Here is a 72,089-nt window from a genome sequence, read left to right on the forward strand (position 1 = left end):
GACCCCCACTTTCATTTGGTTTCTTTGTGAAGCAGTATATACAGTGGTCCCAACACTGCTGAAAGATCTGGCAAAAACTTCCCGTAAAAGTTAACCAAACCCAAAAATGACCTCAGCTCGGCCACATTCTTGGGGTCTGGAGCTTTTTTCCTCCACAAGTGATGAACGCTGCACTATGATTTTGTGAACTAGATATTCCACAATTTGGCTATTACTGGCTCCAGGAAGACCAGATTCGATAGAGTTCTCCTTCAGACAATTTACTCATTTTCTGTGGCCAGGTTTACTGCTGGTTTCCCTGGAAGGGGAGCATGCCATGTCCACCGGCATGAGCGAGAAATTCCTTACCTGGAGGGCATTTGCAAGGTCTGGGATAGAGATTGAATCTCTTTACAGAGATTGTGTTTTGACGTTTCAATTTTCCCCTGGTAGTCTGCCTACTTGATGCCGTATCCCAAGATGCAAAAGAAGTACAAGGAAGGACACCCAGAAACCTCACAGAAATAATAGAAACCCGACAGTGCAGAAAGAGGCCATTCGGCCCATCGAGTTTGCACTGACAACAATCGCATGTTGGACTTATCCCCACAACCCCACGCAGTTACCCCATTAATCACTCTAACTAACACATCCCGCCACACTAAGGGACAATCGTGCATGAATAATCAACCTAAGCCGCACATCTTTGGACTGTGGGAGGAAACCGGAGCAGCCTGAGGAAACCCACAATGATACGGGGAGAATGTGCAAACTCCAGACAGACAGTGACCAAGCCGGGAATCGAAGGCAGGTCCTTGGAGATGTGAGACAGTAGTGCTAACCACTCTGCCACTATATCTCCCAATGCTAAACCAGTTTGTTCAGATCCATAGCTCTAAATGAGTATCTCAATTAAAGAAAGGGTTCCACAGGCTGGAAGATGTTTGGGATGAGTATTCCAGAGCGTAGTCTCTTGGCAGCTGAAGGCGAGGGGCCCATGTGTCGAAGAATCCACATAAGGGCTGGTCAAACTTTCGGGAGCGTGGAAATATTGCCAACATCTAAGGCTGGACTATAATATCTGGCTGGGACGTGTGAGTCAGTGGATATATTTGAAAAGCTCGATTGAGGTTCCAGATGGTGTACACGGATCTAGGGTTAATGAGACATGGTGCAAGTTAGGATACAAGAAGCAAGTTTCAGGGCAGTTCGTAAGATCATCTTGCATGTGTAACACTTTTTTATTTGCTGACTAGCAATATATTTATGAGAAACGGATAGCCCACCCAGTGGGACTCCAGAGAATGGGATTGGGAAGATAAACCAATGCCAGTGATATGTGCTCTGCAATTTACTGGATAAACAAAAAGACGGATAATTTCCACCCAGCTGGAAGGCAGTGAAGAGCTGATCATGTGATCAACTGTGCCAAAGGCTTCAGAGACGTAGAGTCGGCTGAAGATACTTCACTGACCATTTTATTTCTGCTAGAATGTAATGTTTGACTTTGATAAGAGCTGTTTCAGTATTGTGGCATAGGTGGATACCTAGTTAGATGTATTCAAACAAGCTCCAAGAAAGTTGTGTCTACATTTATCAGGTAAAGTTATCGTCATGTGTTTTGGAGAAAAAGGAGGCTGGACATGGGCCAGGGATTTTCAAGGGCAAATGAGATCAAGATGATTTTTTGAAGAGGCAGGACCAAGGTTGTGGGGTCACCGTCAGATCTACCATATCTACATGGTGTTTGTGAGATTGTAAATACTAAAAGATTGTCCCCATATAAAATTTGGAAATCACATTGCTGCTTAAAGATACAAACAAGGCATTTTCACTTCACAGTTTCCATTTAACCCTGCTCTGGATTTGTCTATTTCAGAGCACCAGAATCGAAAACACCTGTCACAAAAATGGCTGAAGGTTTCAACAGCGGAGCATATCCAATATCTTCAAAAAGATTGACTTTGGACAATGGTAGTTTCAGAAAATACTCACAAGTTTTCACCATCCTGTTAATGAATCCAGACCTCATTCATGAACCTGCAGTTCACACAAGGAACAGAGAAGATCATAGCGGCAGCAAATTATAAACCAGTAAAACTGATATAATGAAGTTGTGCTGAAAGCAATGTCTAGTGCATGTCGATAGGCATTGTTTACATGGACATCCAGAAGGAATTTGGACAGAGTTTCTTTAAATGTCTGTCATGCAATTGAAGGCAAATTTGTGACCTCATTGTGAAATTGGTGGAAAAGCAAGGGATAGAGATGAGGTAAACGGTGATTTAGGCTGACTGTCAGGATGCAACTTGCTGTGTTCCAGAAGCATCTGTGTTAGACTCACAATTACTAACCAAATTTATTGACAGCCTAGATGTTGGAATAAAAAAATGGATATATAAAACTGATTATGACACAAAGTTATTGAAACATTGTCGTCAATATGGCTGGCAATATAAGAACATAAGAAATAGGAGCAGGAGTAGGCCATCTGGCCCTTCGAGCCTGCCCCGCCATTCAACAAGATCATGGCTGATCTGAAGCGAATCAGTTCCACTTACCCGCCTGCTCCCCATATCCCCTAATTCCCTTATCGATCAGAAAACTATCTACCCGTGATTTAAACATATTCAACGAGGAAGCCTCCACCACTTCAATGGGCAGAGAATTCCAGAGATTCACTACCCTCTGAGAGAAGAAGTTCCCCCTCAACTCTGTTCTGAACCGGCCCCCCCTTATTTTGAGGCTGTGCCCTCTAGTTCTGGTTTCCCTTCTAAGTGGAAAGAATCTCTCCACCTCTACCCTATCCAGCCCCTTCATTGTCTTATACGTCTCTATAAGATCACCCCTTATCCTTCTAAACTCCAACGAGTACAGACCCAATCTGTTTAATCTCTCCTCATAAGCTACACCCCTCATCTCCGGTATCAACCTGGTGAACCTTCTCTGCACTCCCTCCAAGGCCAATATATCCTTTCGCAAATAAGGGGACCAAAACTGCACACAGTACTCCAGTTGCGGCCTCACCAGTGCCTTGTACAGTTGCAGCAAGACCTCCCTGCTTTTATACTCCATCCCTCTCGCGATAAAGGCCAACATTCCATTCGCCTTCTTGATCACCTGCTGCACCTGCAGACTGAGTTTTTGCGATTCATGCACAAGGACCCCCAGGTCCCTCTGCACAGTCGCACGATGTAATTTTTCTCCATTTAGATAATATTCCAATTGACTATTATTTCTTCCAAAGTGGATAACCTCACATTTGCTAACATTATATTCCATTTGCCAGATCCTCGCCCACTCGCTCAGCCTATCCAAGTCTCTCTGCAGACTTTCCGCGTCCTCCACGCAATTTGCTTTCCCACTCACCTTCGTGTCATCAGCAAACTTGAATACCCTAGATTCAGTCCCCTCCTCCACATCATCTATGTAAATGGTAAACAATTGAGGCCCCAGCACCGATCCCTGTGGCACGCCACTGGTCACCAACTGCCAACCAGAAAAGCACCCATTTATCCCAACTCTCTGCTTCCTGTTAGATAGCCAATCACCAATCCACGCCAACACCTTACCCCTAACTCCGTGTACCCCAATCTTCTGCAGCAACCTTTTGTGAGGCACCTTATCGAACGCCTTCTGGAAATCTAAAAACACCACATCCACCGGTTCCCCTCTGTCAACCGCACTAGTGACATCTTCATAAAAGTCCAGTAGATTCGTCAAACACGACTTTCCCTTCATGAATCCATGCTGCCTCTGCTTGATCGAACCATTCTTATTCAGGTGCTCTGTTATTTCCTCTTTAATAATGGACTCGAGCATCTTCCCAACTACGGACGTTAAGCTAACCGACCTGTAGTTACCCGCCTTATGCAATGAAATATCAGTAAATTAAGTGAATTGGCACGTTTGTGGCAAATAGATTAAAATGCAGGCAAATATCAGGTCCTTCACTTTCAATAAGGGATAGAACAGGGCCCTTTCCAAATGTGGAAAACCTAGAAACTTGGAAGCTCTACAAAACCTTGGGAATTCCTGAATATAGATTGTTAAAATATCGTGAAAAGGGAGCATAAAGTAAAACAAACAATTTAATGTTGGATTTTATGTCCAGAGGACAAGAGCATGTAGGGATAGAAGTTATGTTACAAGCGAGACAAGCTCCTGAATAGACCAATCCCGGCTGTGGCGATTGCAGTTAAAATAAAGGCAAAACCTTTCAGGAATGAAATTGAAAAATGCTTCGAAACGCAAAAACATTTCCTGCAAAAAAGGTAATTGATATTGGAAAGTTGATGTGAATTGCTTCTTACTAACCAGGGGTATGAAGTGATTTGGAGGTCAGCTGGATACATGGGTTTTATTCACAAATGAGATAAATATCATGAATGTTTTCTGAAAGATAGTTGATAACATGGCTCACATGACATTTAAGTGGGTTGTTTTAAGTTAACGGGAAATTAAAACAGTCCAGATAGGAACTCATTGTGTTTCATTTTTTTCCAATTTCTGTTCACAGATCCAAACTCTAAAATGACTGAGTTCTTGACAAACTGTGAAGATGACCAACTGTTGCTGTTGACCAAATTCTACCGGGACAGACTAGAACAGGCGATTGAAGGAGTGGCGAGACTCTGTCTGATGTTTGCAGCATGCGATCATATTGGTGTGAAACAAAGTCATGTAAGTCCAGGATATAGTGGGTTTAGTGATTTTGCCCATTTTCACTTCGCAGACCTGATTAAATTAGAGGAAGAATAATTTGCTGAACAATAAGAAGCTATGGTCTCTCTTGCTGCTCTCCTAAAAAGACAACTGTTCCAGTACAGCTACAATGCTGGCATCTACCCAACAACGTGTAAAAAATGTCTATCCCATTTGCCCAAAACAGGACAAATCCATATGGAAAATTTGCACCCCACAAGCCTCCTCCCACTAAGTGGCAGAGATAAAATGAGTCATTGCCAGTGACTTAAAGTTGTAGATACTTTGCAGTTTGGGACGGCAAAGTGGCACAGTGGTTAGCATTACTGCCTCATCGCGCTGGGAACCCGGGTTCGATTCCTGGTTTGAGTCATTTTCTACGTGGTGTCTGCATGTTCTGCACGTTTTAAAGTTTATTCATTATTGTGAAAAGTAGGCTTGCATTAACATTGCAAAGATGTGACTGTGAATATCCCCTAGTTGCCATACTCCAGCGCCTTTTCGGGAACACTGAGGGTGAATTTAGCATGGCCAATGCACCTAACCAGAGCACCCGGAAGAAACCCACGCAGACACGGGGAGACTGTGCAGATTCCACACAGTGACCCAAGTCGGGAATTGAACCCAGGTCCCTGGCGCTATGAGGCAGCACTGCTAACTACTTTGGAACCGTGCTGCCGAGTTTTTGTGTGCATTTCCGTCGGGTGTTCGGCTTTCCTCCCACAGTCTGAAACACGTGATGGTTAGGTGCATTGACCATGTGAAATTCTCCCTCAATGTACCTGAACAGGCGCTGGAGCGTGACAACGACGGGATTTCCTCGGTCACTACATTGCTTTCTTAATGCAAGCCTCTTTGTAACATGAATAAATACACTTTAAGCATTTAATAACATGATAATTGAAGTTCCTTTTAGGTACTGCCAGTATCACTTGCCTCCTGATCTCATTAAACCCTTGGTCCATTCATGGACCAACACGAGTGTCTGCCTCTGACATCACAACATTATTTGATTGAACTCTGTCATGAAATGCTCAGGCGATAGAAATGAATGGGAACTGCGCTAAATCTCTGCAATGGCTGCAGTCATACCTAGCACAATGATAGTTGCGATTGTTCGAGGTCAATCCTAGCAGACCCATGGCCCTCATACTTGAGTTCCTCAACGTCCTGTGTTCTCTGAAAATATATCCAGCTGTTTCATGACTTATCTGCTATCAATTGGTCAGAAGTGGAGGTGTTTTAGTGTTGATGTTAAAATGTACAACTTAATCTGTAACTCCTCAGATATCAGGAACTGAACAATATCCAGTCTAGTAAATGGTCAGTGATATTCCTGCCACACAACTCCATCCCTGTTTGACACTAAGTCACATTACCATTGCGGAAACCCACTTCAACAACCATGAGGGTTACAATTGAACACAACCTTAACTAGAAGAGTCAGAGGCTGGGAATTTGCTGCAAGGCTCACTTCCTGAATTCCCAAAGTCTGCGAATAATCCACAAGACAAAAATGGGCAACGTGACGGAATACACTCCACAATCATGGATTATTGTGTCCAACATTATCTAAGCAGCTCGACACCATCGAGAATAAAGCTGCCCACTTGATTTGCATGGAATTTGTTCTTAAAAATATTTCCTCCCACGTCACAATGTCAGCATGTGCACCTGGTAAAAGATGCACTGCAGCAAATCACTAACACTCCCTTAACAGAACTAATACTGTGGGCACATGCTTTCAAATCACCAGTATGGAAGATTTTGGAAATGAAAATCAACTAATACATCTTGAATTGAAATCTCGTTTCGGTAATGCTGACCATGAAAACATTATCCATTGATGTAAAAACCCATCCCAATCAATAATGTCGTTTGTAGACTGAGATCTGCTGTCCTTGTTTGGACTACGTGTGACCCCAGCTCTAAAACAGTGTGATTTCGTCTTGAAGAGTCTAACAGGCAACTCAGTTTTATTAAATGGCTGCAAAGTCTAAAAGTATTGAAACCAAATGATTCACCCGGAAATTACAATTACATTCCCAACCCTGTCGACCCTACAAATTTCATCATGTGGGGCCAGTGCTAAGATTGGGAAAGCTATCCCACTGACTAGTCAACCAGTTCCCTGAAACAATGAACCTCTTAACATCATACTTGCAGACAATGTCCCAAATACAACCATCATCATTGTTGGGTATGACCTGTCCCGCTGACAGGAAAGACCCACAAGACATCCAGTGGGGAGCGGATTGCCCTGGATTTCCTCAACATTGAGTCTGAACTCCCTGAAGTCTCATAATCCGGTTGGAAGCGTGGCAATGAAATTGCCTGCTGGTTTCAGCCTACAATGCCCACTATCTGATGAACAAGTGCTCCTCCATGTGACACAGTGTTTGGAGGAAGCACTGAGGATGGCAAGGGCAGGAAATATACTCTGGGTGTGGACTGAAATATCCATCAACAAGTCATGCTCAGTAGCGCCACCATTGAACGAGCGAGCAACGTCCTAAAGGGCATAGCTGCTGCACTGGGTCTGCGGCAGGCGGTGAGTGAATCAACAAAAGGTTTAACTTATTTGACCTCCTCCTGATCAGGCTGTCTGTTCCAGATGCACATGGTCAAAGTTGTCGGAGTGACCAACAAACTTTCCATTAGGAGGCAAAGTCCTGACTTACCTTCAGGTGTTGTGTGGATTTACCAACGAGTTAAATGTGATAGGTTTTGTACAGGTCAGTTGAGTCAAAACTGCGCAGCCATTAGACAGTGTGATCAATCAGTAGGAGCAGCAGAATTGTATTCGACCTTCACGGCCCAGCATATCATCTGCTCTGCTATTGCCAGTGTATCAGTCCGAGTGAATGAACGGTGCAGGAGGGGATGCCATTGATAGCGCCCGGGGGTACCTCAACAACAGGTGTCAAACTGGTGAAGGTTCAAGGCGGGAATGCTTTTATAGCAAACAGCAGAACAAGCATGAGGGAAGTGACCCGAAATCTAATGAATCGGATCCAAAGCTCTGCATCCCTGCCGGATTCGTCCATGGCTGGTGTGAATTATTAACTAACCATCTGGAGTATTAGGCGCCCCAAATATCCACGTCCTAAATTAAATATGTTTCAGTATGTCTGAACATTCCAGTACAAAAGATAAAGCTGAAACATTGGCAAATATTATTAGCCAGAAGAACGCCGGAGGTGAAAGAAAGAATTAAAGCAAAATAGTGCGGATGCTGCAATGTGAAACAAAAAGAGAAAACCCCGGAAAATCTCAGCAGGTCTGACAGCACCTGTGAGGAGAGAATAGAGCCAACGTTTCGAGTCTGGATGACCCTTCATCAGAGCTCTGACGAAGGATTATCTGGGCACGAAACTTTGGCTCTATTCTCTCCCCACAGATGCTGTCGGACCTGCTGAGATTTTCGAGCCTTTTCTGTTTTAGGAGCCAGTAGATGATCTATTTTGACTGTCTATTGAGGTCCCTGTCATCACAGATGTCAGTCCTTAGCTAATTCAGTTCACTCCAAATGATATCATGAAATAACCAAAGTAAATGTAAACTGTAAACATGGCAATATTCTGGCAAGAGAAAGACGTATCAGTGATCGTACTTATAACTTAATCTCAGATGTGGGGTGTTTGCTGACGATTACACTGTTTTCAGCACAATTTGCAACTCCACAGATGCTGAAGCAATTAGACCACATATGCAAGAAAACCTGGACACCAGTCAGGCCTGGGCTGCGATATGCCAAGTAACGTTTGCGCTACAAAAATGCCAGGCAATTACAAATGCCATCAAAAGAGATTCCACCCCTCCCTCCTTGGCGATTGAATTTCATTACAATCATTGAATCCCCCACTATCACGATGCTGGGGGGGTGCAGCTGACCTGAAACTGAATTGTACCAGGCACAAAATACTGGTGACGAGAGCAGGTCAGATTCTGTGGAGCGTGACTCACTTCCTCACTCCCCAAGACCTCTTCATCGTCTAAAAGGCACAGTCAGAGTGTGATGGAATCGTCTCCAGTTGCCTGGATGTGCGCAGTTCCAACAACTTTCAAGACGCTCGACAGCATCCTGGACAAAACAGCCACCTGATTGACACCCCATCTCACCAACATCAGCATTCACACCCTCCACTATCGACACACATGGCAGCGGTGTTTACCATTTACATGATACACTGCCACAACATCATAAAAAAGTGGATCCTATAGTCTAACAGTAATCTGATGTCATGTTGGGCACGGAAGTTCAGATGAAATTAATCCCATTGAAATTATTGCTGGTTCTCTGGGATTTCTCACTCTCTTTGAAAATTATTTTAAATTAAAAATTTGGTTTATTCATATGTCGTTTAAATTAAAGACCGAATCAAAATGTGATCTTTATTCAGTGTTGAGAAGGGATCAGGACCCAGTCCAGGGACTGCCTCCTGTCCTCAAAACAACTGGGAAATCCCTGAACAGATCCTTTCCTTCTCATTCCCAGTGCTTACCTTTCACTCTGTTTTCCAATACGCTCCTTATTATTCTTTACAGAAAGTAAATGAAATCGCAGACAGTGGGAACCTCGCAGACTGTTCCAAACTGCTCCTAAATCTGGTGATAGAGAAAGGCCCTCGGGCTCTCAGGGTGATGTGGGAATCCTTTGTGGAAATGCACCGTGGGTTACCAAAGTTGGAGAAAATACTGAGAGAATTACCGACACGTGGTACAGTAAAATCGCGCAGTGAATTAACCATTGCAGATTGTTCTGATATTGAACATAGCTGATTTCATGACTGTAATTCCTTTAATCAGGTCCTGATGCATTTGTTTACATGAACATCCCACAAGGTTTATCGGAAGTACCCAGTAACCTAAAAGGTAAGTGATGACAGTGAAGAATTCAAACTAATTATTTCACTTCTAAGAGTCTGAATAATTAGTTGTCAGAATTTGGGAATCAGAAAATCGAAGTCTCGGAATCAGGGTTAAATATTGTTTGAATTTGTCGTCCATCCTCATCTGTTCTGCACAGGTTCAAGTTTGCAATTCATACGACCACACACATTAGGAGCAAATGTTGACCCCTCGGTCCCTCTAAACTGCTCCACCATTGATCAAGAAGGCAAATGGGATGTTGGCCTATATCGCAAGGGTAATAGAATATAAAAGCAGAGATGTCTTGCTGCATCTGTACAGGGCATTGGTGCGGCCGCAGCTGGAATACTGTGTGCAGTATTGGCCCCTTATTTGCGGAAGGATATATTGGCCTTGGAGGGAGTGCAGAGAAGGTTCACCAGGTTGATACCAGAGATGAGGGGTGTTGATTGTGAGGAGAGACTGAGCAGATTGGGTTTGTATTCGTTGGAATTTAGAAGGCTGAGGGGGGATCTTATAGAGACCTGTAAGATAATGAAGGGGCTGGATAGGGTAGAGATGGAGAGATTCTTTCCACTTAGAAAGGAAACTAGAACGAGAGGGCACAGCCTCAAAATAAAGGGGAGTCAGTTTAGGACAGAGTTGAGGAGGAACTTCTTCTCTCAGAGGGTGGTGAATCTCTGGAATTCTCTGCCCACTGAAGTGGTGGAGGCTACCTCGTTGAATATGTTTAAATCACGGATAGATGGATTCCTGGTCGGTAAGGGAATTAGGGGTTATAGGGATCAGGCGGGTAAGTGGAACTGATCCACTTCAGATCAGCCGTGATCTTATTGAATGGCGGGGCAGGCTCGAGGGGCTAGATGGCCTACTCCTGCTCCTATTTCATATGTTCTTATGTTCTTATGAACAAGTCCATGGCTGATCGCATCACAACCTTCACAGTGCATTCCTGTTTTTCCCAATCATCTTTCGTCTGTTGTGCTTTATATTTTTTCACTTCAGCAACTCTAAATTACCAGAACCTCATTTTCTTGTTCTGTGTATTTTCCACCATAGTCCAGAAATGCTTCGAATGTCTGAACTTCACTGAACCGTTGTCAAGTTTGTTTTTTCAAGTTTATTCTTTAAATAGTTCAAATCCTCAGTTAACTAATCCATTTCGGGGGATTAGTGGGGGTAAATATGTGGAGTTACGGGAATGTGCTTGGGTGGGATGTTCTGTTGGAGAGTCGGTACAGACTCGATGGACCTGGTGGCTTCCTTCCCCACTATCAAGGCTCGCCTTGTTAGCATGCTCGTAATGTCTCTGTTTTGCAACTCATAAACACCCTTCAACGTGTTCTGAAAGTCAAGTATCGAGAGCTCGGCGAGCCTTTGTGAGGGTGACCATCAAAGTTAATGAGTGCTGCTAATTGTGTTGCTGTTCTAAATTATGAATTACCTTTTTGCATTTGATCACTTTAATTTATTCTTCTTCCTTTTTGGAACAAGTAAATGATATGATGCGGCCCCTTAAATGTTCCTTTACGCTGTTTCATCGGGTCAGAGACAGTATTAAGTTATAGACAACGTTGTAATTATTTTCTCATCATCATTTAAGAAAGATGCATTCAAACGCCAGCTCTTTGCAGTAGATTTTGACCCAGGTCACAAGTCTATGGACTTATGATCAGAGAGAGTTATAGTGAGAATGTCACTGTCAATGATTCTATGAGACTCTGACTCAATTGTAAATAAATAGTCAATGCGAGAGTGACAGCAGTGAGTTTTGGAATAAAATACAAAGTCTCTGTTACTCGGGTGCAGAAGCTTCCATATGTCCAGCAGCCCAGATTCAGTAACACGATTGCTCAGTGATTTGCTTATATTGGAGCAGGGGTTTGATGATGCTGAGAGCCAGTCTCCCATTTGGGACAGAACACAATTCGAATCTCACCCAATAAGAACAATCCTGTACTTTTAGCTGAGATAAGGTTGAAGAATATTTTCATGAATTGTGGGTTATTCTCATTTGGGGCGCATGAATGAAAGTTCCGTGCCTTCTCCTGTTCCATCATGCAATACGAATTTGCCTTCATTGTCCGTATGTTGTGAGTGGACACAAAACTTCACCAGTCTGTGAAATAAGATTGTTAAACCCCTTATTCCCCCTGATGGGTGAGAGGAAAAGAAGACCTGGTTTGCCCAAGATCTGCCCAGCTACTATGTTCTTTATTTGACAAATGTGTTTCCTTTAAAAATGCAATTTTGCAGCTTTGATGTTTCAGCTGAGAGAGCATTTTTCCCTTAAGAGGTTTATATCAGGTTTACATTCTAGCTAATTACCTTGAACACATCCATAATAATCTGCATTTAATTGATCTGACCGGAGTATCCAGCTCGGCAAGTAGCCTGATATCAGAGAAGAAAGCATTGAGAGAGGGGGAAGGAGAAAAAGAAAGAAAAATGTACTGCCAATACAATGGCTTTTACATGGTTCCCTTGGGATTACTGTGAGATAAAAACTATATACATAAAAAGTTTAACTGCAAATTTGATCCATTTCCAAGTGCTGAAAACCAAATGTGCTCAAACCAACAAAAGTGGCTCGCTATTCAACCCATCAAATGTCTACTTGAGTCTCATAACTATAATTCTCCAGAGCAGATGTCCCGACTCTGAGGCCGACAGCTCCATTGGTGATAAGCCACATGAGTTAACTCTCCCGTCTAAACAAGCGCAGCCGTGTCCATGGATACGGTCAGCTGGGACTGCTCCACCCCGCCCATCAAAGTGTTCATATCCCCACCCGTTATGTGAACTGGCTAAAACGTTCTGAACATCACTGAATAAAGCAAAGTGCATATAAAAAATAAATCTCAGCCACGTGGAAAATAATATCAGCAACTAACATGCCATGTGGTGCAAGGTTCTTTCCAGCTGCTAACCCTCCAATCAGCTCGCACTGATGCCCAGATGTTGCAAGTGGACCTGATGGTTTCACCAAATGCCCAGATGTTGCAAGTGGACCTGATGGTTTCACCAAATGCACACCATATCTCCGTCCCTGTCGCTGTCTTCATCCAGCTCTATGTTCCCAAATGTGTAAAACAACCCACCATAGGCGACAGTAGCAAATTCAATAATTCAATTGATCACTGATTCCATCCAGCCCATGGTTCTTAAAACTGCACATCATACCATTTGAGCTGAGAATAGAGACGTCAATTTATCACTCTCTATGTCAGCCTCTATCTCCTTCTGACACGTTGTGTCGTTAGACAGTTTTTGATTGCGTTCTGTGTTTCACTTCACAGTTGCCTCGAATTTACTATATTTCTGCACTATCTCCCCAAATTCTTGTTAGCTGCATCCCTCTCTATCACAGCTCTCTATCTCATTATCGTCCTTCTCACAGTGTGTATGAAAGTGACTCACCCGTGACACTTGCATATCATTATATTGTTCAACTTCTAAGGCCACATGACAATTTCAAGTTTTGCTTCACTAAACTTCTGTTTTAACCTTGCATTTTCCAGCTGCTCCCTCTATGCTGCCTCACAGGCGAGGGACACGGGTTCTTTTCCTGGTTTGGGTTACTGTCTATGTGGAGTCTGCACGTTCTCCCTGCGCCTGCATGGTTTTCCTCCGGGTGCTCCGTTTCTCTCCCATAGCCCGAAAGACGTGCTGTTCGGTTCCTTGACTTCAAGAAGGCAGCTCATCGCCACAATCGCAAAGGCAATCGGCGACGGACAATATATGCTACCCTAGCCAGTGACATCTGGATCCAGTAAATGATTAAAAAAAACCTCTCCAATGGACCCTCTCGCACAAACTCTCTTGCACAATTTCTGTCACAATACACTCTCTCTCACACACATACACGCTGTCCCACATACACAGTTATACACATGTTCTCACATACACATTCTCATACTCACTGTCACTCGCGCACACACTCTCACACTCTATCCCTCACAGAGACTCACACACACGCACTCATACACACATTCTCAGACTCATCGTCACTCAGTCACACACAGATTCTCTGTCACATAATCTCTCGCATGGTCTTCCTCTCACATATTTCTCACATACTCTCACATTCTCTTTCTTATGTACACCCACAACACCCTCATTCTTCCTCTCACACGCACTCTCTTCCATACACGCTGTGTGTTTCTCAAACACACATCGATAACTCTGTTTTGCGCTCACATTTTCTCTCTTTATCTTATATCGACATTCTCACTCTCACCTACTCAGTCTCACAATATTATCCTCTCGCCTTTCCTCACGCACACTATCTCCCTCTTCATCGCTTCCTCTGTCATTCTCCCTAACACAGTCTCACAACCTTTATCCCTCAACCTTTCCTCTGTTATTATCGCATTCTGTTTAACACCCACAGTCTCAGGGAATTTTTCACTCTCATGTTCCCTCCCACACGCTCTCTGTCAGTTGTTCTCCTTCTCTGTCACTCTCACATAATCTCACACACACTCTCTCGCACACACTCTGCTTCTGTCTTTCTCCATCTCTCTCTCTCTCTCTGTGCACTCACTCACACATATATTTGCACACACAAACTCCCCACTCGCGTGCAATAATTGTTCCTCAGGATTCTCGCCCTTTCTCTGCCCTGACCTGAACTCTGCTATTCGCTGTCGTGATACGAGCTCTGTAAGATTCAAATTGAAATAGAAAAGTGGAGTTTTCAACACTTTGCTGCTTGTCCAATCACAGCCTCCTTTCTCCCCATATTTTCTTTATTTGTGGTCTAATTCTGTTACAGGACAAATGACATAAAAGAGAAAATTGTGGAGAAACTCTGCAGATCTGCAGAGGCAGAAAGGGAGACCGGTGTTTGGATCAGATTTGACTTCTGCAGAGCTGAGCTGTCCAGCCATATTTATTAGGCTGAATACAAACAGTTCAGAGGCTGAATTTGGCCCATGTGCCATTAGTTGTCGAAGCCAGTTGTACAAAAATCTATGTTGGAACTGAACTAATGCCTGCAATATTTAATGGATTGGTCAATTTTACCGGGATGTTTGTAAAATGCCAATAGAACTAACTTTCTCTCCATTCTTATTGAAGATCTCCAACAGAAACACAAGGAGACACTCCGGGTACAAACTGAAACACTGAGAGTGAACACTATCCTCATAAAGGAGAAGGTTAAGATTTTCCAGCTGGTTGGTCGATACGCTGAGCTCACGGTTATTTCTACTGTTCGAGATCGGACACTTGTCGAACATGAACTGCTGGCAAGAGGCCGGGACCATGAAGAGTGGAGAGAGAAAGATCTCCGGAAAGAACTGGAAAAAATCCGAACTGATCAATTGTTCCAGAGCAGCTTTTCCCAGAGAAAATTCAAATCTGGGAGTTCAGCAGCAGTGAGCGGAGTGCCGGGAATTGGAAAAACAACAATGGTACAAAAGATTGTTTATGACTGGGCCACTGGGAAAATATACCCACACTTTCAATTTGTTTTCAATTTTAAATTCCGGGATTTGAACACTATTAACAGTAGAATAAACCTGAGGAATCTGATATTGGATCAGTATCCCTACTTTGGGAATATTCTGGGAGAGCTCTGGAAGAACCCAGAGGGATTGCTGTTTATATTCGATGGTTTGGATGAATTCAAGGACAGGATTGATTTTGCCGACAATCGGAGAAATACAGAACCTCAGTCCATGTGCACAGATCCTGAATGCTGGTGTGAAGTGTCTGACATTGTGTACAGTTTAATACAGCACAAGCTGCTCCCAGGATGTTCAGTGCTCGTGACCAGCCGCCCCACTGCATTACATTTATTGGAAAAGGCTGACATCAGTGTCTGGGCTGAAATCCTGGGATTTGTTGGTGATGAACGGAAGGGATATTTCAACAAGTTTTTTGAAGATCAGACGGTGGCAGCAGCTGTTTTCAAACACGTGGAGGAGAACGAGATCCTGTACACCATGTGTTACAACCCTTCCTACTGCTGGATCCTCGGTCTGTCACTGGGTCCCTTCTTTACACAAAGAGACAGGAAACAGCAGCAAGTTCCCAAGACCATCACCCAACTATATTCCTACTATATTTACAACATTCTGAAAAACCATGGCCGAGAGATTGAAAACCTCCGTGATGTGTTACTGAAGCTTGGTGAGATGGCCTTCACAGGAGTGTCTGAGAAGAAGATTGTGTTTAGAGATGGCGATTTGATCAAGTACAAGCTGGAACCTTCCCAGTTCCTGTCTGGATTCCTGGTGGAACTTTTGGAGAAAGATGAATCTGCCCAGAGTGTGGTTTACACATTCCCACACCTCACCATCCAAGAGTTTGTAGCTGCACTCACACAATTCCTGACTCCAGATCCCGGGGAGATCGGGAAACTCCTCAGTGAAGTTCACAGCGAGAAAGATGGGCGATTTGAGATATTTCTCCGTTTTGTTGCTGGTCTCTCCTCCCCACAGTCAGCTCGACCCCTGGTGGAGTTTCTGGGTCCGTTTCTTCATCAAACAACCTGCCGAGTGATTGACTGGGTGAAGGAGAAGGTTGAAGGGCAGATTGGAGACTCACAGACTGAAACTGGGAAGAGGAAGCTCCTGAACACATTCCACTACCTGTTTGAGACTCAGAATAAAGCACTGGCTCGGAACACAGTGGGATCTATGGTAAAACTTTCATTTCGCGGATTGCGACTGACCCCGATTGACTGTGCGGTCCTGTCTCATGTCATTGGACTCTGTGATACAATAAAACACCTCGATCTATGGGGATGTTACATTCAGTGTGAAGGGCTCCAGCGGCTGGGACCCGTTCTGCACAAATGTCAGGAATTGAGGTAACTGTTTGGTCTCAGAGCGGATATTTTCATTGCTGAGAAGCCATTTCCTTTGTTCTAATAAAACAGACATGTTCAGTTGAGGAAGTCAAGAGGGAAACAATGTCCAATGGTCACAGAGAAAGCGCGGGAGAATGGCACAAAGTCATAAAGCTCATTTGAGAGCAGATGCAGACATGATGGGCCGATTGGCCTCCTTCTGAACCTGTAATAAATTTTGAATTCTCTGATAAAACTACAGCGGTTCAAGAAGGCAGATTCTCGTGGGCAAATAGGCATCGGCAATAAATGTTGGCAAAACCAGTGATGATCACGTTCCTTGAGTGAATAAAAGCATTATTGGGATAAATTTTAAATAATTAGAGGTGTAAACGCCTCGTTACAAATTTAAAAAAAGGATATTTCACTCTCCCAACAGAAACCATCCGATTATGTATGATGCGAGAAGGAAATTTGTTTCTCTTGTGTTTGGTACAGCTTACAGTTTGTGGCTAATTATTGTCAGGATTATTTTCCTGCACGCTGCCTCTGTTATGTATTATAGTTGGTGTGTGTTTTATCGGGACAGTGTCCTTTTATAAGTCATGTGATAACTGGTAACATCAGTCAGGGTCGCAGTGGAGGTTCAGTCTTGTATTAAACCTCACAGTGTGCAGTTGTGAAAAGAAACCTCCCTTAGGTTACAGCAGCCCACGCTGTTTCTGTTCCATGGTTCTGACTGCAGCCTCATAAAACCTGAATCACTCGCTGTGTTTAAAAAAAATAGCTTTATTCACACTGTATTTGCATCTTTTTCAAATCACTTTAAATCTTGTTGTTGATCCTTGTCCGAGCAGCAACATTTTGATTTGCTCCCTGTTCTCTCCAGCACCATCACTATTTTGAACATTTCTATCAAATGTCCTCTCGGCTTTCTTCCTTCCAAGGTGAACAATCTCGCCTATCGATCCTCGTGTCTGAAGTTTCACATCCCTGTAGCCAATCTTTTAAACATGTTCAGCGCTCTCTCCAATGTGTTCGAAGCCTTCGTAAAGTATGACGCGCTGAACTGAGATCTAACTGATGTCTTTTGCAGGTTCAGCACAGCCTCCTTGCTCTTGTACTCTATGCCCCTATTGACAATGTTATGATCCCAGCTGATTTCTGGACAGTCAGGTCGAAGAGCAGAAACCCGGCTCAGTAAATCATAACTTTTATTTATTGTTTTATTATTTAGAAATGTAGATGAACAGAATAACAAGGTAGGCGATTAACTTTTAACAAAAGAATAAAACCTTTGTTAAAAAAATAACTACAATGCACCACCCCATCTAACTTCACAGATGTCTGCAGATCTGTAAGGATGACACGAGTTACAAAATAGATCTTATGCTTTAATGTTCCCAGTAAGTACACAGTTAATGTAAACCAACAATCCACCTGTGGTTCAGATATACCACTCTCTGAAACTCAGTGACAGATGCCACCCAAAGTAACTTCAGTGGATTCTTCTTCAAATCCCCCCAAATGTTTGTAACAATGTGAGAAAACCCGTCTCACTGGGACTGATGCTTCCGCTCCAGAAGCTCCACTCGAGAAACAAAAGCAGCTTTTGGAATCTTTTCAATGCTTTCTGTCAGGTGCCTTCACCAAGGATCCCTGTCCAATATTTCAATGTTTCCTTTCATTATTCCTCCATACTCAGCCGTGCCAACAGACACCAGCGCCTCATAGTCTGTATGAAGGTGTCACCAACTTTAGGAATATATCAGATATCTGGATTCTCGTGAGCAAACTTTACAATGTCTGCACCTCGCAGCTCTGCCTTTAACTGGGAGCCTCTCTCTGCTCCTCTCTTTAACTTCGGGAGCAGTCGCTTGTTCAGATTCAGGTTTTTTTTGTCTCTTTGACTGCTGTCTTCCTGGCACTCCTCTTTTCCTCCTTGGTTTCTGACGGTGATTTATCTTGTGGGTCCTGCTTTCTGAGTCCCTGCATTGCCCTGCCTCTCCTGGCAGCCTCTGTGAACTCCATCTCGCTTCTTGGGTTAACTGGTTGCAACTGAAACTCAGTGTTTCTATCATTCATTGTGGACTTCTGAATATAAGCAACCATTTTTTTAACCTCTATAACTCTGACAATGTCGTAAACCTTAAATTAAAATGCAGGGACACAAAAAACCCGCAGGCAGGCAGCTTTGTTTAACACGAAGTGAAATTAAAGTTTTGGCTCTTTCTTAACACACAAGCACAGAAACACAAATTCAACTTAAACTCATGAATTATTATCTGATCCCTACAAACATAAACTATTTCACAGCAGTAAAGCCCAAGATGCTGTATTCTTTATTAACTGCTCCCGACACTTGCCCTGCTAACGGCAATGATCAATGTACATATACGTCCAGTCCCTCTGATCCTGCAATCCATTAACAATTCTACCGATTATTTTATATTCCTTCCTCATGTGCATGTTTCCTGAAAGTATCACCTCACCCGTCTCTGCATTGAACTTAATCTGCCACCTATCTGTACACTCCAATATTGTCCGTTTTTCAGTCCCAAGCTCCCCTCCTCAGTTTACGATGTCTCAAAGGTTTCTGTGATCAACAAACTTTGAAATTTTCCTCTATACTGCAAATACCTAGATCATTCATATATATCAGGGAAAAGCAAGGATCCCAATACTGACAAAGAACAAAGAACAAAGAACAATACAGCACAGGAACAGGCCCTTCGGCCCTCCAAGCCCGCGCCGCTCCCCGGTCCAGGATTGAATCCTGAATCCAGGATCCCCGCCCAATTTTCCAGCCTATCTACATACCAATATCCTATCCACCGAGCTGTCCCTCACAGCTACGATGCTTTGTTCATTACAACCTATTAACTTACCCCCACCCCCTATTCCAGACCATGTGATCTCCAGGGAGAGGCGAAAACCCAGAGTGAAAAACCCCAGGGCCAATATGGGGAAACAAAATCTGGGAAATTCCTCTCCGACCCCCTGAGGCGATCGAAACGAGTCCAGGAGATCACAATGGCCCTGATCACAAAATGCTTCCCAACCCTAGTCATTTCCACTTCCACGAACACCATATGAATTCCCTGCCCCCGAGACAGGTTCCCAACTATCCGCAGTCTCACTCTGTACTGGCACCAGCAAGATGATCATAGAATGAAGCCTTGAAACGAGAAACCAGGAACAATTAGCCCGCGCCGCTCCCTGGTCCAAACTAGACCACTCTTTTGTATCCCTCCATTCCCACTCCGTTCATATAGCTGTCTAGATAAGTCTTAAACGTTCCCAGTGTGTCCGCCTCCACCACCTTGCCCGGCAACCCATTCCAGGCCCCCACGACCCTCTGTGTGAAATATGTCCTTCTGATATCTGTGTTAAACCTCCCCCCCTTCACCTTGAACCTATGACCCCTCGTGAACGTCACCACCGACCCGGGGAAAAGCTTCCCACCGTTCACCCTATCTATGCCTTTCATAATTTTATACACCTCTATTAAGTCTCCCCTCATCCTCCGTCTTTCCAAGGAGAACAACCCCAGTTTCCCCAATCTCTCCTCATAACCAAGCCCCTCCATACCAGGCAACATCCTGGTAAACCTCCTCTGTACTCTCTCCAAAGCCTCCACGTCCTTCTGGTAGTGTGGCGACCAGAACTGGACGCAGTATTCCAAATGCGGCCGAACCAACGTTCTATACATCTGCAACATCAGACCCCAACTTTTATACTCTATGCCCCGTCCTATAAAGGCAAGCATGCCATATGCCTTCTTCACCACCTTCTCCACCTGTGACGTCACCTTCAAAGATCTGTGGACTTGCACACCCAGGTCCCTCTGCGTCTCTACACCCTTTATGGTTCTTCCATTTATCGTGTAGCTCCTCCCTACATTATTCCCACCAAAATGCATCACTTCGCATTTATCAGGATTGAACTCCATCTGCCATTTCCTTGCCCAAATTTCCAGCCTATCTATATCCTTCTGTAGCCTCTGACAATGTTCCTCACTATCTGCAAGTCCTGCCAGTTTTGTGTCGTCCGCAAACTTACTGATCACCCCAGTTACTCCTTCTTCCAGATCATTTATATAAATCACAAACAGCAGAGGTCCCAATACAGAGCCCTGCGGTACACCACTAGTCACAGGCCTCCAGCCGGAAAAAGACCCTTCCACTACCACCCTCTGTCTTCTATGACCAAGCCAGTTCTCCACCCATCTAGCCACCTCCCCCTTTATCCCATGGGATCCAACCTTTTTCACTAGCCTACCATGAGGGACTTTGTCAAACGCTTTACTAAAGTCCATATAGACAACATCCACAGCCCTTCCTTCGTCAACCATTTTGGTCACTTCTTCAAAAAACACCACCAGGTTCGTGAGGCATGACCTCCCTCTCACAAAACCATGTTGACTATCGTTAATGAGTTTATTCCTTTCTAAATGCGCATACATCCTATCTTTAAGAATCTTCTCCAACAACTTCCCCACCACGGACGTCAAGCTCACCGGCCTATAATTACCCGGGTTATCCTTCCTACCCTTCTTAACTAACGGGACCACATTGGCTATCCTCCAATCCTCTGGGACCTCACCTGTGTCCAGTGACGAGACAAAGATTTGCGTCAGAGGCCCAACGATTTCACCTCTCGTCTCCCTGAGCAGCCTTGGATAGATTCCATCAGGCCCTGGGGATTTGTCAGTCTTTATATTCTCTAACAAACCTAACACTTCCTCCTTTGTAATGGAGATTTTCTCCAACGGTTCAACACTCCCCTCCGAGACACTCCCAGTCAACACATCCCTCTCCTTAGTGAATACCGACGCAAAGTATTCATTTAGGATCTCCCCTACCTCTTTGGGCTCCAAGCATAAGTCCCCACTTTTGTCCCTGAGAGGTCCGATTTTTTCCCTAACAACCCTTTTGTTCCTAACGTATGAATAAAATGCCTTGGGATTCTCCTTAATCCTGTCTGCCAAGAACATTTCGTGACCCCTTTTTGCTCTTCTAATTCCCCGTTTGAGTATTTTCCTACTTTCATTATACTCATCCAGAGCTCCCTCCGTTTTTAGCTGCTTGGACCTAACATACGCCTCTCTTTTCCTTTTGACCAGTCCCTCAATTTCCCTGGTTATCCACGGTTCTCTAATCCTACCCTTCCTATCCTTCTTTTTTACAGGCACATGCTTGTCCTGTAGCCCTAACAACCGTTCCTTAAAAGACTGCCACATACCAGATGTGGATTTACCCTCAAACAGCCTCTCCCAATCAAGAGCTGCCAATTTCTGCCTGATCCCAATAAAGTTAGCCTTCCCCCAATCCAACACCTTACCCTTGGGACACCACTCATCCTTTTCCATCACTATCCTAAAGCTAACAGAATTGTGGTCACTATTTGCCACATGTTCCCCAACCAAAACTTTGAATACCTGACCGGGCTCATTCCCCAGCACCAGGTCCAGTATAGCCCCCTCTCTAGTTGGGCTGTCCACATATTGTTCCAACGAACCCTCCTGTACACATTTTACAAATGCCTCACCATCCAGAGTCCCTGCCCTCAGCGATTTCCAGTCTATACCAGGGAAATTGAAGTCTCCCACTACAACAACCCTATATTTCCTGCACCTATCCAGTATCTCCTGACATATCCATTCTTCCACTTCCCTTGGGCTGTTGGGGGGCCTGTAGTACACCCCCAACATAGTGACTGCGCCTTTCCTGTTTCTAAGCTCCACCCAGAGTGACTCGCTACACGACTCCTCCGAATTGTCCTCCCTCTGCACCGCTGTAATATGCTCTCCAACCAATACCGCTACTCCCCCACCTCTTTTGGCCCCTCCTCTGTCTCGCCTAAAACACTTGTACCCTGGAATATTCAGCTGCCAGTCCTGTCCCTCTTTCAACCAAGTCTCTGTCACCGCAACCACATCCAAATTCCTCGTGCGCATTAAGGCCCCAAGTTCGTCTGTTTTACCTGCTACGCTCCTTGCATTGAAGTATAAGCACTCCAGACCCCCAGGCTCAGTGAGGTCGTCCTCCCCCAGAGTGCACTTCTTCTTTGCCAGCCTTGTCCCAGCCCCAAGCTCGTCCCCAGCCACCACACTTATAGACCTAATAGCTTGATCCCCACCCCCCTGCCATACTAGTTTAAACCCCCCCGAACTGCATTAGCAAAGCTCCCAGCCAGGATATTTGTGCCCTTCCAACTTAGTTGTGACCCCTCCCTCTTGTACAGGTGCCATCCTCTCCTGAAAACCTCCCATTGGTCTATGAAAATAAAGCCCTCCCTCCTGGACCAGTCCTTTAGCCAGGCATTCATTTGAACCAACTCCCTATTCTTATCCTCACTGGCACGAGGCATTGGGAGCAGCCCAGAGATGGCCACCCTAGTGACCCTACTTTTTAACCTATTTCCCAACTCCCTGAATTGCTCTCTTAGGACCCCCCTACTCTTCCTATCTACGTCATTTCCACCAATGTGTATAATGACATCCGTTTCTTTATCTTCCCCTTTTAAAATGCCTCCTATCCGCTCGGAGACATCCGTGACCCCAGCACCAGGTAGGCAGACTACCATCCTGGAGTCCCGTTCGCCCCCACAGAATCGCCTGTCTGTCCCTCTAACTGATGCATCCCCCACCACTATCGCTCTCCTAACCCCTCTCTTCCCTTTCCGGGCCGCAGAGCCTGACTGTGTGCCAGTGACCTGGTCACTGTGTCTTACCCCTGGAGAGGCACACTCCTCCACACTATCTAAAACAATGTACCTGTTTTGGAGTGGGACAACCACAGGTGACCCCTCTTCTAACTGTTCACTCCCCTCCCCTCTCACACCTGTCACCAAGCCCTTCCTATTTTGAGACACCTCTGGAGACCTCCCTTGTACTTTACCCTTCTGCCCTTTACTCCTCCTAACTGTGACCCACGTGTCATTCTCCCGATGCCCCGGTGTAACTAGTTGCCTATAACTGCTGTCAATTTTTCTCCCATTTTCCCTGACTAGGCTAAGGTCAGCGATCTGCAGCTCCAGTTCCCTAACACCTCTCGGGTTCTCCACTACCGACATCCTCCAGCCTGAAAAATATCCATTATTCATTGTTCATCCAATTTTGTATCCACGTTGTGACTTTCCCATTTATTTTATGAGCTTATGCCACAAGTCTGTTGTATCACTGCATCAGATGATTTTTGAATATCCATGTACACCACATCAACAGCAGAACCATCACTGACCCTTTCAGTTGCTTCTTCCAATTCACAGCAATATAAAGCCAGTCACAAATGGCATTTCTTTTTACCAACCAATGAATTTAGTTTTCTGTGTGTCATTATTAGACTTACCATTTCCCTTTTGAACTCGGCATGGGCCGGCTCAGAGTAGCTGAATGATCAACTGACCCTCCAACCCTCAGCTAAGTTTAACACTACTGCTCCAGGCTGGAGCCGCAGACTTGACTAAATTGGATTGACCCACTCTTTTCGGTTGTGGTTACTCCCTCATGGCCCTCTCTTCATCCACTCCAACAAACTGAGATAGCTGGGAATTAAACCTGTATCAACTGCTTGGAAAGCAACTATGCTCGCTATGATATCACCATCATTGCATTTAGGGACTCCTGTGGTGTAGGTGCACCCACTGTGCTGTGAGAAAGAGAGTTCCAGAATGTTGGCCCAGTCACTGTGAGGGAACGGTGCTATATTTCCAAGTCAGGATGGTGTGTATCTTGGAAGGAAACTTCCAGGTGGTGATGTTTCCATTCATCTGCTGCTCTTGTCCTTAGGGATAGAAATCACAAGATTGGAAGGTGCTGTGTAACGGGCCATTGGGAGTTGTTGCACTGCATCTTGTAGATGGTACACACTGCTCGCTCTGTACCTCTGTGGTGGATGGAATGAATGTTGAACGTGGAGCACCAGTCAACAAGCAGAGTTATCCTGGATGGTGGCGAGCTACCTGAATCTTGAGCTGCACTCATGCAGACAAGTGAATGGTATTTTATTAAATTCCTGACATGTATCTTGTCGATGGTGGAAATGTATTTGGAAGTCAGGAGGTGAGTTACTCTGCGCAGAGTTCCTGGCCTTTAATCTTCTCTAAAATCCACAGTAATGATATGTCTAGTCTGTTTCTGGCCAATGGTAGCATCGAAGGTGCTGATACTCAGGATTCAGGTGATGATAATCCCATTGAATGTGAAGGGAGATGATTGTATTCATTCTTGGTGGAGATGGTCATCGCCTGGCACTTGTCAGCCTTCCTTGAATATTGTTCAAGCCTTGCTAAATATGGACAGGTCCTGCATTACTATCTTGCGGAGTCGAGAATAGTGCTGAACGTTGTACAGACATCAGCAAACATCTCCACTTCTGACTTTATGATGGATGAAATTTAATTGATGAAGTAGCTGAAGATGGTTGGGACGAGGGCACTCTCCTGAGAACTTCCTGCTGTCATTTCCTGGAGTTGAGATGACCCTCTCTTCACACACTCCCAACAAACTGAGATATCTGGGAATTAAACCCCTATCAACTGCTTGGAAAGCAACTATGCTCACAATTATATCACTGGAATTGCATTTAGGGACTCCTGTGGTGTAGGTGCACCCACAGAGCTGTGAGAAAGCGAGTTCCAGGATTTTGACCCGGTCACTGTGAAGGAACGATGATATATTTCCAAGTCAGGATGGTGTGTATCTTGGAAGGGAACTTCCAGGTGGTGATGTTTCCATTCATCTGTTGCCCTTGTCCTTAGGGATAGAAATCACAGACTGGACAGTGCTGTGTAACGAGCCATGGTGAGTTGTTGCACTGCATCATGCAGATGGTCCAACAACCATAACTAACTTCCTTTGTGCTGGTGTTGCTCCAACCGGCAGATAGTTTTTTTTCTCTCATTTCCATTGACTTCAGTTTTTCTCTGGCTCCTTTTTGCTGCATGTGGTCATATTCTGCCATGATGTCAAGGGCAGACACTCTCATCTCACATCCTGAGTTCAGCTCTGCTGTCCGTGTTTGCATCAAGGCTGTAATGAGGTAGGGGGCTGAGTGACCCTCAGTAAACACAAGCTCAGAGTCAGCGAGCAGGTCATTGCTAATTAAATGCTGCTTGATAGTCTCGATGACGCCTTCCTCTGTTGGTGATTGAGAGGAGACTGATGGGGTGGTAAATGGACAGATTGGATTTGTTCTTTCCTTTTTGTTTACGGTCATATCTGGGCAATTTCCCACTATTTTAGGTAAACATCAGTGTTGTAGCTCTACTGGAACAGCTTGGCGAGGAACAGAGCAGCTTCTGGAGCAGTAATCTTCAGTACAGTTACTGGAATATTGTCAAGATCTGTGGTCTTTGCAGTATCCATTACCTTTAGCTATTTCTTGACATCATGTGGAGTGAATCGAATTCTCTGATAAATATCCGTGATGCTGGGGACCTCTGAACGGTTTAGCCACTGAAGTTGGTTACTAATATTTGAGCCATATCTTTTGCACTGACGTATTAGTCGTCTCCGTCATGAGGATGGGATATTTGTGGAGCCTCCTCCTTCTGTTGTTTCATCATCCACTACCATTCACAGCTAAATGTGGCAGGACTGCAGAGCTTACATCTGAGCCGAGGAAACCAGAATTTCCTGAATGAGGAAACCTGCTGCTGGAAAATCTCCAGTCAAACTGTCAGTGATATGAAACCGGGTTTGCGGATAACCCTTTCCCTGGGCGGCACAGTAGCACAGTGGTTAGCACTGCTGCTTCACAGCTCCAGGGTCCCGGGTTCGATTCCCGGCTCGGGTCACTGTCTGTGCGGAGTTTGCACATTCTCCTCGTGTCTGCGTGGGTTTCCTCCGGGTGCTCCGGTTTCCTCCCACGGTCCAAAGATGTGCGGGTTAGGTTGATTGGCCAGTTTAAAAATTGCCCCTGAGAGTCCTGAGATGCGTAGATTAGAGGGATTAGCAGGTAAATATGTGGGGGTAGGGCCTGGGTGGGATTGTGGTCGGTGCAGACTCGATGGGCCGAATGGCCTCCTTCTGCACTGTAGGGTTTCTATGATTCTATGATTCAATGTGAGGATCGACTGGAAGTAAGAACTCATGGTAATTCCCGGAGATAGAACACGAGCCAGACCTGCAGAAAATGTAGAGCCTGTTTTCTGTGGAATGTAGTGGGAGACACCCCTCCCCTATAAACTCATCAAACAGAAATATTTCAGCTTTCTAATGGGAGAATATTCTTTCCTTGTTGTATAAAATTTAGGGGATGGACCTTAAAGCAACAGTAAGCACAGTTTCACACTTTAACTTGCCCTGAGATAGTATACAGATTTTATAATGTCAGCACAGGGAATCCCGAGCGATCCACTCTCACAGCTTTATCATTTAACCCTCAGTAAAATGTACAATTCTCAGAAAATCCTGGATTTATGTAACAGCAGAAATGATTTGAATTTTTGGAATCTTAGCAGGGTCAGTGAGATTCAGGAGGGTAATTCTGATGATCAGGAAATGAGACCAGAATGTGTGACATGTTTAAACGTTACTTGCTTGTTCACAGGATGTCGGCATCACCTCCTCTAGGGGCCATTAGCAGTGGGAAATAAATGCTGGTCTAGCCAGCGACACCCATATCCCATGGACAATTAAACAAAATATACATTTTGAGAGGTGTAAAAGGGTTAATTGTTCATCATTTTTCAATGCTGATTATTGCCTTTTCCATTCAACAGAAAGGGTTTGATATTTGATTTAATGTTGTCACATTTATTAGTGCCAAAGCATACAGGACATAGGAAAGGAAAGGAAAGAGTCCAGAATGCAGTGTTACAGTCACAGCTGGGGTGCAGAGAAAGATCAACTTGGATGAGATATAATATCGTAACTTGAATCAGGTCACCACTCGTGCTAAGTTTCTGACACAAAAATAGATCCAGCTATTTTTTCTGCTGAACATTCATCTGAATTTAATGTGTTTCTCACTTTCTCCATTTAGTCTGTGTCTCAATAAAGTGGGAGATTCAGGAGGGAAACTACTGTCTGCGGCTCTGAGGAATCCAGAATGTAAAATACAAAAACTGGAGTAAGTATCAGACTGTGTGAGATTGTGTAAATAATCAGTGGATGGTCTGACACTGTAAATTATTATCAGTGTCAGTAATCGTGTCATTAATAACCATTCCACATCATTCCTGTCAGTATTCGTGTTAAACACCACGGATTCGCTCTGATTCCTGAAATCTTTCTCTCTCTGATCTCCAGTTTGGAGAGTAACAGCCTCAGATATTCTCACCTCTGCTCTCAGTACAAACCAGTCAGTGATGTGTCTGAACCTGAGTTACAATAAACTGCGAGATTCAGGAGTGAAAGAATTAACTAATCATTTATAATTATTTTCAAAACCATTCATGAGAATAAAAGAGATGGACAAAACAATTAAATGTTTATAGAATTCCCAGATATGGCTGGTCGCATGTTCAATTTAGTTTAATTTGTCATTCAGATTATAGATGTTTATGTCTGTCGGCTTCTCAGTTTGATTAAATGTAGAAAACTGCTGTATATTGGTAAGGCAGATTACAAACTACATTGAATTCTGATGAGTTTTATCCCGAGGGATCCACTCTCAAATTTACGTTAAATGGAGCTTAAGGAGCATCTGAAAAGAGAATGCAGAGATGGAGGTGGGGAGGGTTATGAAGATAATTCATCATAGAAATCATAGAAACCCTACAGCGCAGAAGGAGGCCATTCGGCCCATCGAGTCTGCACCGACCACAATCCCACCCAGGCCCTACCCCCACATATTTACCCGCTAATCCCTCTAACCTACACATCCCAGGACTCTAAGGGGCAATTTTTAACCTGGCCAATCAACCTAACCCGCACATCTTTGGACTGTGGGAGGAAACCGGAGCACCCGGAGGAAACCCAGAGTTTCCAGAGCTTACAGGCCATCAGTTCAAGGCACAGCTCAGCTGGCAATGGCAATAATCACAGTGCAGAATAATCTGAATGATGTCCCTATTAATAATGGACATTGCTTTTAAGAACACAAATAATGATACTAAATATACCATTGCTGTCAGTATTCCGGTTATTAAAAACACTATCCGCTATTAGTAGACACAAAATAAGCTTGGGAGCAATGTTGGAGACCATGAAATAAAAGAGACAAAGGTAGCCTGGATATGAAGTTATCTGAGTGACAGGAAACAGGCAGGAGAGGTGAACTGTACCTTTTCATTTATCGGAAGCTGACAGTGGCTTTCCCCAGCAGCCAGTACTGTGTTACTCCGACTAATTTTCTTTACATGTACTACCAAATGAGACTTGGGTTTATCTAAAGATGAGATGTGAAGCTCCAGCACACGGCCACCAGACCACAGAGCGGACGCAGCATATGATAGACCGAGCTCAATCACACCAAAACCAATGGATCAGATCAGAGATCTGCTGTCTTGCCATATCCAGTCATAAATAGTGTTAGACATGCCACAAAATGTTGGACATGCCGGTTACATTAGGCAACAAGGTGGCACAGTGGTCAGCACTGCTGCCTCACAGCGCCAGGGACCAGGGTTCAATTCCGGCCTTGGGTGACTTGATGTGTAGAGTTTGCACATTCTCCCAGTGTCTGTGTGGGTTTCCTCTGGGTGCTCCAATTTTCTCCCACAGTCCAAAGATGTGCAGGTTCGGTTGATTGGCTATGCTAAGTTGTCCCTTGGTATCTCAGGGTGTGTAGGTTACGGGGATTAGTGGGCCATATATGTGGAGTTACAGAGATAGGGCCTGGATATGATATTCTTTCAAAGAATTGGTGAAGACTCGATGGGCCAAAGGGCCTCCTTCTACACTGTGGGAATTCTATGATTCTATAAACATGCCAGAAGAATTCCATCATTACTGATGAGGGAACCCAGAGCATCAGTGCCATCTTCAGCCAGAAGTGCTGAGTAGAATGATTAATCTCGGCCTCCTCCTGAGGTCCCCAACATTACAGATGACCATTTGATTCACTGCATGTGAGGTAAAGAAATGATTGAAGGCACTGCATACTGCAAACTCTGTCAGCCTGGCTGTACCCCAGCAATGGTACTGAAGAATTGTGCTCCATAACTAGCCATTCCCCTAGCCAAGCTGTTCCAGTACAGCTACAACACTGGATCTACCGGACAATGTGGGAAAAAACAGGGCAAATCCAATCTGATGAATTGCTGCTCCATCAGTCTGCTCTTGAACGTCAGAAAAGTGTCATCCTTCCAGTGCCTCATGAACATCACTGCAGGAGTTCCTGAGGGTGATGTCCAAATCCCAACCACCTTCAATTGCTTTATCAATGTCCTGCCTTCCATTATAATGTCAGAAGTGAGGATGCTCACTAATGATTGCACAATGCTCAGTACTGTTCACAATTCCTCAGAGACTGAAGCAGTCCATGCCCATAAACAGCAAGGCCTGAACAAAACAGAAAATGCTGGAAAGGCTCAGCATGTCTGACAGCTTCTGTGGAGAGAAAAAAGCTAACCCTTCGAATCTGGATGACTCTTCGACAGAGCTAGCGTCTTAAGCTCTGAAGAACTTTCAGGCTTAACCTGATAAATGGCAAGTGATGTTTCACTACACAAATGCCAGGCAAGGACCATCTCCAACAGACGGGAATCTAACCATATTCCCTTTACATTGAATGGCAGCACCATCGCTGAATCCTCGACCATCAACATCCTGAGTGGTGGGGGCGCACTGGGACCATTGAACAGACACTGAACTGTAAACACTATGGCTCCAAGGGTAGATCACAGTCTGGGAATTCGGAGATGAGGAACTCGCCTCCTGTCTCCCAAATTTTTCCCACCATCTCCAAGGCACAAGTCAGCAGTGTGATGGAATCCGCTCATCTTGCTGGATTGACTGCAGCCTCAAAAACACTGAAGAAGCTCATCCATGGAAAATGAGCCCACTGGATCAGCTGGCCATTCACCAAACTAAACATTGACTGTCTCTACCACTGACGCACAGTGGCAGTATTTTACCACATACAAGGTGGAATGTAGCAGCTCACCAAGGTTCCTGAGCCAGCATCATCCAAACAGGCACTATCCATCACCGAGATGGCCAAGGAGATCAGAAGGATGGGACACCAACCAGCTTCAGATTTCTTTCCAAACCACACACCATTCTGACTTGGAATATATTGCTTTTCCATCACTGATGCGGGATCATAATCCCGGATGTCCCTTCCTCGCGGTTTTGTACCAGATGCTCTGCAGAATTTAAGAAGATGGCTCACCACCTCCTTCTCAAAGGCAATTGGGGATGGGCTGCAAGTGTTGGCATTGCCAGTGAAACCATCATCCCTTGAAAGAATTAATAAAGACAAGCGCTACCCACTGTAGAGGTGGGTAATTGTGCCTGTGTGTAACCCAAACACAGTCACGGAAGAGAGAAAAAACAGCTGCGACAGGACAAATAGTGTGACCATTGCACAGGCCAGAGGAATTCTAAAGATAGATCTGGTGTAACTATTTAATATACTCAGCAAGGGTCTCAAATGTCCAGGTGTTGTGCTGTGTTCCATACAACCTGGATCTAGAGTGGAGAAGCTTTGAACAAAGTGTGATGCAATACAATGTTGATCAGATGCTTCATGATGAGGAACCCCATGGACCACAGGCCAGGGACATGGGATATGTGTCAGGGAGGATGGAGATTCCGTAATGCAGACATGTTTTCCAAGAACCTTAACTCACACAGCCATTCAGTGTAATAAATCTTCACCATCTCCAGCACTGTTGCTGTTTCTGTGAATGTTTTATAATTTCCCTGGAGCCGTCACGACATGAAACAAAGGTATTGGAATTGTATTGACCTGATTCAGTGCTGTATTTCCCATCTCACATTCCCAGTGAACTGTTAAAGACCCAGTAATATGGTGAAGCATTTTTTTAGTGGTGCTCCACCTCTGAATTTACTCAAAATACAGACATAACAAAGTGACCAGTAACAACAAAGTATAATCCTGTGAAACCCAAGGAAGCAACCCCACCATGACAACCACCGGCATCCCCGCACTTTCCGCTGAGCTGCAGGCAGCATCTTACCTCTCTCCTCTCCTCTGGGAATTTCGATGACCGTGGCCTTTGTCCTCGGATTTCCTGAGTCCTGGAAGGATCCGGCCAACTGCGGGTCCTCTGCACAGATGCTGGAGTTGTCTCTGTCATCATAGCTTCGTGAGGTGCTTGTGTCACAGTCGGAGCAGAAGGGGACCCACTGCCCACACCAGGGGCATCCTGAGAGGAGCTCCCGAATGTTGCAGGCAGCCGCACCTCTATCCATTCAGGGCAAACTGGACCCTCCCTGCTCAGCTGGGGAGGTCCTGACAGTTACTCCAGGCACATTTTCCCACCCCTCCCGCAGCCCGTGTTCCACAGAGCTCATGGAGGTGGTGAGAACATGCAGGTTCATGTGTATTTCCTGTGGGTGAGAGGCTGGATGTGACTCTCCATGAAGGTCGCCAATCTCTCTGTGGAGGATGCTATTTGTGCTCAGACCTGAGACATGGTAACACTGCTGGCCTGGATTGACTCCTCCATCCTTTGTGTATGGATACACACAGCCTTTGGAAACTCCACCAAATGTTAAATTATCCTACGCTGCAGCTCCAGTATCTGCTGCATTGTTAAAGACTCCAGTCACATTTCATCTTCCTGAAGCTGACAATGACCTGTCCCCTCGAGAGTGTGAGTGAACTCAGCTATTGCTGCCTCCATCAGCTGCTCGGGTTTGTGTGTGCTCTCCTGTGCTGCCAGATTGTAACCCCTTTGCTAATCGTGAGAGACATTATCTGCTCTGGCGGACGTTATAGAGTATAATGTGACAATCCATCCTCTGACCCCTTCCCATCTTCAGAACTACACGCCTGTCTCCCGCTCACCGCAGCTGTTGATTTGTGAGAGAGTGAAGAATGTTAGAGGGTAATACACATTCCAACATGTCCTGCAGACTGTTCCTAACCCAGAGCTCCATGTGACCAATAGAAGAGACACAAGCACCAGGTTTGAGACTCCGCAGCAGAGACTCTCCTGTGCCCATCCATTCACTCACTCACTCTCTCTGGATCCACAACCCATCTCACCATCAGCGATTGCCCACCCAGCCTCCAGGTCTCCCAGCTCCAGCACTGCATCTTCCATTGGCATAAGGATGACACAATCCAGACACTGTCACTCTTGGCTCCTTCTCTGACGCTGTGTGCCCTATTCTACAAGCACATAAATTTCCATTGTTACTCACCCATCAAAGACACACACAAACCTGACGCTAATTTAGACTGCCCGTCATGGGACCACCAGGATGGTCACTCAGTGTCGGCAGTGCAGCAGCCATCTCTGACTGACTCTTTACTCAGAGAGCGGTTGGGGTGTGGAATGGACTGCCTGCTGTCATAGTGAAGTCGGACACTTTAGGAACTTTCAAGCGGTTATTGGATATGCAGATGGAGCACACTAGAATGATAGGGAGTGGGATAGCTTGATCTTGGTTTTGGACAAAGCTCGGCACAACATCGTGGGCCGAAGGGTCTGTACTGTGCTGTACTGTTCTATGTCCTATGTTCCATGTAACCCTTCACAGAGAGGCTGACATGTTCCTGAAGATTGATGCTGCTGTCTGGACATTGCCAGTGTCTGGGTGGAGATGGTCTTTCCACAATTTCTCTTTCATCCTTATTCACATATCAGCCTGTAGGCTTAAGGCTCACCTTGTTAGAACATATCAGATTATTCATCTTTTGCCTCATTGCAGCCACTGCTCAGACCCTTGGCAGTGTCTATCCAGACTTGCTTGGGTTGATGTGACAGGTCTCGTCCTCCAGTCCTGAGGGAACAGAACCTCCCTCCAAACCGAAATAGCCTTGAGAATTTCCAGGGAAGTGTCAGCGAATTGGGTTTAATCTGCCTTCTGCCATTTCAGCCCTTTGTTCATTAACCAGGGCTCCCTCACTGCTCCCTTCAGAGCCTTTAAAAGCGCTGCAGGCTGCCTTTAAATCTGGTGCCAGCATTGCCAGAATTGTGCTGTCCCCTGCAGCCAGTGGTTAAGCTCTGGAATGTGCAGGGATTTGGGGGAAGGTGGGGGAATGCCACTTAGTGAATTGCTCATTCGGAGAGTCAGTGCAGACACGATGGGCCGAGTGGCCTCCTTCTGCTCTCTAACAATACTGTGATTCTGCCTGTGCTGCCTGAGTGGACGGATTTCCCGAACCTGTCAGACATTTACTGTGCCTGTTCTGGCTGTGTGGAGTTGGTTAGTTCACTTGGTTCGGTGTCTCCAGCGTGATGTAGAATGATGCTGTTGTTGAGGGTTTGGTCCCCGTACTGGCTGTGGGGTTAATGGAGTCCCAACTCTTCCCATATCCCCACGTTTACTAAGTTGTATCCCTGAAGTGACATGTACCAAATTGTGTCTCTTTCTATTGGAGAGATTTCATTGGGGACTGTGGCTACTAACACTGTCCACACGGCAACATCACCAACTTCCAGTTGAAATATCGATAACATTTTCAACCACTGTCTCCACAGAATTCTTACGGAGCACAATGAGGCCATTTGGCCCATCGTGTCTGCACCAGCTCACCAAATTGACATTCGAAATTCGTGTCATTCTCCAGCCTTTTTGTCGTATCCATTTTCGTAGCTCATTGCCTATCTTCAAAAAATCATCTAATTCCTTTTTGACTGCTTCGATGCAGCCGACCTCCACCACACTTCCCGGCTGTGAATTCCAGACCCGAACCACTGGCAGTGTGAGAAAGGTTTCTGTCGCATCATCTTCAACCCCACCACACACTCCATTCCTGAGCCCCAGTTAGAATACTCACTGTCTCCATCTCCTGGTGTCCCTGTCTAACTGCACTCAGTTACCCCCCTCACTGTCTCCATCTCCTGGTGTCCCTGTCTAACTGCACTCAGTTACCCCCCTCACTGTCTCCATCTCCTGGTGTCCCTGTCTAACTGCACTCAGTTACCCCCCTCACTGTCTCCATCTCCTGGTGTCCCTGTCTAACTGCACTCAGTTACCCCCTCACTGTCTCCATCTTCTGGTGTCCCTGTCTAACTGCACTCAGTTAGAATACTCACTGTCTCCATCTCCTGGTGTCCCTGTCTAACTGCACTCAGTTACCCCCCTCACTGTCTCCATCTCCTGGTGTCTCTGTCTAACTGCACTCAGTTACCCCCTCACTGTCTCCATCTTCTGGTGTCCCTGTCTAACTGCACTCAGTTAGAATACTCACTGTCTCCATCTCCTGGTGTCCCTGTCTAACTGCACTCAGTTACCCCCCTCACTGTCTCCATCTCCTGGTGTCCCTGTCTAACTGCACTCAGTTACCCCCTCACTGTCTCCATCTTCTGGTGTCCCTGTCTAACTGCACTCAGTTAGAATACTCACTGTCTCCATCTCCTGGTGTCCCTGTCAAAATGCACTCAGTTAGAATACTCACTGTCTCCATCTCCTGGTGTCCCTGTCTAACTGCACTCAGTTACCCCCCTCACTGTCTCCATCTCCTGGTGTCTCTGTCTAACTGCACTCAGTTAGAATACTCACTCTCTCCATCTCCTGGTGTCTCTGTCGAACTGCACTCAGTTAGAATACTCACTGTCTCCATCTCCTGGTGTCTCTGTCTAACTGCACTCAGTTACCCCCCTCACTGTCTCCATCTCCTGGTGTCCCTGTCTAACTGCACTCAGTTACAATACTCACTGTCTCCATCTCCTGGTGTCTCTGTCTAACTGCACTCAGTTAGAATACGCATTGAATGTCCCGCGCTGTACATTATTATTGTTAATGATCTTATTCTTAAAAACACTGTGGATTTACCCTGATTCCTGTTATTTTTCTCTCTCTGATCTCCAGTCTCCGTGGTAACGATCTCACAGATTCTTGTGCCGAGGACCTGGCCTCTGCTCTCAGTACAAACCGCTCACTGATAGATCTGAATCTGGGTGTCAATAACCTGGGAGATTCCGGAGTGAAACTGCTGTCTGTGGCTCTGAGGAATCCGGACTGTAAAATACAGAAACTGCAGTAAGTAGCAGACTGTGTGAGATTGTGTTTATAATAACTGAATATTCAACAATATAATTTCACCGCTGGTATTTGTATAAAAAACACTGCCCATTACTATTGGTGTCAGTTATGAATCAGGAAAACTGCTTTTCCTCTGACTCCTGTTGCTTCTCTCTCTGATCTCTGAGCAATGGGATGTCAGTCCCACAGATCCTCATGTTGAGGGAGTGGGGGAATAATGTTATGGTTCACCCTCTGAGGTCCAGTCATTGGCAACTGCAAACTGTATTGAATTTCTACCTTCGGGTGTGCTGACTCTCAGAATCCCCAACCTGATCCAATCACATGACTTCATATTATAAGATCCGACAGCTTTGACAAATCAACAGAAAAGGCAATGAGGGACAATTCGCCTGGGAGGAAAGGTCACCAGTCACAAATCTGATAGGTTTGTGGTCACAGCACAGCTGAAGTAACGTATATAGTTTTGGTCACCTTATGAACGTATTATAAACATTTGAGAAAATGTTGGCTTGAGTCTTTCATGGCATACCAGGCTTATCTTTTGAAAAAATATAGAAATTATTCGTCCTATACTCACTGCAATTGGGACGAACCACGGCTGATCATGGTCGGCAGGGTGGTAGAGCTGTTAGCACTGCTGATTCAGAGCGCCAGAGACCCGTGTCAATTCCGGCCTTGGGTGACAGATTGTGTGGAGTTTGCATGTACTCTCCGTGTCTGCGCAGGTTTCCTTCAGTTACTCCAGTTTCCTCCCACATGCCAAAGATGTGCACGCTAGTTTGAGCGGCGATGGTAAATTGACACTTAATGTCAGGGGGATTTGCAGAGTTAATATGTAGGGATACTGTTATAGGGCCTGGGCGGGATTGTTGTTAGTGAAGGATTGATGGGCCGAATGGCCCACAGCTTGTCTGGACTTGCAGAATCCCACTGGCTGTCCTGTCTGGAGACAATACACATCTCTTTAACCTGTGCTTAATGCTCCCTCCACTCACACTGTTTGTACCTTTAAGACTTGATTATGTGTAAAGACTACATTCCAGTCATTATTCTGTAAATTGAGTTTGTGTCTCTGTATGCCCTGTTTGTGAGCATTTCTACACTCCACCTGACGAAGGGGCAGCGCTCCGAAAGCTAGTGGCATTTGCTACCAAATAAACCTGTTGGACTTTAACCTGGTGTTGTTAAACTTCTGACTGTTCCTAACCCAGAGCTCCATGTGACCAATGATGAACACACAAGCTCCAAGTTATGGACTCAGAAGCAGAGTCTCTCCTGTGCCCATCCATTCACTCACTCACTCTCTCTGGATCCACAGCCCATCTCCCCATCAGTGATTGCCCACCCAGCCTCCAGGTCTCCCAGCTCCAGCACTGCATCTTCCATTGGCATAAGGATGACACAATCCAGACACTGTCACTCTTGGCTCCTTCTCTGACGCTGAGTGCCCTCTTCTACAAGCACATAAATTTCCATTGTTACTCACCCATCAAAGACACACACAAGCCTATGGTGCTGCCAGACTGCCCATCATGGGACCACCAGGATGGTCACTCAGTGTCGGCAGTGCAGCAGCCATCTCTGACTGACCGGAACCCTTCACAGAGAGGCTGACATGTTCCTGAAGATTGATGCTGCTGTCTGGACATTGCCAGTATCTGGGCGGAGATGTTCTTTCCACAATTTCTCTTTCATCCTTATTCACATATCAGCCTGTAAGTTTAACACTCACCTTGTCAGAACATATCAGGTTATTGATCCTTTTGCCTCACTGCAGCCACGTGCTGCCTGCTCTGGCCCTCAGCAGTTTCTATCCAGATTTGCTTGGGTTGATGTGACAGGTCTCGTCCTCCACTCCTGAGGGAACAGAACCTCCCTCCAAACCGATATATCCTTGATAATTTCCAGGGAAGTGTCAGTGAATTGGGTTGAATCTGCCTTCTGCCATTTCAGCCCTTTGTTCATTAACCAGGGCTCCCTCACTGCTCCCTTCAGAGCCTTTAAAAGTGCTGCTGGCTGCCTTTAAATCTGGTGCCAGCTTTGCCTGAATGGGGCCTTCCCCTGCAGCCAGTGGTTAAGCTCTGGAATGCACAGGTTTTGGGGGGGAAGGTGGGGGGATGACACTGAGTGAGTTGCTCATTCGGAGAGTCAGTGCAGACACGATGGGCCGAGTGGCCTCCGCCTGCTCTCTAACAATACTGTGATACTGTCTGTGCTGCCTGAGTGCACGGATTTCCCGAACCTGTCAGATATTAATGTGCCTGTTTGGTTATATGTGGAGTTGGTTAGTTCATTTGGTTTGGTGTTTAGAGTGTGATGTAGAATGATGCTAAATCTGAGGGTTTGGTCCTCTTACCGGCTGTGGGGTTCATGGAATCCCATCTCCTCCCATTGCCGCACGTTTATTGAATTGTATCCCTGAAGCTACATGGAACAAATTGTCTCTCTATTGGAGAGAAACACAAAGAACAAAGAAAATTACAGCACAGGAACAGGCCCTTCGGCCCTCCAAGACTGCACCCACCATGCTGCCTGACTTAACTAATACCCCCTACCCTTCCGGGGACCATATCCCTCTATTCCCATCCTATTCATGTACTTGTCAAGACGCCCCTTAAACGTCACCACCATATCTGCTTCTACTACCTCCCCCAGCAACGAGTTCCAGGCGCCCACTACTCTGTGTAAAAAATCTGCCTCGTACATCTCCTTTAAACCTTGCCCCTCGCACCTTAAACCTGTGCCCCCCTAGCAATTGACTCTTCTACCCTGTGAAAAAGCTTCCAACTATCCACTCTGTCCATGCCTCTCATAATCTTGTCGACCTATATCAGGTCTCCCCTCAACCTCCGTCGCTCCAGTGAGAACAAACCAAGTTTCTCCAACCTCTCCTCATAGCTAATGCCCTCCAGACCAGGCAACATCCTGGTCAATCTTTTCTGTACCCTCTCCAAAGCCTCCACATCCTTCTGGTAGTGTGGCGACCAGAATTGAACACTATATTCTAAGTGCGGCCGAACGAAGGTTCTATAAAGCTGCAACATGACTTGCCAATTTTTAAACTCAATGCCCCGGCCGATGAAGGCAAGCGTGCCATATGCTTTCTTGACTACCTTCTCCACCTGCATTGCCACTTTCAGTGATCTGTGGACCTGTACACCCAGATCCCTCTGCCTATCAGTATTAACATTTTATTGAGGACTATGGCGACTAACACTGTCCACACGGCAACATCACCAACTTCCAGCTGAAATATCGATACATTTCCAACCATTATTTTTGCAGAATTCTTACGGTGCACAATGAGGCCATTTGGCCCATCGTGTCTGTACCAGCTCACCAAATTAGCATTAGGAATTTGAGTCATTCTCCAGCGTTTTTCTCGTATCCCCGCTCATTCTTTATATTCAAAAAATCATCTAATTCCTTTTTGACTGCTTCGATGCAGCCGACCTCCACCACACTTCCTGGCTATGAATTCCAGACCCGAACCACTGGCAGTGTGAGAAAGGTTTCTGTCGCATCATCTTCAACCCCACCACACACTCCATTCCTGAGCCACTGACCATCCCATGTCCCTCCCTGTGACTCAGGGTAAACATGATGTGGAGATGCCGGCGTTGGACTGGGGTAAGCACAGTAAGAAGTCTCACAACACCAGGTTAAAGTCCAACAGGTTTATTTGGTAGCAAATACCATAAGCTTTCGGAGCAATGCTCCTTCGTCAGATGGAGTGGTCTCTGTTCTCAAACAGGGCACAGACACAGAAATCAAATTACAGAATACTGATTAGAATGCAAATCTCTACAGCCAGCCAGGTCTTAAATGCACAGACAACTGCCGTCAACTGCCAGTTTCCAGATGCAATTTTACATCTCATCCGCTTCATCCTGGATCACAATATCTTCACCTTCAACAACCAGTTCTTCATCCAGACACACGGAACAGCCATGGGGACCAAATTCGCACCTCCATATGCCAACATCTTCATGCACAGGTTCGAACAAGACTTCTTCACCGCACAGGACCTTCAACCGATGCTATACACTAGATACATCGATGACATTTTCTTCCTTTGGAGTCATGGTGAACAATCACTGAAACAACTCTATGATGACATCAACAAGTTCCATCCCACCATCAGACTCACCATGGACTACTCTCCGGAATCGGTTGCATTCTTGGACACACGCATCTCCATTAAGGACGGTCACCTCAGCACCTCACTGTACCGCAAGCCCACGGATAACCTCATGATGCTCCACTTCTCCAGCTTCCACCCTAAACACGTAAAAGAAGCCATCCCCTACGGACAAGCCCTCCGAATACACAGGATCTGCTCGGATGAGGAGGATCGCAACAGACACCTCCAGACGCTGAAAGATGCCCTCATAAGAACAGGATATGGCGCTCGACTCATCGATCAACAGTTCCGACGTGCCACAGCGAAAAACCGCACCGACCTCCTCAGAAGACAAAGACGGGACACGGTGGACAGAGTACCCTTCGTTGTCCAGTACTTCCCCGGAGCGGAGAAGCTACGGCATCTCCTCCGGAGCCTTCAACATGTCATTGATGAAGACGAACATCTCGCCAAGGCCATCCCCACACCCCCACTTCTTGCCTTCAAACAACCACGCAACCTCAAACAGACCATTGTCCGCAGCAAACTACCCAGCCTTCAGGAGAACAGTGACCACGACACCACACAACCGTGCCACAGCAACCTCTGCAAGACGTGCCGGATCATCAACACGGATGCCATCATCTCACGTGAGAACACCATCTACCAGGTACATGGTACCTACTCTTGCAACTCGGCCAACGTTGTCTACCTGATACGCTGCAAGAAAGGATGTCCCGAGGCATGGTACATTGGGGAAACCATGCAGACGCTACGACAACGGATGAATGAACACCGCCCGACAATCACCAGACAAGACTGTTCTCTTCCTGTGGGGGAGCACTTCAGCAGTCACGGGCATTCAGCCTTGGATCTTCAGGGAAGCGTTCTCCAAGGCGGCCTTCACGACACACGACAGCGCAGAGTCACTGAGCAGAAACTGATAGCCAAGTTTCGCACACATGAGGACGGTCTAAACCGGGATGTTGGATTTATGTCACATTATCAGTAACCCCCGCAGCTTGACTCCTGGACTTGCACAATTTCACAAGCTGTACTGTCTGGAGACAATACACATCTCTTTAACCTGTGTTGAATGCTCCCTCCACCCACATTGTCTGTGCATTTAAGACCTGGCTGGCTGTAGAGATTTGCATTCTAATCAGTATTCTGTAATTTGATTTCTGTGTCTGTGCCCTGTTTGAGAACAGAGACCACTCCATCTGACGAAGGAGCATTGCTCCGAAAGCTTATGGTATTTGCTACCAAATAAACCTGTTGGACTTTAACCTGGTGTTGTGAGACTTCTTACTGTACTCAGGGTAAAGACATGGGAATCCTGTGCTCTTCCCTTTCCCCATCATCCTTTTTGTCATTTAATCAGTCCGGCACTTCCATTTTGTTCTTTCCTTGTCACCCGCCCATCCCCAGCTCCCTGTCACTTAAAACTATTTAATTCACCGCTATTTCCAATTTCTAAGTTTCGCGAATTGAACTGAAACTAAATCTGTTTCTATCTTCACAGATATTGCCTGACCTGATGAGAGTCTCCAACATATTTATTCATATTTCAGATTTACAGCATCAATATAATTTTGCCTTCTGTATGAACTGAAGTTGTGTTTCTTGAATGTCCCGCGCTGTACATTATTATTGTTAATCATCTTATTCTTAAAAACACTGTGGATTTACCCTGATTCCTGTTATTTTTCTCTCTGATCTCCAGTCTCCGTGGTAACGATCTCACAGATTCTTGTGCCGAGGACCTGGCCTCTGCTCTCAGTACAAACCGCTCACTGATAGATCTGAATCTGGGTTACAATAAACTGGGAGATTCCGGAGTGAAACTGCTGTCTGTGGCTCTGAGGAATCCGGACTGTAAAATACAGAAACTGCAGTAAGTAGCAGACTGTGTGACATTGTGTTTATAATAACTGAATATTCAACAATATAATTTCACCACTGGTATTTGTATAAAAAACACTGCCCGTTACTATTGGCGTCAGTTATGAATAAGGAAAACTGCTTTTCCTCTGACTCCTGTTGCTTCTCTCTCTGATCCCTGAGCAATGGGATGTCAGTCGAACAGTACAGCACAGAACAGGCCCTTCGGCCCACGATGTTGTGCCGAGCTTTATCTGAAATCAAGATCAAGCTATCCCACTTCCTATCATCCTGGTGTGCTCCATGTGCCTATCCAATAACCGCTTAAATGTTCCTAAATTGTCTGACTCCACTATCACTGCAGGCAGTCCATTCCACACCCCAACCACTCTCTGCGTAAAGAACCTACCTCTGATATCCTTCCTGTATCTCCCACCACGAACCCTATAGTTATGCCCCCTTGTAATAGCTCCATCCACCCGAGGAAATAGTCTTTGAACGTTCACTCTATCTATCCCCTTCATCATTTTATAAACCTCTATTAAGTCTCCCCTCAGCCTCCTCCGCTCCAGAGAGAACAGCCCTAGCTCCCTCAACCTTTCCTCATAAGACCTACCCTCCAAACCAGGCAGCATCCTGGTAAATCTCCCCTGCACTCTTTCCAGCGCTTCCACATCCTTCTCATAGTGAGGTGACCAGAACTGCACACAATATTCCAAATGCGGTCTCACCAAGGTCCTGTACAGTTGCAGCATAACCCCACGGCTCTTAAACTCCAACCCCCTGTTAATAAAAGCTAACACACTATAGGCCTTCTTCACAGCTCTATCCCTTGAGTGGCAACCTTTAGAGATCTGTGGATATGGACCCCAAGATCTCTCTGTTCCTCCACAGTCTTCAGAACCCTACCTTTGACCCTGTAATCCACATTTAAATTAGTCCTACCAAAATGAATCACCTCACATTTATCAGGGTTAAACTCCATTTGCCATTTTTCAGCCCAGCTTTGCATCCTATCTATGTCTCTTTGCAGCCTACAACAGCCCTCCACCTCATCCACTACTCCACCAATCTTGGTGTCATCAGCAAATTTACTGATCCACCCTTCAGCCCCCTCCTCTAAGTCATTAATAAAAATCACAAAGAGCAGAGGACCAAGCACTGATCCCTGCGGCACTCCGCTAGCAACCTGCCTCCAATCCGAAAATTTTCCATCCACCACCACCCTCTGTCTTCGATCAGACAGCCAGTTACCTATCCAATCGGCCAACTTTCCCTCTATCCCACACCTCCTCACTTTCATCTTAAGCCGACCATGGGGGACCTTATCAAACGCCTTACTAAAATCCATGTATATGACATCAACTGCCCTACCTTCATCAACACATAAGAACATAAGAAATAGGAGCAGGAGTAGGCCATCTGGCCCTTCGAGCCTGCCCCGCCATTCAACAAGATCATGGCTGATCTGAAGCGAATCAGTTCCACTTACCCGCCTGCTCCCCATATCCCCTAATTCCCTTATCGATCAGAAAACTATCTCCCCGTGATTTAAACATATTCAACGAGGAAGCCTCCACCACTTCAATGGGCAGAGAATTCCAGAGATTCACTACCCTCTGAGAGAAGAAGTTCCCCCTCAACTCTGTTCTGAACCGGCCCCCCCTTATTTTGAGGCTGTGCCCTCTAGTTCTGGTTTCCCTTCTAAGTGGAAAGAATCTCTCCACCTCTACCCTATCCAGCCCCTTCATTGTCTTATATGTCTCTATAAAATCACCCCTCATCCTTCTAAACTCCAACGAGTACAGACCCAATCTGTTTAATCTCTCCTCATAAGCCACACCCCTCATCTCCGGTATCAACCTGGTGAACCTTCTCTGCACTCCCTCCAAGGCCAATATATCCTTTCGCAAATAAGGGGACCAAAACTGCACACAGTACTCCAGTTGCGGCCTCACCAGTGCCTTGTACAGTTGCAGCAAGACCTCCCTGCTTTTATATTCTATCCCCCTCGCGATAAAGGTAACACACTTAGTTACCTCCTCAAAAAATTCTATCGAATTTGTGAGGCACGACTTGCCCTTCACGAATCCGTGCTGACTATCCCGGATTAATCCGCATCTTTCCAAATGGTCGTAAATCCCATCTCTAAGGACCTTTTCCATCAATTTACCAACGACCGAAGTAAGACTAACCGGTCTATAATTACCAGGGTCATTTCTATTCCCTTTCTTAAACAGAGGAACAACATTCGCCACTCTCCAGTCCTCCGGCACCATCCCCGTGGACAGTGAGGACCCAAAGATCAAAGCCAAAGGCTCTGCAATCTCATCCCTTGCCTCCCAAAGAATCCTAGGATACATTTCATCAGGCCCAGGGGACTTATCGACCTTAGTTTAAACCCCCCTGAAGAGCCGTAACAAATTTCCCTCCCTCAGTCCCACAACTTCTTATGTTGAGGGAGTGGGGGAATAATGTTATGGTTCACCCTCTGAGGTCCTCTCCTCCTCCTCAGATGTGCACAGCTCTCCGCGGACGCAACATCCATTGATTAGTGTAACGGGGGAGAGTGAGTGGATGACAGTAAATGGAGGACAGAACATGGTGGTGGAGTCTCGCTATTAGTAACAGATGTCAGTACAGCAGCGAGAGCTGAACTTAGTTCCAATGATCAAGATGCAGAATCAGTTTGGGTAGAGATAAGAATTAACAAAGTTAAAAGATCACTTGTGGGAATCATTTATAGGCCCCGAACAATGTTCAGAATCTCCGACACAGGAATATTAATGGGGTCTTGTAAAAACATTCTGCAATAATCACGGGTGATTTTAACATTCATGTACAAAGAAGAACAAAGAGCCATGCAGCACAGTAACAGGCCCTTCGACCCACCAAGCCTGCAGCGACTCCTCATTCTTATTCAGACCCAGAACTTATTGCTCATACGCAGCTTCTATTCCTCTATTCATCTCCCGTTCATGTTTCTATCAAGATAAACCTTGAACATTGGGAACATGCCTGCTTCCGTCAACTTCACTGGCTGTGCATTCGAGGCACCCACCACCCCCTGTGAAAACTTGACCCGCACGTCTCCTCTAAACTTTCCCCCTCTTGCCTTCAAACTGTCCCGTCTTGTAGTTGACCTTTCTACCCTGGGGAAAAGACTCCAACTATCAACCGTATATCTGCCTCTATCAGGTCGCCCCTCAGCCTCCGTCTTTCCAGGGAAAACAATCCGAGTTTATTCAACTTCTCTTCATACCTTAACCAGACCGGGCAACATCCTTGTAAACCTTCTTTACACCTTCTCCAAAGCAGCCACATTCTTCTGGTTGTCTGGCGATCAGCACTGCACGCAATATTCCATGTTGGGCCTAACTAAAGTTTCATACAGCTGTAACATAACTTGCCAACTTTTATACCTGATGCCCTGGCCAATGAAGCAAGCATGCTGCATGCCTTGTTGACCAAGTTATCCACCTGTGTTACCACTTTCAGGGATCAGTGGACAAGTACGCACAGATCCATCTGTATGTCAATGCTCCTGTTATTGTTTTCAGACAGGGAAGGCTGGGGGACGACCATGTGGAGTTGTATCAAATTATAGAAATAAACCTTTCCCCTTTGTTTTCGGAGACAATAACCAGGGGCATAGCTTTAAGGCATTGGGGAGGAGTTTCAGAGGAGAATTGAAGATGACACAGTGGTTAGCATTGCTGCCTCACAACGTCAGGGACCTTTGTTTAATTCTGGCCTCGGGTGACTGCCTGTGTGGAGCTTGCATGTTCCCCCCGTGTGTGCGTGTTTCCGTCAGGTACTCTGGTTTCCTCCCACAGTCCAAAGATGTGCAGGTTAGGTGGATCGACCATGCTAAATTATCATTTCGTGTCCAAAGATATGTAGTTTCAGTGGATTTGCCATGATAAATGTCCAGTGATAAGCAGTTGTGTGGGCCTGGCTTTTTCGGAGAGTCAGTGCAGAGTCGATGGGGCGATTGGGCACCTTCTGCACAGTGGGGATTCTATGGTTCTGTGGAAAAGTTTTTTCACCCAGAGGGTGGTGGGAATCTGGATCTCACTGTCTGAAAGGGCGATGGAGTCAGGAACACTCGCAACATTTAAGAAGCATTCAGACAAGCACTTGAAATGCCGCAGCAGACAAGGCTATGGAGCAAGTGCTGGTAATGGGTTAGAATAGATTGGTGCTTGATGGCTGACACAGACACGATGGGCCGAAGGGCCCATGTCACTTTAAACAATTTATTTCATTGCGATTTCCAATTTCTAAGTTTCGCGAATTGAACTGAAACTAAATCTGTTTCTATCTTCACAGATATTGCCTGACCCGATGAGAGTTTCCAACATATTTTATTCATATTTCAGATTTACAGCATCAGTAGAATTTTGCCTTCTGTATCAACTGAAGTTGTGTTTCTTGAATGTCCCGCGCTGTACATTATTATTGTTAATGACCTTATTCTCAAAAACACTGTGGATTTACCCTGATTTCTGTTATTTTTCTCTCTCTGATCTCCAGTCTGAATGATAACGATCTCACAGATTCTTGTGCCAAGGACCTGGCCTCTGCTCTCAGTACAAACCGCTCACTGATAGATCTGAATCTGAGTGAGAATAACCTGGGAGATTCCGGAGTGAAACTGCTGTCTGTGGCTCTGAGGAATCCGGACTGTAAAATACAGAAACTGGAGTAAGTAGCAGACTGTGTGAGATTGTGTTTATAATAACTGAATATTCAACAATATAATTTCACCACTGGTATTTGTATCAAAAACACTGCCCGTTACTATTGGCGTCAGTTATGAATAAGGAAAACTGCTTTTCCTCTGACTCCTGTTGCTTCTCTCTCTGATCTCTGAGCAATGGGATGTCAGTCCCACAAATCCTTATGTTGAGGGAGTGGGGGAATAATGTTATGGTTCACCCTCTGAGGTCCTCTCCTCCTCCTCAGATGTGCACAGCTCTCCCCGGGCACAGCATCCATTGATTAGTGAAAGGGGGGAGAGTGAGTGGATGACAGTAAATGGAGGACAGAACATGGTGGTGGAGTCTCACTGTTAGTAACAGATGTCAGTACAGCAGCGAGAGCTGAACTTAGTTCCAATGATCAAGAAGCAGAATCAGTTTGGGTAGAGATAAAGAATTAACAAAGTTAAAAGATCACTTGTGGGAATCTTTTATAGGCCCCTAACAATATTCAGAATCTCCGACACAGGAATATTAATGGGGTCTTGTAAAAACATTCTTCAATAATCACGGGTGATTTTAACATTCATGTACAAAGAAGAACAAAGAGCCATGCAGCACAGTAACAGGCCCTTCGACCCACCAAGCCTGCGGCGACTCCTCATTCTTATTCAGACCCAGTACTTATTGTTCAGACGCAGCTTCTATTCCTCTGTTCATCTCCCGTTCATGTTTCTATCAAGATAAACCTTGAACATTGGGAACGTGCCTGCTTCCGTCAACTTCACTGGCTGTGCATTCGAGGCACCCACCACTCTCTATGTGAAAACGTTCCCTGCACGTCTCCTCTAAACTTTCCCCCTCTTGCCTTCAAACTGTCCCGTCTTGTAGTTGACCTTTCCACCCTGGGGAAAAGACTCCAACTATCAACCATATATCTGCCTCTATCAGGTCACCCCTCAGCCTCCGTCTTTCCAATGAAAACAATCCAAGTTTATTCAACTTCTCTTCATACCTTAACCAGACCAGGCAACATCCTTGTAAACCTTCTTTGCACCTTCTCCAAAGCAGCCACATCCTTCTGGTTGTCTGACGATCAGCACTGCACGCAATATTCCATGTTGGGCCCAACTAAAGTTGAATACAGCTGTAACATAACTTGCCAACTTTTATACTTGATGCCCTGGCCAATGAAGCAAGCATGCTGCATGCCTTGTTGACCAAGTTATCCACCTGTGTTACCACTTTCAGGGATCAGTGGACAAGTACGCACAGATCCATCTGTATGTCAATGCTCCTGTTATTGTTTTCAGACAGGGAAGGCTGGGGGACGACCATGTGGAGTTGTATCAAATTATAGAAATAAACCTTTCCCCTTTGTTTTCGGAGACAATAACCAGGGGCATAGCTTTAAGGCATTGGGGAGGAGTTTCAGAGGAGAATTGAAGATGGCAGAGTGGTTAGCACTGCTGCCTCAAAACGTCAGGGACCTTTGTTTAATTCTGGCCTCGGGTGACTGCCTGTGTGGAGCTTGCATGTTCACCCCATGTGTGCGTGTTTCCATCAGGTACTCTGGTTTCCTACCACAGTCCAAAGATGTGTAGGTTAGGTGGATCGACCATGCTAAATTATCATTTCATGTCCTAAGATGTGTAGTTTCAGTGGATTTGCCATGATAAATGTCCAGTGATAAGCAGTTGTGTGGGCCTGGCTTTTTCGGAGAGTCAGTGCAGAGTCGATGAGGCGATTGGGCACCTTCTGCACAGTGGGGATTCTATGGTTCTGTGGAAAAGTATTTTCACCCAGAGGGTGGTGGGAATCTGGATCTCACTGTCTGAAAGGGTGGTGGAGTCAGGAACACTCAGAACATTTAAGAAGCATTCAGACAAGCGCTTGAAATGCCGCAGCAGACAAGGCTATGGAGCAAGTGCTGGAAATGGATTAGAATAGATTGGTGCTTGATGGCTGACACAGACACGATGGGCCGAAGGGCCTCTTTCTGTGCTGAAAAACTCTATAAAGGCCCAGGGGTTGGAAGTTATGAACCAGAACCTGAATTTTCACTGATTCCTGTGATTTCTCTCTCTCTGATCCCAATGCAGTGGAATGTCAATCACATTGATTTCTGTGCCCTGGGTGTAGGGGAACAATGTGACGGTGACTGAGGACCCGTTCACATGCTTACAGGGGGACACACGTCACCCAGTCACACAACCCTTGATTTGTGAGGAAGAGTAAAGAGTGAATGGAGGCAATTGTTAAGATGCAGACCAGAAACTCCAAGGTGTTTTGTGAAGTTATAAGGAGAGGCTAATAGATTGGGACTTTTTTCCTTGGAGCGGAGGAGGCTGAGGGGTGACCTTATAGAGGTCTATAAAATAATGAGGGGCACAGATCAGCTAGTTAGTCAATATCTTTTCCCAAAGGTAGGGGAGTCTAAAACTCCTATCAACTGAAGTTGTGTTTCTTGAATGTCCCGCGCTGTACATTATTATTGTTAATGATCTTATTCTTAAAAACACTGTGGATTTACCCTGATTCCTGTTATTTTTCTCTCTCTGATCTCCAGTCTCCGTGGTAACAATCTCACCGATTCTTGTGCCGAGGACCTGGCCTCTGCTCTCGGTACAAACCGCTCACTGATAGATCTGAATCTGGGTGGCAATAAACTGGGAGATTCCGGAGTGAAACTGCTGTCTGTGGCTCTGAGGAATCCAGACTGTAAAATACAGAAACTGCAGTAAGTAGCAGACTGTGTGAGATTGTGTTTATAATAACTGAATATTCAACAATATAATTTCACCACTGGTATTTGTATAAAAAACACTGCCCATTACTATTGGCGTCAGTTATGAATAAGGAAAACTGCTTTTCCTCTGCCAGCCGTTAATTGTCCGCCTCTGACAATATCACCTTCATAACTCTGCCTATCCTGCCCACACGGACACACCACCCATTTCCAATCCCCATGCTGGGACTTCAGAGCTTCTGGTAAAATCACAGCCATTATCTTCAACCTCACCACAAACTGCATTCCCAAACCACTGACCATCCCATGTCCCTCCCGAGCCACTCCGAGTAAGGACATGGAGATCCTGTGATTGTGGTCCTGACCCATCATCACTTTTATCATTTAATCACTCCTGTAATTCCAGTTTGTCCTTTCTTTGTTTCTTCCCCAGCCACCCACCGCTGTCACTTCAAACCTGTCAATTCACTGCCCGTTCCCAGTTCCAATGGAAGCTCAAACTTTACCCCTGTTTCTCTCTTCACATGTATTTAGCGAACCTGCTGAGCATTTCCAGTTTATTTATATTTCATTTTCAGCATTGAGTATTTCCTCATTCTACAGAAATGCAGGTTGTGTTTTTGGAATGTCTGATACAATACATTATTATTGTTATTAACAGTATTATTTAAAACACTGGGGATTGAGCCTGATTCCTGTTATTCCTCTCTCTGGTCTCCAGTCTGTATAATAACGCTCTCACAGATTCTTGTGCCGAGGATCTCGCCTCCGCTCTCAGTACAAACCAGTCACTGAGGATTCTGTACCTGGAATCAAACTCCTTCACAGATCAATCTGTCCCTGCTCTCCGCCGCCTCATACTGACCTGCAGGAGTCTGGAGGAGATCAGGTGAGTGTTTGTGTGAATTTTTAGTGTAACAGTTAAAATATAAATGGATTTAAAATATAAATGGGCCTGAATCTTCCAAGCAGCAACAATGGTAAGCAGATTGCCGGTATGTTTAAAAATTCTCCCAACCTGAAACTGCTGCATATTTCTCCCAGAATCTTCGGCACTGCGACCCTGGGAGCTCCATCAGAGCAGACAAGAGTCGGGGAAGAGAGAGCACACACCCTATTTACAGCACCGTGACCCCGGGGAGCTCCACCAGAGTAGAGTCGGGGAAGAGAGAGCACGCACCCTATTTACAGCACAGTGACCCCGGCGATCTCCATCAGAGCAGAGTCGAGTCGTGGTAGAGCAAGCACACCTTATTTACAGCACAGTGACCCCGGGGAGCTCCATAAGTGTTAGTTGATTGTGGGAGTGAATGGGTTGATGTGTCGCTGGATGAATGGTTAGTCAGGGAGCTGGGGAGAGGTTCAAGGATTAGTTCTGGGTGTCGGGAGGGTGGTCGAGTTGTATTGTGTTGGGTTGGAGGGTTAATCAGCAGTTTGGATGGTGGCTGGGAGTTGGTAATGTTGTTGGGTGTCCAGTTAGATTTGGTCGGGGGTTGGGATTGGTTAATAGCTTTGGAGAGTAGTGGGTTGGGGTTGCTTCTTGAGTAATCAGTTTAAGTCAGAGATATAGTCAAGAATGTATTCATGAGGCGACTGCATACAGCACTTGGGGCGAACAGGATCAAAGGTTATGGGGAGAAAGCAGGATTAGGCTTTTGAGTTGACGATCAGCCATGATTGTGATGGATGGTGGAGTCGGCTTAAAGGGCCAAATGGCCGCCTCCTGCTCCTATCTTCCATGTTTCTATGTCAGGTCAGGAGAGGTTGGGACGGATGAGGCCAAGTTGGGAGGTTTAGTCAGATTTGTTCAAGGGCTAGTGGGAGGTAGTCGGGCTGGAGGGGAGGTAGAGATGATTTACGGGAGTGATAGCCTGTCAGGGGGAGATACCAGCAGTAGCCAGGCCTGTGACACCACAGCTGGTTCTGCTGTGGGACAGGGTCGGGCAAAGAGCAAGCGAGCAGTAGTAATCGGGGACTCGCTAGTTAGAGGCACAGACAGGCGTTTCTGTGGCTGCAATCGAGACTCCAGGATGGTGTATTGTCTCCCTGGTGCCAGGGTCAAGGACGTCTCTGAGCGATTGCAGGACATTCTGAAGGGGGAGGGTGAGCAGCCAGAGGTCGTTGTACATATTGGTACCAACGACATAGGTAGGAAAAGGGATGAGGTCCTGAAATGTGAATACAGAGAGTTAGGCAGAAGGCTAACGTGTAGGACCTCGAAGGTAGTAATTTCAGGACTACTATCGGTACCACGTGCTAGTGAGAGTAGGAATAGGAGGATTAGGCAGATGAATGACTGGCTTGAGAGCTGGTGCAGGGGGCAGGGATTTAGATTTTTGGATCATTGGGATCTTTTCTGGGGAAGGGCTGATCTGTTCAAGAGGGATGGGTTACATTTGAACTGGAGGGGGACTAACATCCTGGCGGAGAGATTTGCTCGAGCAGCTCGGGAGGGTTTAAACTAGTTTGGCAGGGGGGTGGGATCCAAAGCAGGAGGGAGACAAAACAGAAGTTTGAGGACAGCACGGAAGTTAAAGAGAGCACATTAATTAGTAAAGGCAGTGTCAGTAATCCTAGTACCAGACAGATCAGACAGAAGCAAGACAGAGAGCAAGGAAAGTCCAGATTAAACTGCATTTATTCCAAGGCAAGAGGCCTGACGGGCAAGGCAGATGAACTCAGGGCATTGATGGGTACATGGGACTGGGATATTAGAGCAATTACTGAAACATGGCTAAGGGAGGGACAGGACTGGCAGCTCAATGTTCCAGGGTACAGATGCTATCGGAAAGATAGAACAGGAGGTAAGAGGAGGGGGAGTTGCACTTTTGATTAGGGAAAACATCACGGCCGTACTGAGAGGGGATATATCCGAGGGTTCGGCCACTGAGTCTATATGGGTAGAACTGAGAAATAAGAAGGGGGAAATCACTTTGATAGGGTTGTACTATAGGCCCCCAAATAGTCAGCGGGAAATTGAGGAGCAAATATGTAAGGAGATTACAGATAGCTCCAAGAAAAATAGGGCGGTAATAGTCGGAGATTTTAATTTTCCCAACATTGACTGGGACAGCCATAGTATTAGAGGGTTGGATGGAGAGAAATTTGTTGAGTGTATTCAGTAGGAATTTCTCATTCAGTATGTGGATGGCCCGACTAGAGAGGGGGCAAAACTTGACCTCCTCTTGGGAAATAAGGAAGGGCAGGTGACAGGAGTGTTAGTGAGGGATCACTTTGGGACCAGTGACCATAATTCTATTAGTTTTAAGATAGCTATGGAGAATGATAGGTCTGTCCCAAAAGTTAATATTCTAAACTGGGACAAGGGCAATTTTGATGGTATCAGGCAGGAACTTTCAAAAGTTAATTGGGGGAGTCTGTGGGAAGGAAGAGGGATGTCTGGGAAGTGGGAGGCTTTCAAAAGTGTGTTAACCAGGGTTCAGGGTGAACACATTCCTCTGAGAGTGAAGGGCAAGGCTGGCAGAAGTCGGGAACCCTGGATGACTCGGGATATTGAGGCCCTGGTCAAGAAGAATAAAGAGCCACATGACGTGCATAGGCAGCTGGGATCAAGTGAATCTCTTGAAGAGTATAGGGGGTGTAGGAGTAGAGTTCAGAGAGAAATCAGGAGGGCAAAAAGGGGACATGAGATTGTTTTGGCAGATAAGGCAAAGGAGAATCCAAAGAGCTTCTACAAATACATAAAGGACAAAAGAGTAACAAGGGAGAGAGCAGGGCCTCTTTAGGATCAACAAGGCAATCTATGTGTGGATCCACAAGAGATGGGTGAGATCCTAAATGAATATTTCTCATCAGTATTTACTGTTGAGAAAAGCATGGATGTTACAGGAACTTGGGGAAATAAATATTGATGTCTTGAGGAGTGTACATATTACAGAGGAGGAGGTGCTGGAAGTTTCAAAGCGCACCAAAGTCGATAAATCTGTGGGACCTGATGAGATATATCCCAGGACGTTGTGGGAGGCTAGGGAGGAAATTGCGGGTCCCCTAGCTGAGATATTTAAATCATCGATAGTCACGGGTGAGGTGCCTGAAGATTGGAGAGTGGCAAATGTTGTGCCTTTGTTTAAAAAGGGCTGCAGGGAAAAGCCTGGGAACTACAGGCCAGTGAGCCTCACATCTGTGGTGAGTAAATTGTTGGAAGGTATTTTGAGAGACAGAATCTCCAGGCATTTAGAGATGCAAGAACGGATTCGGGAAGGTCAGCATGGCTTTGTGAGTGGAAAATCATGTTCACAAATTTGATTGAGTTTTTTGAAGGGGTAACCAAGAAGGTCGATGAGGGCAGTGCAGTTGATGTGTCCATGGACACTGATTAGATGCTCTGACTGTAACTGTTAATGTATGACATGAGAGGGGAGAGATACAAAATGGTGCACTTGGAATACTGTGTGCGCAATTCTGGTCACCCTATTATAGAAAGGATATTATTAAACTAGAAAGAGTGCAGAAAAGATTTACTAGGATGCTATTGTGACTTGATGGGTTGAGTTACAAGGAGAGGCTAATAGACTGTGACTTTTTTCCTTGGATCATAGGAGGCTGAGGGGTGACCTTTTGAGGTCTATAAAATAATGAGGGGCTTAGATCAGCTAGTTGGTTGATATCTTTTCCCAAAGGTAGGGGAGTCTAAAACTAGAGGGCAAAGGTTTAAGTTGAGAGGGGAGAGATACAAAAGTGTCCAGAGGGGCAATTCTTTCACACACAGGGTGGTGAGTGTCTGGAACAAGCTGCCAGAGGTAGTAGTAGAGGCGGGTACAATTTTATCTTTCAAAAAGCATTTAGCTAGTTAACAAACAAAGAACAAAGAACAATACAGCACAGGAACAGGCCCTTCGGCCCTCCAAGCCCGCGCCGCTCCCCGGTCCAGGATTGAATCCTGAATCCAGGATCCCCGCCCAATTTTCCAGCCTATCTACATCCTAATATCCTATCCACCGAGCTGTCCCTCACAGCTACGATGCTTTGTTCATCACAACCTATTAACTCACCCCCACCCCCCCATTCCAGACCATGTGATCTCCAGGGAGAGGCGAAAACCCAGAGTGAAAACCCCAGGGCCAATATGGGGAAAAGAAAAATCTGGGAAATTCCTCTCCGACCCCCTGTGGCGATCGAAACGGGTCCAGGAGATCACACTGGCCCTGATCAGAAAATGCTTCCCAACCCTATTCATTTCCACTTCTGCTTTACGAACACCATCTGAATTCCCTGCCCCCGAGACAGGTTCCCAACTATCCGCAGTCTCGCTCTGTACTGGCACCAGCAAGATGATCATAGAATGAAGCCTTGAAACGAGAAACAAAGAACAATTAGCCCGCGCCGCTCCCTGGTCCAAACTAGACCACTCTTTTGTATCCCTCCATTCCCACTCCGTTCATATAGCTGTCTAGTTACATGGGTACGATGGGTACAGAGGGATATGGGCCAAATGCGGGTAATTGGGATTAGTTTCAGGGTTTTTTAAAAAAAGGGTGGCATGGACAAGTTGGGCCAAAGGGCCTGTTTCCATGCTGTAAACCTCTGTGACTCTATGAGTGGGTCTAGTCAGATTGTGGGAGGTGGAGTATGGGGATCAGTGGGAAGTGATTGGGGGACTCGGGTGTGCTATTCAGGTATTAGCCCAGGTGGTGAGCTGTCTAACATTACCTGAGTAACTATCCAGGTAAACTTTGTGGATCTGTCCCAAGTATCTGACTCTAACTGCAGCAGGGGAGTTCCCCAATAGTAGTTAATACCTCTGGGACAATTCCCAGGTGGATCAGTGCGTCAGGACATCCACAGGGTCCCGATGCTCATCTTCGGATGTGTGTCTGGTCTCTGGCGATCCAGAGACCAGAAGATTTGTCCCATTAACTCCAGTCTCCTGTTATTTACTCTGTTGTTCAATCTGTTTATTTCCTGTTTCATCTTTAATCTGTTCCAGGCTGCGGGGAAATCAGTTCAGTCCAAATGGGAAGAGACAGCTGGAGCCGCTGCGGGGATCCAGACGGGGACTGACAGTGACAGTGTGAACATTTCAATCTATAAACATTGCTGCTCCACCGGTTACAGTGAAATCCTGAATTGTGAAGATCTTCGACAGCTCCTTCCAAACCCTTCATTCCTGCCCCTCTCCCTCCCTATTCCATCAGCCCCTCCAGCCTGGCACTGATTTCCCTGCTTACCTGGTTTCCCAGCTGGAAAACTGTTGTAGTTTTAGTCTCCACATTGAAGGAAAGATTGCTGCAAACCATTGTTTAAGCAGCAATGTGTTGTCAAAGTGTTCTCAGCAACAGAGACTTCACCCTCCTTTCAAAATGGAGCAGCAGAGATCATTCTCCAGAGAGAGAACAGTGTGTGTGTGATTCTGACAGTACCCAGCAGAGGGCAGATTGGTCAATCTTGTCAGAGTTTCCTCTCTGTCTCTGTGAATGAATTAAAGGCTCCACCAGCCTCTCCTCAAAACCTCTTTCACTATCTGGTGATTAAAGTGACACAATGCCACCATCTGCTGGTGGCTCACAGCTACTGCAGGCGCTGCTCTCTGTGAGCCTCAGACAAGTTCAGTAAGTCCCATGTCTGCATCTGGGAACCGGTTACTGCAGCGTGAATATTGAACAATATTGACAGGGATTGGAGTTTGTAGCAGGAACCCCGGCTGGTGAATTAACCCTTTTATCACCAGACACTGTCCATGAACTCTGTTCCCTCATTCCCTATGGGAGATATTGTGTGGAGATTGTAGTTGGGGATGATCTCAGACTGTAATGTGTACATTTGGTGCAGTTATCAGACACTAATCCCATTCAGAATGGGAGTGGGTAAACTCTGCTGCACTCTGTAATTCCTGTTTCCAAGATAACACACCTGCACCTATTTCCAGACACACAGGCCCAAACTGACACCCACAAACTCTCAAACGCAGACAATTGTACACTCTTATCCACGTACTGACACAGAGAGAAACACAGAATCTCTCTTAAATACTCGCAACGTGCAGCCATAAACCCACAGAAACGCACATCACAAACCACTATCAAGCAACAAACCCATGCATTGCAGCGGTTAATGAAATCGCAGCGCCCTGTAACCAAATAACATTTAAGTTGGACAACAAGTGATAACATTTCCTCTGAAACCGACATCCCTCGAATGAAAGCAACACAGGAACACTGGCGCAGCATTGCACAGCATCAGAGCCTCGGAAATGCAGTTTCCTCTTTCCTTGTTCCTTATATCTCACTGAGCAGATGCAGAGCGAGAGCATAGAAAGGTAGAATTCACAATTTCACTCTGTTCCTGCACACTCACCTCAGCTTTATTTAATTTCTGAATGTATGATTTATTTTGGATTATCCCAGAGATCTCAGGACAGATGCATGATGTCAGATATTGCCATTATTTATCAAACTGTTTATTTTACCATGACAGATATTACCTGGTGTTTGTCGGATTGTTCCTTTTCATCCATCTACAGTTGCAGATGCCGGTGCTGAAAAGTGGGTAGATATTCTACACCATTAAAAGCATCACATTGGATCGGGGAAATTCTTCAAAGACTATGAATTAATCACTTTCAAATTAATATCATTTCTTCAGAACAATCTCCTCGCATCACCTATTATTTCAATTTAAATTAACTTTGTGTTGTCCGGTCTGGGCTAGTTTTAACTGAATACTGCTCAGTATGTGACATGATCTATGTTATTGAGTCTTGGAAGAGAAAGGGTTAATGTTGCTGCTCTGTAATTGTAATGAATATTCCTGATTTTATCATCTGTATAACTGTAGTTATTTACAATTAAATGCTTATTGGTTAATTAGTTAAATGCTAATTGTGAATCATTGGAATGCTGAAACTAATACATACACAAGCTAATAAAGAGCGGGGGCCTGGTGTAAATAATTGTGTAATAATAATAGTGTAAATAGTGTAAACGCTAACAGTGAGCGTGAAACTGAAAAGACCATAAGATACAGGAGCAGAATTCAGCTATTCTGCTCATCGAGTCTCCTCCACCATTTAATCACGGCTGATAAGTTTCCAAACCCATTCTCCCACCTTTCCCCCATAACATTTGATCCCCTGACCAATCAAGAACGTGACTATCTCTATCCTAAATACACTCAATGGGAGAGAGAGTGAGCAGAAAGAGTGAGGGGGAGAGTAGGTGAAGAGGGAGTGAGGTTGAGGGGAGATGGTGTGAGGGGAGAGCGCCATGGGAGATAGAATGAGGGAGAGAATAGGTGAAAAGTGAGGGAGAGAATGGGGGAGGGAGATTGTGAGGAGGGGTGGGAGAGTGACGGGAAGATAGCGCATGAGGGATAAGAGAATGAGGGGAGTGTGGGGGAGGCACGGGGAGGAGAATGAGGGGAAGGGTGAAGGGGAGAGATAGAGGGGCTGGAGTGAGGGGGGAGAGTGGAGGATGAAAGTGAGGAGGAGAGAGGGTGAAGAGAGTGAGGGGGAGAGAGTGTGAGGGGGAGAAAGGCACGGAGTGAGGGGGAGAGCAGGTGAAGAATGAGGGAGAGAGGAGGGAGGGACAGGGAGAGAGTGAGGGGGAGAGTAAGTGAAGGGCGAGTGAGGGGAGAGCATGAGTGGGAGAGAGGCTGATGGGATGGAGAGTAAAGGGGAGTGTTCCAGGTGGGATAGTGTGATGGGAAAGACTGAGGGGGAAGAGAGTGGAGGGACTGAGGTGAGATAGTGTGATGAGGAAGACAGTGAGGGGGAAGGGAGAGAGTGAAGATGAGAGAGTGAGAAGGGAGGGCGAGAGGGGAAGTGTGGGGGGAGAGAGACTAAGGAAGGGATAGTAAAGGGGAGAGTGTGAGGCGGGAGACTGAGGGGGAAGAAATTGAGGGAGGGAGTGAGGGGAAGGGAGAAATTAAGTGAGGAGGAACGTGACTGGGAGGGCATGAGGGGGACGAGACTGGGGGAGGGAGTGAGGAGGAGAGAGTGTGAGGGGAAGAGAATCAGTGGGAGAGAGAGTGGAAAAGTGGGGGATGGAGGGTGAGGGAGAGTGAGGGGGGGAGAGATCGAAGGTTCGAGAATGTGGGGAGCAAGAGAGAGGGCAAGAGTCGCGGGAGAAAATGAGGTGGAGGAGGAGGGAGGGGAAGAGAGAGGGAGAGAGAGTGCAGGAGAGGGGAGTGTGTGGGAGAGTGGACGAGGGAGAACGGTGTGGGTCTCATTATTCACTCACTTTCCTGCAGTCCTTCCCCGCTGCTCCCTCTATTTGCTTTTGTGTTGAATCTTGTAATAATGTTGAGGGAAATTCCAATGTGATTTGTTGTTTTAATGGTGGGGGGAAGGTGGAAGGGGCAGGGTCTGGGGATCACTGGTTCCCTTTTCCCCCTCACTCCTTCCAGGGGGGAACTGTTCTCTGTCCCCGAGGTTTAATGCAGCCTCTGGGACTAGGCCTCAATTCAAGGCCTAATCTCAGAGGGCCCTCAGAATGTCCTTTTGTATTTGCTTCATCCCCGAACAGCGTCTGTGCTGAAGTGGGAGAACTCGATGGTTAAAAACAAAATAATGCATTTAATTCAGGATGTGATTGTGGGTTTTCCTGCTCTCTCTCTCTCTCTGTCTCCCATCGTTCTCCTCTGATTGTGAGTTATTATGAGAGAGAGACAGAGAAATGGCAAATGGAGGGTAACAGTGAGAGAGAGGGGGAACGGGAGGGTAACAGAGCAGTTTGCTTGTGGGATCTTGCTGTGTGTATTTTCCCTGCAGCCTATCCTGCTGGGAGACTGTGGTTCCGTTCCCCAAATTCAGTGTACTGACATCTGACTGTGATTGCTTCCATCTCCCACCACTGCCCCCAGCCTCATTACTCAATGTGAATGAGTGATCAACATGAACAGAGGTCACAGGGTGACATGATTTAAAATGGTCAGACATAAAATGTGCAGCAGCCACTTCAGGGTGGGATTGTGGATTTTCCTGCTCCCCCTCCCACTGTTCTCTTCTCATTCTGAGCTTTAAAACATGGTGCACAGCGCACATCATTATTTTAAACAGTCAGACAGCAACTTATCAGAGAGAGCACTTCATCCAGATTCACACTGAGATAGAGAAACAGAGCAGAGATCAGGACAGATTATCCAGAGCAGGAGAGGGAGGGGTGCAGAGATTGTGTATTGGATAGGTCTCGATCTGGGGGGAGAGTGAAAGCGACAGAGAGGGGGGCGGGGGTGATAGAAGCTTCATTGCTGAGATTGAATGTATTGATATCGAATGAGGGAGATTCTCAGTGTTGGTGCGGTTTGTAAAATGAGTCAGAAACACCGCTGGAGGTGGGGGTTAAATGCAGAGGGAGAGACACAGATCAGGGAAGGGATGGGGGAGTGGGGAGCCTCCCCTGTTTCTTTACAGCCCAACCTCTGGAGTAAAGCCCCCACCCACTCCCCCCACCAAAAATGAACAAGAACAATACAGCACAGGAACAGGCCCTTCGGCCCTCCAAGCCCGTGCCGCTCCCTGGTCCAAACTAGACCATTCTTTTGTATCCCTCCATTCCCACTCCGTTCATATGGCTGTCTAGATAAGTCTTAAACGTTCCCAGTGTGTCCGCCTCCACCACCTTGCCTGGCAGCGCATTCCAGGCCCCCACCACCCTCTGTGTAAAATATGTTCTTCTGATATCTGTGTGAAACCTCCCCCCCTTCACCTTGAACCTATGACCCCTCGTGAACGTCACCACCAACCTGGGGAAAAGCTTCCCACCGTTCACCCTATCTATGCCTTTCATAATTTTATACACCTCTAATAAGTCTCCCCTCATCCTCCGTCTTTCCAGGGAGAACAACCCCAGTTTACCCAATCTCGCCTCATAACTAAGCCCCTCCATACCAGGCAACATCCTGGTAAACCTCCTCTGTACTCTCTCCAAAGCCTCCACGTCCTTCTGGTAGTGTGGCGACCAGAACTGGACGCAGTATTCCAAATGCGGCCGAACCAACGTTCTATACATCTGCAACATCAGACCCCAACTTTTATACTCTATGCCCCGTCCTATAAAGGCAAGCATGCCATATGCCTTCTTCACCACCTTCTCCATCTGTGACGTCACCTTCAAGGATCTGTGGACTTGCACACCCAGGTCCCTCTGCGTATCTACACCCTTTATGGTTCTGTCATTTATCGTGTAGCTCCTCCCTACATTATTTCTACCAAAATGCATCACTTCGCATTTATCAGGATTGAACTCCATCTGCCATTTCTTTGCCCAAATTTCCAGCCTATCTATATCCTTCTGTAGCCTCTGACAATGCTCCTCACTATCTGCAAGTCCTGCCAATTTTGTGTCGTCCGCAAACTTACTGATCACCCCAGTTACACCTTCTTCCAGATCGTTTATATAAATCACAAACAGCAGAGGTCCCAATACAGAGCCTTGCGGAAAACCACTAGTCACAGGCATCCAGCCGGAAAAAGACCCTTCCACTACCACCCTCTGTCTTCTGTGACCAAGCCAGTTCTCCACCCATCTAGCCACCTCCCCCTTTATTCCATGAGATCCAACCTTTTTCACCAGCCTACCATGAGGGACTTTGTCAAACGCTTTACTAAAGTCCATATAGACGACATCCACAGCCCTTCCCTCGTCAACCATTTTGGTCACTTCTTCAAAAAGCTCCACCAGGTTAGTGAGGCATAACCTCCCTCTCACAAAACCATGCTGACTATCGTTAATGAGTTTATTCCTTTCTAAATGCGCATACATCCTATCTCTAAGAATCTTCTCCAACAACTTCCCCACCACGGACGTCAAGCTCACCAGCCTATAATTACCCGGGTTATCCTTCCTACCCTTCTTAAATAACGGGACCACATTAGCTATCCTCCAGTCCTCTGGGACCTCACCTGTGTCCAGTGACGAGACAAAGATTTGCGTCAGAGGCCCAGCGATTTCATCTCTCGTCTCCCTGAGCAGCCTTGGATGTGTTTGATGTGCTTTGAAAATGTTTTGATGTGTTTAATTAATTTAATACTGGGACAGTCACCAGGCATTTGCACCTTCATTTCATTTTGAAATCTGTTCCCCTTTGGTCAGAGTTTAATAATGGGAAGGATGTGGAAATGAATGTTTTCTCCCCGCACCCCAGAGAAAACAAGGCTGAGAGGAGACTTGATAGAGAGATTCAAGATCCTCAGAGGTATGGACTGGTTAAAGAGTGAGAAACTCTTCCCTCTCAAGAGATGGTCATGAACTAGAGGGCACAGATTCTTAATGATGGGGAAATGGATCAGAAGTGAAGTGAGTAAAATCACTTCACCGAGAGGCTGTTTGAAATCTGGAATAATCTTCCTGAAATCCTGTTCCAGTATTCAATAAGATGATGGCTGATTCTTACATTTGCAGCAATTCCAGAATATCAGAGACATTGCTCTGTGTATTGTGTGAATCGAGCTGTGAAATATCGGAACATTTCGAGCTTCCACTTTTCATCATTTATTAAAGAACTTTGTTCCATCCCTTTTCAATATAAGTTGTGTCAGTTTACATTTCCGTGCACTCAAACCTCCACCAGTTTTGTCTACATTGGGGAAACCATGCAGACGCTACGACAACGGATGAATGAACACCGCTCGACAATCACCAGGCAAGAGTGTTCTCTTCCAGTCGGGGAGCACTTCAGCGGTCACGGGCATTCGGCCTCTGATATTCGGGTAAGCGTTCTCCAAGGCGGCCTTCACGACACACGACAGCGCAGAGTCGCTAAGCAGAGACTGATAGCCAAGTTCCGCACACATGTGGACGGCTGGGATCTTGGGTTCATGTAACATTATCTGTAACCCCCACGACTTGCCTGGGCTTGCAAAATCTCACTAACTGTCCTATCTGGAGACAATACACATCTCTTTAACCTGTGCTTAACGCTCTCTCCACTCACATTGTCTGTACCTTTGAGACTTGATTACCTGTAAAGACTCGCATTCCAACCATTATTTTGTAAATTGAGTTTGTGTCTCTATATGCCCTGTTTGTGCACAGAACTCCCACTCACCTGACGAAGGAGCAGTGCTCCGAAATGCAGCAGGAATAGTCTAGAAGTTTGCAGACGACAGAAAAATTAGTCCTGTGGTAGGTAGAATGGAAGATTGTTCCAGACTTCCAGAGGTAGCAGTGGACTTATTCACTGAGCAGAACAATTGCCCATGTAACTAAACACACGCACAGAACTCTAAGCAGATGCATGTTGGGGAGGTGAAACGAAGCAACATGATACACAATAATTGGAAGAACAGGAGAGCAGTGGGAGCAGCGAGCGAGATTCGAAGTAACTATGTGAAGGTCTCTTAATAAAACAGGACAAAACGAAATCAAAATTGAAGGGGTGATGAAGAACTATTTCCGAATCCTTTAATTTATTACCCAAGTCAGAGAATATAAGAAAATGGAGATGAAATAAAACTTCATGAAACATTGTCGGGCAATACAGCAGGATATAGATAGGCTGGAAAATTGGGCGGAGAGGTGGCAGATGGAGTTTAATCCGGATAAATGCGAAGTGATGTATTTTGGAAGAAATAATGTAGGGAGGAGTTATACAATAAATGGCAGAGTCATCAGGAGTATAGAAACACAGAGGGACCTAGGTGTGCAAGTCCACAAATCCTTGAAGGTGGCAACACAGGTGGAGAAGGTGGTGAAGAAGGCATATGGTATGCTTGCCTTTATAGGACGGGGTATAGAGTATAAAAGCTGGAGTCTGATGATGCAGCTGTATAGAACGCTGGTTAGGCCACATTTGGAGTACTGCGTCCAGTTCTGGTCGCCGCACTACCAGAAGGACGTGGAGGCGTTAGAGAGAGTGCAGAGAAGGTTTACCAGGATGTTGCCTGGTATGGAGGGTCTTAGCTATGAGGAGAGATTGGGTAAACTGGGGTTGTTCTCCCTGGAAAGACGGAGAATGAGGGGAGATCTAATAGAGGTGTACAAGATTATGAAGGGTATAGATAGGGTGAACGGTGGGAAGCTTTTTCCCAGATCAGAAGTGACGTTCACGAGGGATCACGGGCTCAAGCTGAGAGGGGCGAAGTATAACTCAGATATCAGAGGGATGTTTTTTACACAGAGGGTGGTGGGGGCCTGGAATGCGCTGCCAAGTAGGGTGGTGGAGGCAGGCACGCTGACATCGTTTAAGACTTACCTGGATAGCCACATGAGCAGCCTGGGAATGGAGGAATACAAACGATTGGTCTAGTTGGACCAAGGAGCGGCACAGGCTTGGAGGGCCGAAGGGCCTGTTTCCTGTGCTGTACTGTTCTTTGTTCTTATTAATTCGACAAAACTTTCAGCACTGTTTGTAGTTACTGTAATCGAATCCACAATGACTGACATTTCATTGGAAAGGGTGTCGAGGATGCATAAAAGGGTGTTGCCAGGTCTGGAAAATTGCAGCTATGAGGAACAATTGGATTCGCTGGTCCTGTCCTCGTCGGGTCATTGAAGGCAAGGGGACTTTAGATGGCAAGGGATGACGTTGTGAGGGACCTCGATAACGTAAATTGCAAACGCCATTTTTATTAGGATGGTGATCAGTGACTGGTGGCAAACACTTAATGCGATTGGTCGGAATTTTAGAAGAGATACACAAATGTCTCTGTTTTTTTCACCAGAGGGTTGTATTGCGTGGAACTCAGTGTCTGAAATTTCAGCAGAGGCAGAAACGCACAAGTCGTTTAGGAGTTTGACGGACGTTTATTTAGAGCTTCTTGGCAGCAGGCTTGCAGAGGAAATTGGGATTGGGCATGTTGGTTAGTCTTTTCAGTCGGTGTAGACACAGTGAACCAAATGGCCTCTGAGATGTCAGCATTCTGTGAGGAACCACTGGTCTGCAAATCTTTGGGAGGCCAATTTGGAGAGCGGTTTACTGTATTTTTAATCTCTGCTGCAGATGCCGTCAGGGTGCTTGATTCGCATAGTGTAGAAACAGCTTTAAACTATATCTCGCCCGGTGCTATATCGTCCCTAGTGTGTTTTCTGGGGAGAGTACTGAATAAGCATTATTTTCTATCTCACCCCCGTTCTGTACCTCAACTGAAAATACTTTGTGGATGCAGCTTATGGCGACCAGTGTGAAAAAAAAAATATTTGATAGCAAACTTTCAAAGATTCCACAGGTGATTGCAATGTTGAATTGGGAATTTAATTTTCCAGTGTTTGTCCCAATGAGTTAGTCTTATTTAATAATTCGCTTTCAGAGTGTCGGTAGAAGATTTATTTTTGAACTGGAATGAAGTTCCGGGGTATAGATGTTTCACTCAGTGTAGGGAAGCTGGTAAAAGAGGTGGAGGAGTGGCATTGTTAATCAAGGATAGTTGAACGGCTGCGGAAAGGCACTTCGAGGGGGATCTGCACACTGAGGTAATATGGGCTGAGGTTAGAAATAGGAAAGGAACGGTCACGTTGTTAGGAAGAGGGGCGGAGAGAGGGAGAGGTGTGGTCCCTCATTCCCACTGACTTCACCTCAATCCTCACTTAAATATCACATTGTATCTGGCCATGTTCAGACTGTGTGGGATCTTGCTGTGCACTCATGCTCGGTGCCTCCTCCCTGCCCCATATTCCTCACACTGTATCAGTGTCCACAGTTGAAACATAAAAGATTGAGGGAAAGGAGGGTGGGATATGGAGAGGAACAGGGTAAGGCAGAGCTGCAGAGAGGGCGTTTCGATCGAGTTCTCACAGGGGCTTGGAATGAAAAAGGCTGCGATTGGGACCCGGTTTAATTGGCCAATTGGACAGTGCCTGTGTTTTACTCTCAGTAATGTCACGGTGCTGTGTGAGAGCCCAGGGCAGCGCTTCAATCTACTTTTACTGAGTTTCTCTTTGTAACATTCTCAGTCTCCCTCTCTCACTGTGAAGCACTCGGGAGGGAGAGGGAACTGAAATTCACATTCCTGAGCCTGAGGAAAGGCTTGTTCTCCATCCCAGAGTCCTCCTTGTGTTTTTAGACAGGGCACTGGGATTTGTGGATGGAAAGGATTGTTCTGTTTCACTGGGCCTCAATTCAAGGCCTGTATGACTAGGCCTCAATTCAAGGCCTGTGTGACTCGGCCTCAATTCAAGGCCTGTGTGACTAGGCCTCAATTCATGGCCTGTGTGACTAGGCCTCAATTCATGGCCTGTGTGAGTAGGCCTCAATTCATGGCCTGTGTGACTAGGCCTCAATTCAAGGCCTGTGTGACTAGGCCTCAATTCAAGGCCTGTGTGACTAGGCCTCAATTCAAGGGCTGTGTGACTAGGCCTCAATTCAAGGCCTGTGTGACTGGGCCTCAATTCAAGGCCTGTGTGGCTAGGCCTCAATTCAAGGCCTATTCTCAGGGGCACCTTTGCATTCCCTTAATTCCCGAACAGGGTTGAAGTGGCTGAATTCAATGGTTCAATAAAATGTGCAGCAGCCACTTCAGGGTGGGATTGTGGATTTTCCTGCTCCCCCTCCCACTGTTCTCTTCTCATTCTGAGCTTTAAAACATGATGCACAGCGTACATCATTATTTTAAACGGTCAGACAGCAACTTATCAGAGAGAGCACTTCATTCCAGATTCACGCTGAGATAGAGAAACAGAGCAGAGATCAGGACAGATTATCCAGAGCAGGAGAGGGAGGGGTGCAGAGATTGTGTATTGGATAGGTCTCGATCTGGGGGGAGAGTGAAAGAGACAGAGAGGGGGGCGGGGGTGATAGAAGCTTCATTGCTGAGATTGAATGTATTGATATCAAATGAGGGAGATTCTCAATGTTGGTGTGGTTTGTAAAATGAGTCAGAAACACAGCTGGAGGTGGGGGTTAAACGCAGAGGGAGAGACACAGATCAGGGAAGGGATGGGGGAGTGGGGAGCCTCCCTTGTTTCTTTACTGCCCAGCCTCTGGAGTAAAGCCCCCACCCACTCCCCCCACCAAAAATGTTTTGATGTGTTTAATTAATTTAATACTGGGACAGTCACCAGGCATTTGCACCTTCATTTCATTTTGAAATCTGTTCCCCTTTGGTCAGAGTTTAATAATGGGAAGGATGTGGAAATGAATGTTTTCTCCCCGCACCCCAGAGAAAACAAGGCTGAGAGGAGACTTGATAGAGAGATTCAAGATCCTCAGAGGTATGGACTGGTTAAAGAGTGAGAAAATCTTCCCTCTCAAGAGATGGTCATGAACTAGAGGGCACAGATTCTTAATGATGGGGAAATGGATCAGAAGTGAAGTGAGTAAAATCACTTCACCGAGAGGCTGCTTGGAATCTGGAATAATTTTCCTGAAATCCTGTTCCAGTATTCAATAAGATGATGGCTGATCTGTGATCTAACTCTCTACCTCTTTACCCCTTGGACTAAGGGAAATCTATCAACCCCAGATTAAAAATAATAACAAGTGACTGAGCATCAATAGCCATTTGCAGAAGATTGTTTCAAACTAACTCCACACCACATCTGGCAATGATTTCATTCCCACATTTCTAAAATCCTAAACTGAGGCTACATCCAAATGTCGCCAAATCCTGGAGTTCCCAGCCAGCAGAAAAACTTGTTCTTTATCAGCCTCTCCCTTTACCTCATTATTTTCAATGTTTGATTAAATCAGGCTCTAATTTAAATTCCAGCGGTTAAGAATAATGTTTAATCTGCACTGTTCATCAAATGTTCCCAACACAAATACTGTAATGGGCTAAATACAGAGTAAAATTCCCTCTGCTCTGTCCAAGGAATGTTTCATCACAGGTTTTTATTAGTTAAGGGAAAACAGGAATCAAATTGCTCAGCATCCCAGTGTGGCCTCCTGTTTATTTCAATCAGCCCTTCACATTCAAACATGAAGTTGAAGCTTCGAATACTGTCTGTGGCAGCGTTTGTGGATTCAGTTGTTCTCCTGCTTTTTCACTTGTCTGAAGGATTTGAATTATAGACATTGTTTAATCATTCCTTTCTCTCAGCACATGGAACTGGTGAACCTTCAAGGCAGACAATCTCATGTAATTAACAACAAACTGTCTCTTTATTCATCCGTCATTTCCAATCTCTGAATAGATCACACACATTTCCAGAATGCAGGAAGCTCTCAATGGAAACTGCTTCCAGTTATTCCCCAATACAATTGTTCACACTTTACTGTGAAGTACATTCCACTGACACTCCCAAAGCAGCCACAGAAAAGTGACTGGTTATTTTAAACATTGAAACTGAACTATATTAACTTACGAATCCCTCACATTGTACAGAAATGTTGACCCTGTTTTGATGAGAGTGATCAGATTAACATTGAACCATGAAAGCAGCCTCCGTACTGAGATTAACCACATTTGCAGCAATTCCAGAGTATCAGAGACATTGCTCTGTGTATTGTGTGAATCCAGCTGTGAAATATCGGAACATTTTGAGCTTCCACTTTTCATCATTTATTAAAGTACATTGTTCCAGCCCTTTTCAATCTAAGTTGTGTCGGTTTACATTTCCCTGAACTCAAACCTCTCCATCAGTTTTGTCAATTTACAAAATATGAATAACTTTGCAATTTGATGTTTCCAGCGATGCTGCTGACAATGCTGGATCATTGTTTGTGTCATTGGCCAGGATGTTTCGTATTCTGTCACATTAAATGGTTCAAAAAATATGACAAAACTGCAGATATCTTTCTGTGGCTGGGTGGGGAGGGAGGGGGGGTGACAGCATGCATCTGTATCAATATATTTAAATCTCAAATATGTGTAGGCCATTTAACCCATCGAGCCTGCTCCACCACTCACACACACACAGACATAAACACACAGAGACAGACACTCACACACACACACACACACTCAGACACACATTCACAGACACACACACTCAGACGCAAACACACGGAGACACACACACAACAGAGAGACACACACACATTCACATACACACAGACACACACTCACAGACACACATTCACAGACACACACACACACACTCACAGACACACATTCACAGATGCACACTCACGGACACACACACACTCATTCACAGAGACACCCACAGTAATAAACACACACACACACACTCACAGTGATATACACTCACTCACAGTGACACACATTCACACACACGTGCACACAGAAATACACACACAGATACAGACACACACAGAAACACATTGAAATACACACACACGCTCACACACACACAAACACATGCACACAGTTGGAAACTCTCTCACACAGACACACAGAAATACAGAAACATAAGCGCACCGACACTCACACACATTTATTCCGTTTTTTTGACTCCTCAATGCTCCAACTAAAAAGTACTGGGATCTGAACTCGAGACGGGGGTGGCACGGTCGCACAGTGGTTATCACTGCTGCCTCACAGCACCAGGAACATGGGTTTGATGGAGAGATCCAAACTCACACCACACCCTGATGTGGCAAAGGGGACGCCAGGCCGAGCTACAGAGTTGGATGCAAAGAACAGCGGCGTGTGTTTGATTCTGGTGATGCTCACACTCCGAGCCGGTGTTGAATAATTCTGAGGCAGAGAGACATCAGATTGAGACCATATGACACATTGGGCCTTTACATCTCCCATAACAATCCCCCCCTCTCTCTAATACGATCTCCCTGTGTGTGTGAATAGAAGGATCTTAGAGTGAGTGTCCACTGATTCCTGAGGGTAACAGGACAGCTCGATAAGGTGGTTTCGACTGGCAGACGGAATACTTTCCTTTACTGGCTGATGTATAGACTACCAGAGCAGGGCAGGTTCTGCTTGAGCTATATCAAACACTATTTAGACCTGGACTGAGTGTCCAGAGAGAATTATCCCCGTGTCTGGGTGGGTTTTCACCGGGTGCTCCAGTTTCCTCCCACAGTCCAAAGATGTGCAGTTTAGGTTGACTCGCCATGGTAAATTGCCCCTTAGTGTCAGGGGGATTAGCAGGGTAAATATGTGGGGTTACAGCAATAGGGCCTGGGTGGGATTGTTGTCGGTGCCGGCACAATGGGCCGAATGGCCTCCTTCAGCACTGTCGGGTTTCTAAATTTACAGAGGAAGTTATCAATTGTGGCACAGATTCCAAAAGCAGAGAACTCATTTCAGGGAAGTTATTTCCATTTCTTCAGTTTTATCAACATTAACTTTGTAACCTGAGTAATCGCCAAACTTTATAATATTCTCTTTTCAGAAAGAATATGGATGTTGTAGGATCTGATAAATATAGCAGGATGTCATCAGAATATGTCAATTTGTGCTCTTCTTCTCCAGCTAGAACACCTTTTATGTCCTGACTGTCTCTCACCATTTGTGCTCAGGATTCTATGCAGATAGTGAACAGAAGGGGGGACAGAGGACAATCCTGTCTTGTCCTCCTCTTGAGTCCAAAGACTTCAGAAATTTGACCATTCGCTCTGACAGAGGCCTGTGGAATTGAATAAAGGATCTGGACCCATCTTACAAAGTTGGGCCCAAACCCCAGGCCGTCTGAAGTCTGAAATAGGAACACCCATGATTCCTGGTCAAAGGCCTTTCCAGCATCGAAAGATAAGACCATGGCCTCAACTCCACGACCTTGGGCATGAGTCATGATGTAAAGGAGCCTGTGGAGATTGTCCCCAGAGTAATGCCCTGTTCTACTAGTTTGGTCTGGGTTTATGATCTCAGTTTTTATCCTATGGATAATATAGATATTAGTATCTATATCGATAACATAGTACAGATATTAGATATTGAAAATTGAGTACAGCGACACAAAAAGCAGCACTCAGCAGCTTTTGCTGGACTCCCTCACTATGGCCTTTGAGTTGCTCTGAAAGCAAACTATCAAGAGCTCTACGCGCCATTGTGAGGGAGGCCATCAAAAGCTGACGAGTGCTGCTTTTTGTGTGGCTGTACTCAATTTTCAATTTAATTCAATCCATTTTAATTTATTTTTCTTCCTTTTGGAACAGCGAATGAGATGATGCAACCTCTGAAACACACCATCACTCAGCCCCAGTAATGTCAGGGGTGAGGGACCTCTTGCTGCATTGAGTTGTTGATGGTGTTGAGATTGTTGAAGGGTCCAGTGCCTGGAGCTGGGAGCGGTCACAAACTCCCCGTCCATTCAAACTGGCCACTGCAGCCGCTTGGGGACATCATTGCAGGCCGCCGTGTGATTGGCTGCTGGCTGCTTTGTGATGTCACCTGGAGACAGGTCATCACCCCTGGTTACGGCCAATCAGTTTGGGGGTCACTCTGGGAGGTTGGGTTTCAGGGCTGGTCTGATGCCAGCTACAGAGGATGCTGCCATGTAAGGCATGGCACACATCAGTTAGAATATGGATCTTATTCAGTTATTAACGTGGATTGGGGACTGGCTATCCGACAGGAAGCAAAGAGTCGCAATAAATGGGTGTTTTTCCGGTTGGAGGAAGGTAACTAGTGGCGTGCCGCAGGGATCGGTACTCGGGCCGCAACTATTTACCATTTATATAGATGATCTGGAGGAGGGGACGGAGTGTAGGGTAACGAAGTTTGCAGATGACACGAAGATAAGTGGAAAAGTGAATCGTGTGGAGGACGGAGAAGATCTGCAGAGAGATTTGGACAGGCTGAGTGAGTGGGCGAGGATATGGCAAATGGAGTATAACGTTGATAAATGCGAGGTTATACACTTTGGAGGAAATAATAACAAATGGGATTACTATCTCAATGGAAACAAATTAAAACATGCTACCGTGCAAAGGGACCTGGGGGTCCTTGTGCATGAGACGCAAAAGCCCAGTCTGCAGGTACAACAGGTGATCAAGAAGGCAAATGGGATGTTGGCCTATATCGCGAGGGGGATAGAATATAAAAGCAGGGATGTCTTGATGCACCTGTACAGGGCATTGGTGAGGCCGCAGCTGGAATACTGTGTGCAGTATTGGTCCCCTTATATGAGGAAGGATATATTGGCATTGGAGGGAGTGCAGAGAAGGTTCACCAGGTTGATACCGGAGATGAGGGGTTTGGATTATGAGGAGAGGCTGAGGAGATTGGGTTTGTACTCGTTGGAGTTTAGAAGGATGAGGGGGGATCTTATGGAGACTTATAAGATAATGCGGGGGCTGGATAGGGTGGAGGCGGAGAGATTCTTTCCACTTAGTAAGGAAGTTAAAACTAGAGGACACAGCCTCAAAATAAAGGGGGGTCGGTTTAAGACAGAGTTGAGGAGGAACTTCTTCTCCCAGAGGGTGGTGAATCTCTGGAATTCTCTGCCCACTGAGGTGGTGGAGGCTACCTCGCTGAATATGTTTAAAGTGCGGATGGATGGATTCCTGATCGGTGAGGGAATTAAGGGTTATGGGGATCAGGCGGGTAAGTGGTACTGATCCACGTCAGATCAGCCATGATCTTATTGAATGGCGGGGCAGGCTCGAGGGGCTAGATGGCCTACTCCTGCTCCTATTTCTTATGTTCTTATGTTCTTATTCAGTATGGACATTGCACAGAGAAACTGTCAAAATGGTAGGTTAGAAAGGAGGTCACTGCGTTCACAAAGCTGCCTCTGACCATCCGGTGACACTGCTGTGTGGATCCCAGGACCCAGTCAGGGAACTGACTCACTGCCTCACAAAGAGAAGGGATTGTGACTGTCGGTGACAGCAGCCCGAGCGAAGCAGCAGATTCTGGAGAAATCTGAGCACAACCACTGCTGGTTTGAGGTTAGTTATTGGTTTGAGTAAAAACAATTAAACTCATTCTGACTACAGCCAGGGAAGAGATCCAGACACGACACATCAGGAAAAACATTAAACTGCTTTTCTGGCCACAGTCTCTGAAGCCTCAGGACACCACAAGAAGAATCCGTCCATTCTGGTGACAAACCAAGGAACAGACGATTCTCTCCCTGAACCTCAACCCACACAGGAACTGACTGTTCATCGATTGAAGAAACGACCAGAAACCAACTTCATCCTTTCAAGAGGATCCCAACAAACATCTTCTACCCCGGCTGTCAAAACCCCTTCACTGATCCTTCACTAAAGGAGATCTCTCATCAGGACTGCAACTTCGATCATCAGATTACAGCAGAGAAGTGGTGTGGGAACATTTCCTGTTTTACTCCTGTAATCTTTCTAGAGTGAGTTAGTGAGTGAATGTGAGACTGTGAAGTAGCATCAGTTTCTTGGTTATTTAGCTTCTTGTTTTATTTTTAAATTGTTTTTCATACAAAAATGGAAATAAATGAATATAATCTGAGCCGTTTTGT

At 45.8% G+C, this 72,089-nt stretch overlaps 1 protein-coding gene across 1 annotated transcript; it reads left to right on the forward strand.

The window, feature by feature from the left end:
* The first annotated feature begins 9,498 nt into the window (after positions 1–9,498).
* Positions 9,499–56,719, forward strand: LOC144484296 (NACHT, LRR and PYD domains-containing protein 3-like). Its single transcript, XM_078202826.1, has 9 exons — positions 9,499–9,558; positions 14,638–16,375; positions 27,346–27,432; positions 35,259–35,429; positions 41,285–41,455; positions 45,979–46,149; positions 48,715–48,885; positions 49,616–49,783; positions 54,842–56,719. Exons 1-9 carry the CDS (start codon positions 9,513–9,515, stop codon positions 54,927–54,929), a joined length of 2,811 nt encoding a protein of 936 aa, XP_078058952.1. The 5' UTR covers positions 9,499–9,512; the 3' UTR covers positions 54,930–56,719.
* The last annotated feature ends 15,370 nt before the right edge of the window (positions 56,720–72,089 follow it).

Source organism: Mustelus asterias, unplaced genomic scaffold, assembly GCF_964213995.1.
Source record: "Mustelus asterias unplaced genomic scaffold, sMusAst1.hap1.1 HAP1_SCAFFOLD_98, whole genome shotgun sequence".
Lineage (NCBI taxonomy): Eukaryota > Metazoa > Chordata > Chondrichthyes > Carcharhiniformes > Triakidae > Mustelus > Mustelus asterias.

Excerpts from the sequence above, each read along its gene's own strand:
- LOC144484296 (XM_078202826.1), top strand. The coding sequence starts at position 9,513 with ATGAACATCCCACAAGGTTTATCGGAAGTACCCAGTAACCTAAAAG. Across the intron at positions 35,430-41,284 it reads TGTAAAATACAGAAACTGCA|TCTCCGTGGTAACGATCTCA; the intron begins GTAAGTAGCAGA and ends TCTGATCTCCAG. Across the intron at positions 48,886-49,615 it reads TGTAAAATACAGAAACTGCA|TCTGTATAATAACGCTCTCA; the intron begins GTAAGTAGCAGA and ends TCTGGTCTCCAG.